The sequence below is a fragment of the Prionailurus bengalensis genome, chromosome X (assembly GCF_016509475.1).
Source record: "Prionailurus bengalensis isolate Pbe53 chromosome X, Fcat_Pben_1.1_paternal_pri, whole genome shotgun sequence".
Classification (NCBI taxonomy): Eukaryota; Metazoa; Chordata; class Mammalia; order Carnivora; family Felidae; genus Prionailurus; species Prionailurus bengalensis.
The window spans coordinates 107,508,278-107,580,366 of record NC_057361.1 but is presented as its reverse complement, the minus strand read 5'-3'; positions in this window follow the sequence as shown (position 1 = coordinate 107,580,366).

Below are 72,089 nucleotides of genomic sequence, written 5' to 3'. Positions count from 1 at the left end.
CAAATGCTGTATCTTTAAATTTTTTAGATGTACAATATATTGATTCAACAGTTCTATACATTACTTAATGCTCATCATGATAAGTGTAGTCATCATCTGTCACTATAGAAAGTTATTACAATATAGTTGGTTATATTCCCTATGCTGTACTTTTCATCTCCATGACTGACTGATTGACTTACCTATTTATCTATTTATTTGTTTTAAATGTTTGTTTATTTATGTTGGAGAGAGAGAGAGAGAAAGAGAGAGAGAGAGAGGGAAAGAGAGAGAGAGAGAGAGACACCAAGCAAGGGAGGGACAGAGAGAGAGAGAGGGAGACAGAAAATCTCAAGCAGGCTCCACACTGTCAGCACAGAGCCTGCCCAGGGGCTTGAACTCATGAATTGCAAGATCACGACCTGCACCAAAATCAAGAGTCAGATGCTCAACCAACTGAGCTACCCAGGTGCTGCTTAAGTTTTAATTTTAATTCCAGTTAGTTAACATACAGTGTTACATTATTTTCAGGTGTACAGTATAGTAATTCTAAACTTCTCTGTATCACTCTGTGTTCATCACAAGTGAACTGCTGAATCCACATCAACTATTTTACCCATTCCCCCACCTACCGTCAAGTTGTTTCCTGCAGTTAAGAGTTTATCCTTATCAAGTTAAGGAAGTTCCTTTTTTTTAAAGTTTATATATTTATTTTTGAGAGAGAGAGAGAGTGGGGGTGGCAGAGAGAAAGGGAGAGAGAGAGAACCCCAAGCAGGCTCCATGCCATCAGCATAGTGCTTCACATGGGGCTTGAACACAGGAGCTGTGAGTTCATGACCTGAGCCAAAATCAGATGCTTAACTGACTGAGCTACTCAGGTACCCAAGGAAGTTCCTTTTCGTTCTAAGTTGGCTATGAATTTGTTTTATATTTTACTCATTTGAATAAATATTAAATTTTATCAAATGCTTTTTTTGTATCTAGTGAGCCTTGATGAATTTTCTCCTTTGGACATTTAATTTTGTGAATTACATGGATATTCTAATGTTAAATTAACCTTACATTGCTGGGATAAATACCACTTGGTCATAATTTAAAAATTATAAGAGTTTCCTGGATGGCTCAGTCAGTTGGGTGTCCAGCTCTGGCTCAGGTCATGATCTCATGGTTCGTGGATTCCAGCCCTGTGTCAGGCTCTGTGTTGGCAGCTCAGAGCTTGGAGTCTGCTTCAGATTCTGTCTCCCTCTCTCTCTTGCCCTCCCCCGCTCATGTTCTGTCTCTCAAAAATAAATAAATGTTTAAAAAATTATAATACAATGGTTTGCTAATATTTAATTTAGGATTTTGATTGTCCTGTTTTTGTCTTCCTTTTGCACTTTTCTGGTTTTGGTACCAATGTGTTCTAGACTCAGAAAATAAGTTGGAGAGATCAGCTTCTTTTTTCCTGAAATATTTTATATAAAATCTTGATTATACCTTTTTTTTAAATATATTTTGTTTTAGAAAATTTGGTTAAACTTGCCTCTAAAACCATATGGGACTTTGGTAGCTAAATTTAATCAATCATCATTTACTATGGCTACCAATATATTTGAACTTCTTTCTTTTTTGTTTAGTTTTTTTAATAGCTTATTTATTGAGATATAATTCACATACTATAAAATTACTACTTTTAACATATAAAATTCAGTGGCTTTTGATATATTCACAAAGTTGTACAATCATCACTACATTTTATTTTAGAACACTTTCATCATCCCCCAAAGAAATCCTGTATATATTAGCAGTCACTTACAGTCTTCCTTCCCACAACCCCTGGCAACCACTTACCTACTTTTTGTCTCTATGAATTTACCTATTCTGGACATTTCATATAAATGGAATCATAAAATATGTGGCCTTTTGTGTCTTACTTCTTTGCCTTACATTGTGTTTTCAAGTTTCATCCATGTTATAGCATATTTCAGTACTTCGCTACTTTTTATGACTAATATTCCATGGTATATATATACACCACACTTTGATGGGAATTTGAGTTGGTTCAGTTTTTTTTGGCTACTGTGGATAATGCTGCTGTGAACACTGATTTGCAAGTTTTTATGTGGACATGCCTTCAGTTCTCTGAATGAGTGTATTCCTAGAAGTGGAATTCCTGGGTCATATGGTAACTTTATGGTTAATTTTTTAAAGTTTATTTATTATTTAAAAAATTTTTAAACTTTTATTCAGTTTTGAGAGACAGAGAGACAGAATGCAAGTGGGGAAGGGACAGAGAGAGAGGGAGACACAGAATCTGAACCAGACTCCAGGCTCCAAGCTGTCAGTGCAGAAGCCCAATGTGGGGCTCGAACTCATGAACAGTGAGATCATGACCTGAGCCAAAGTTGGTCGCCCAACTGACTGAGCCACCCAGACACCCTGAAAGTTTATTTATTATTATTATTTTTTTTGAGAGGCGGGAGAGAGAGAGAGAACAAGTGCAGGAAGGGAAGAGAGAGAGGGAGACAGGATATGAAGTGGGCTCTGAGCTGACAGCAGAGAGCCTGATGTGGGGCTCAAACCCACGAACCATGACATCATGACCTGAGCTTAAGTCAGAGGCTTAACTGACTGAGCTATCCAGGCGCCTCTATGTTTAACTTTTTGAGGAACTTTCAGTGATGATTCTTCTTAATGATTAAGTTTTCTTTTTCTTTCTACCCTCTACTCATTTGGGAGTCATACATGTTGTTTCTGCTTTTCTATTAAAATTTTAAAATTTCTTTAAAATTTCTTTAAAATTTCTTTTAAAATTTAAATGAATATGTGATCCCTTATATGTGTACAGATAAATGTGATTGAACAAAGTCTAATATTAATCACTAAATCTATTTTTCTGAATAATTCAAAGTCAGTAGAACACAAATACTTACCACCACCACCCTCTCTTCCATGTTATTTCCTATTATATTAAATTTATTACTATCCCCAAATATTATTATTGCTTGTTTTTATACTCAGTACTTTTAAAACTTGTCAACATGTTTTTCAGTTTTTCTTCTCATCATTGTTTCTTGTGTCCTATACTTTATCCTGAAATAATTATTATTTTTCCTTACTGAAGTACATATTTTTATTGTTGTTCAGTGAGGGGTTGTGAGTGGAAAATGCTTATAGTCTTGTTTATCTGAAAATGCCTTTTGTTTACTCCCACTCAAAAATAGTTTAGCCAGGCATAAGCTTCAGTGTAGCAGACATTATTTTCCTCATCACTTTGAAACTATCATTCCATTTTATTTGAGCCTCTGTTGTCAATCTAATGGTCATTCCTTTGTAGGATATTTTTGGTTAGTTTTACCTTTGCTATTCTGTATTTTCACTATACTATGTCTAGATATGCACTTGTTTTTACTAATCCTGCATAAGAGTCAATGCACTTCTTTAAAATTTTTTTAATGTGTATTATTTTTGAGAGAGAGAGAGAGACAGACAGACAGAATGTGAGCGGGGGGAGGAGCAGAGAGAGAGGGAGACACAGAATCTGAAAGAGGCTACAGGCTCTGAGCTGTCAGCACAGAGCCCGACACAGGGCTCGAGCTCACAGACTGCGAAATCATGACCTGAGCCAAAGTCGGACGCTTAACTGACTGAGCCATCCAGGTGTCCCTCAATGTATGTCTTTAATGTGAGGAACTATAAAATCTGAGAACAGTTCTATAAAATATGCAGTTCTATAAAATAACAGTTCTATAAAATTATCTCCTCAAATATTGCCTTTTCCATATTCTTTTTCTTCACTTTTTCTTTAATGCATTTTTCATCTATTGTGAATGGGATCTTTGAAATAATAGTACCTCTTTAATTATATTCTGCTTATTCTATCCTTAGGTATTTTAATCATTCACATTTTCCATCTATTTTTATCTTTCCATGTTGGTAATTTTCTCAGCTAATTTTTACTATTTACAAAGTCTCTCTTTAGCTGTGTCTAGTCTGAAGTTTTACTTCTTTCAGTTTTAATTTCAATAACTATGTTTTATTTCTTGTTGTTTTTGTTCTTCAGATTTTTTTTCCAAAATCCTATTCTTTTATTTTTAAAATTGTTTTAAACATGCCTATTTTATAGCTGTTTATTTTGTACAGTTCTTGAGATGCTAATCCTGCTGTTTATTGTGACAACTGATTCTTCTTCACAGTGGTTAATTTTCTCGTGTATGTGTGTGTGTGTGTGTGTGTGTGTGTGTGTGTATTTTAAACTCTGGGTTGTCTTTTCTTGGGTGCTTCATAACCTAAGGTGTGGAGATATTTCTAAATAATTACCTTCAATTTCACAAGAACTTTAGGAGTCTTACCAGTTTTGGATCAAGTTTTATGTTAATTTATTGTAATATTCCATGTGAATAATGTATATGAGGGCACCCCATGCAGAAATACATTACATACTTAGAATTTGACTTCTCAGAGAAGATTTGTTTTCAATCTGCAGCCCCTAGCAGCCCATAAGTATCCTTGATGTTTCCCTGAGATGATGGGTAGAATTGTCTCGTCTCCTTTACATAAAATGGGTAGATTTTGAGGATCTTAATTTTATTTAAAAAAAATTTTTTTTCAACGTTTATTTATTTTGGGGACAGAGAGAGACAGAGCATGAACGAGGGAGGGGCAGAGAGAGAGGGAGACACAGAATCGGAAACAGGCTCCAGGCTCTGAACCATCAGCCCAGAGCCCGATGCGGGGCTCGAACTCATGGACCGCAAGATCGTGACCTGGCTGAAGTCGGACGCTTAACCGACTGCGCCACCCAGGCGCCCCGAAGATCCTAATTTTAATAGGAATCTTAATTCCAGTTTTCTGTCTTGTGTGGGCTCAAGACCACATTTCCTGTCCCCTTACAAACATTTGTGCTTCATCTATGTTCAACTAATAGGGTCCTTACTTCAAGTAAACTCAATGCAACATAAGTTAGAGATATCTCTTTACCAAATGATTACTTTACAGAAGGATCCACTCTAGATTTCTTCTAAAGAACTACTCATGTATTGTATTGAAATGTGGTTTAATTTATAGAAATTAAATCTATTTATCTTTGCACAGTACTCAAAAAATACTTGCTGAATGAATGAGTGACTGAATGAGTGTAAAACTAACTACTGTAGCATGAAATTGAAAATGCCATTTTATAAAAACCAAAGGATAAAAAGTTTTGATACAAATTAGCAATAGTAAGTTGGAAAATCTTAAGTGCAACAGGCAGGCTATTAAGTAGAAACCATAATGAGTTGCCAAAAAGCCAATGATTGGCACTTAGAAGAGTTCATTATTTTGAAGCTAAATAAAAAATTGCTTCCTGAATATTCAGCCTGTGAAAAGAAATTCTGCTGGTTTGTGATGATCTGGGAAGTTAATTTAAACTTCATGTGAGGCTATGTGTTAAAGAAAAGACAGCTTTATGGTAGGAGCACAGTTCAGCAACTGAGACATACTCCATTTATTGAGCTACAAGAGAGTTTACCAGGTTCAAGAGGGTCAAGTGACTTTTCTTGCAAAGAGAAAGGACCACAGGAGAGATTAAAACAAGAGTTAAAAAAAAGCAGAAATGAAACATAAAGGAAAACCTTTTATGTTCCAAATCTTTAAAACATAGAAAAGGGAGGGGGAAGCCATTTTGAACACTTCCTGTGTTGTGCAAGTATGCTGTACATTTGTAATAATGAAGGGGAGGTCAGCATGAGATTTCTTTAATGTGCATCAAAACCAGTGGTTTACAAACTACATAAAACATTTTTGAATACAAGGCAGAACAAGAACTAGGACAATGCTACCTTTCGTTCTGTGGTTAAATGAGGCTTAGTTGTTGGTATCACATAGGTTTTATATTAATACAATGCTGGAAAGGATGTTCTACATTTATAGTCTAAGAGAAAGAACAAATGGAGTTTAATTCATAACTGTATTATATCTTAGAAACTGTTATGTCTTAGCTTATAGTCCCTACAAGGCTTGGGGAATGATTTCATGTTCCTATAGGAGCCAAGAAGAAATGGGGGTGATTTTAGTTCCAGTGCGATGTCAAGATGAGCAAAAGAGCTTCAAGATGGAAAAAGTTCATTTGATTATAAAATATCTTCCTACGTTTTATGGTGTTATTTGAATTTTGAGCCCCATGCTAATGTTTTCTGAACTGTAAAATAAATTAGTTCTATTAATGGTGGGAATGTCATCCTTGAAGGAGCCTTAATAATTATGTAAACCAATTCCTGCATTATTTTATAAATAGGAAAGTTTAGGCTCAGAGAGAGCTAGTGACTTACCTTATATAATACAGTAAGTCAGGAGAGAATTGGGACAAAAAAATTTAGGTCTCTTAACCCCTAGTTATTTTTGATGTCTCATACAAGTTGAAACACTTTGGGTTGTTTTATTTATTTATTTATTTATTTATTTATTTATTTATAAATGCTTATTTATTAATTTTGAGATAGAGAGCATGAGCAGGGGAGGGGCAGAGAAAGAGGGAGAGAAAATCCCAAGCAGGCTCCACGCTGTCAGCACAGAGCCCAACATGGGCTTGATCTCTTGAACCCATGAGATCATGACCTGAGTGGAAATAGAGAGTTGAGCATTTAACCGATTGAGCCACCCAGGTGCCTCTATTTATTCATTTTTAACAGCTGTATTATTTTGCTATGGCTTTCATAACAAAATTCCACAAACTGGGTGACTTAAAACAACAGAAATTTATTGTCTCACGTCTCTGGAGGCTAGAAGCCTGAAATCAAGGTGTCAGTGGGCCATGACCCTTTTAAGATTCTGGCTGGAATCATCCTTTGCTTCTTTTTAGCTTCTGGTGCTGGATATCAATCCTTGGTGTTCCTTGGCTGGCAGCTGCATCACTCCAATCTCTGCTTCTGTTGCACATGGCATTTTCCCTGAGTATTTTTGTTCAAATTTTCTTCTTTTTATAAGGATGCCAGTCAGGTTGAATTACACAGCAACGTAATGACTTCATCTTAACTTGATTAAATCTTGATTAAGTTTATAAATAAGGTCATATTCATGGGTATGAGGGGTTAGGATTTTAACATATCTTTTTGGGAGATACAATTAAACTGATAATATCAGCTTTATTCATATATAATTCACATCCCATATGAGTCACCCATTTAAAGTGAACAATTTGGGGTACCTGGATTAAGCGTTTGCGTAAGCGTCTGATTTTGGCTCGGTATGATCTCACAGTTCGTGGGTTTGAGCCCCGCATCAGGCTCTGTGCTGACAGCTCAGAGCCTGAAGCCTGCTTAGGATTCTGCTCCCTCTCTCTGCCCTTCCCCTGCTCACGCGCTCTCTTTCTCTCTCCCTCTCTCAAAATAAATAAACATTAAAAAAATTTAAAGCGTACAATCATTGGTTGTTACTTTTTTTCACAGTGTTGTGCAACCACCACCACAATATAATTTCTATTCCCCCTAAAAGAAGCTCCATATCCATTAGTAGTCAGTCTCTATTTCCCTCCTCTCCCTGCCCCAGCCCTAAGCAATCACTAATCTATAAAATGCTTTCTCCAGACATTTTATATAAATAGAATCATACAGTATATCCAATGTAACTGTTCTTTCATTTAGAAAAATGTCTTCAAGGTTTATTCATGTTATAACATATATCAATACTTCATTCTTTTTTATGGATTTATATTTTTTTGGATGGATATACTAATTCTGTCTATCCATTTATCAGCTGATGGACATTTGAGTTTCCAGTTTTGGACTATATGGATAATGCTACTATGAACATTTATTTGCAAACTTTTGTGTGGACATATGTTTTGGTTTCTCTTGTGTATATAATTATGAATTGCTGGGTCATATGGTTACTATATTTAACCATGAGGAATTGCCAGGTGGTGTTCCATAGTGGCTGTACAATTTTCCAATTCCACCAGAAAGGTATGAGGGTTCCAATTAATCCACATCCTCCTCAACACTTGTTACTATTCATCTTTCTTAAAAAAGGTTTTATTGTTAAGTAATCTCCACATCCAAAATGGGGCTCAAATTTATAACCCCAAGATCAAAGCATCACATGCTGTCTTGACTGAGCCAACAATACTAGTGGGTATGAAATGATATCTCATTGTGGTTTTAATTTGAGTTTTCCTAATGACTATGATGTTGAATATCTTTTCATGTACTTATTGTCCATTTTTAATATCTTCGTTGGAAAAATGTCTTTTGGACCATTTAAATTGAGTTGTCTATTATTTATTTATTTATTTATTTATTTATTTATTACTTAAATATTTATTTATTTTTGAGGGAGGGAGAGAGAGAGAGAGTGTGAGTGGGAGAGGGGCAGAGAGATAGGGGGACAGAGGATCTGAAGTGGGCTCTGTGCTGACAGCAGAGCCCAATCGCGGGCCTGAACCCATGAACCATGAGATTAACACTGGAGCCGAAGTTGGGTGCTTAACTGACTGAGCCACCCAGGCGCCCCGACTTATATGTATTTTTATTAGTGAGTTATAAGAGTTCTTTTTTTGAAATCTTTTTTTCTTTTATTTTTTTAATTTATATCCAAGTTAGCATACAGTGCAACAATGATTTCAGGAGTAGATTCCTTAATGCTCCTTACCCATTTAGCCCATTCCCCCTCCCACAACCCCTCTAGTAACCGTCTGTTTGTTCTCCATATTTAAGAGTCTCTTATGTTTTGTCCCCCTCCCTGTTTTTATACTATTTTTGCTTCCCTTCCCTTATGTTCATCTGTTTTGTCTCTTAAAGTCCTCATATGAGTGAAGTCATATGATTTTTGTCTTTCTCTAATTTCACTTAGCATAATACCCTCCAGTTCCATCCACATAGTTGCAAATGGCAAGATTTCATTCGTTTTGATTGCTGAATAATACTCCATTTATATATATACCATATCTTCTTTATCCATTCATCCATCGATGGACATTTGGGCTGTTTCCATACTTTGGCTATTATCGATAGTGCTGCTATATACATTGGGGTGCGTCTGCACCTTTGAAACAGCACACCTATATTCCTTGAATAAATACCTAGTATTGGAATTGATGAGTCGTAGGGTAGTTCTATTTTTAATGTTTTGAGAAACCTCCATACTGTTTTCTAGAGTGGCTGCACCACTTTGCATTCCCCCTAGCCATGTAAAAGAGATCCTGTTTCTCCACATCCTTGCCAACATCTGTTGTTGCCTGAGTTGTTAATGTTACCATTCTGACAGGTGTGAGGTGTTATCTCATTGTGGTTTTGATTTGTATTTCCCTGATGATGAGTGATGTTGAACAGTTTTTCATGTGTCTATTTGCCATCTGGGTGTCTTCTTTGGAGAAGTGTCTATTCATGTCTTTTGCCCATTTCTTCACTGGATTATTTGTTTTTTGGGTGTTGAGTTTGGTAAGTTCTTTATAGATTTTGGAGACTAACCCTTTTTCTGATATGTCATTTGTAAATATCTTCTCCCATTCTGTCAGTTGCCTTTTAGTTTTGCTGATTGTTTCCTTTGCTGTGCAGAAGCTTTTTGTTTTGATGAGGTCCCAATAGTTCATTTTTGCTTTTGTTTCCCTTGCCTCTGGAGACGTGTTGAGTAAGAAGTTGCTGTGGCCAAGATCAAAGAGGTTTTTGCCTACTTTATTCTCGAGGATTTTGATGGTTTCCTGTCTTACATTTAGGTCTTTCATCCATTTTGAGTTTATTTTTGTGTAAGAAAGTGGTCCAGGTTCAATTTTTTGCATGTTGCTGTCCAGTTTTCCCAACACCACTTGCTGGAGAGACTGTCTTTATTCCAATGGATATTCTTTCCTGTTTTGTCAAAGACTGGTTGGCCATATGTTTGTGGGTCCATTTCTGGGTTCTCTATTCTGTTCCATTGATCTGAGTGTCTGTTCTTGTGCCAGTACCATACTGTCTTGATGATTAAAGCTTTGTAATATGTATTGAAGTCTGGGATTGTGATGCCTCCTGCTTTGTTTTTCTTTCTCAAGATTGCTTTTGCTATTTGGGGTCTTTTCTGGTTCCATACAAATTTTAGGATTGTTTGTTCTAGCTCTGTGAAAAATACTGGTATTATTTTGATAGGTATTGAATTGAATATGTAGATTGCTTTGGGTATTATTGACATTTTAACAATATTTGTTCTTCCTACCCAGGAGCATGGAATCTTTTTCCATTTTTTGGTATCTTTTTCAATTTTTCATAAGCTTTCTATAGTTTTCAGTGTATAGATTTTTCACCTCTTTGGTTATGTTTATTCCTAGGTATTTTATGTTTTTTTGTGCAATTGTAAATGGGATAGATTCCTTGATTTCTCTTTCTGTTACTTCATTGTTGGTGTATAGGAATGCAACCGATTTCTCTGCCTTGATTTTATATCCTGCAACTTTGCTGAATTCATTAATCAGTTCTAGCAGTTTTTTGGTGGAATCTTTTGGGTTTTCCATATAGAGTATCATGTCATCTGTGAAGACTGAAAGTTTGGCCTCCTCCTGGCCGATTTGGATGCATTTTATTTCTTTGTGTTCTCTGATTTCTGAGGCTAAGACTTCCAATACTATGTTGAATAACAGTGGTGAGAGTGGATATCCCTGTCTTATTCCTGACCTTAGGGGGAAAGCTCTCAGATTTTTTCCACTGATGATGATATTAGTGTTGGGTTTTTCATATATGGCTTTTATGATCTTGAGGTATGATCCTTCTATCCCTACCTTCTTGGGTTTATTTATGAAGAAGGGATGCTGTATTTTGTCAAATGCTTTCTCTGCACCTATTGAGAGGATCATATGGTTCTTGTCCTTTCTTTTATTGAAATTATGCATCACATTGATTGTTTTGTGTATATTGAACCAGCTCTGCATTCCAGGTATAAATCCCACTTGGTCGTGGTAAATAATTTTTTTAATGTATTGTTGGATCCAGTTGGCTAGTATCTTGTTGAAGATTTTTGCATCCATGTTCATCAGGGAAATTGGTCTATAGTTCTCCTTTTTAGTGGGGTCTTTGTCTGCTTTTGGAATCAAGGTAATGCTGGCTTCATGGAAAGAGTTTGGAAGTTTTTCTTCCATTTCTATTTTTTGCAACAGCTTCAAGGGAATAGGTGTTAACTCTGTCTTAAATGTTTGGTAGAATTCCCCTGGAAAGCCATCAGGCCTTGGACTCTTGTTTTTTGGGAGCTTTTTGATTATTAATTTGATTTCTTTACTGGTTATGGGTCTGTTCAAATTTTTTATTTCTTCCTGTTTCAGTTTTGATAGTGTATATGTTTCTAAGAATTTGTCCATTTCTTCCAGATTGCCCATTTTATTGGCGTATAATTGCTCATAATATTCTCTTATTATTGTTTTTTATTTCTGCAGTGTTGGTTGTGATCTCTCCTCTTTCATTCTTGATTTTATTTATTTGGGTCCATTCCTTTTTCTTTTTGATCCAAACCTAGTGGTTTATCAATTTTGTTAATTCTTTCAAAGAACCAGCTTCTGGTTTCATTGATGTGTTTTACTGTTTTTGTTTTTGTTTTGATTGCATTAATTTCTGCTCTAATCATTATTATTTCCTGTCTTTTGCTGGTTTTGGGTTTTATTTGCTGTTCTTTTTCCAGCTCTTTGAGGTGTAAGTTTAGGTTGTGTATCTGAGACCTCTTTTCCTTCTTTAGGAAGGCCTGGACTGCTATATACGTTCCTCTTATGACTGCCTTTGCTGTGTCCCAGAGGTTTTGGGTTGTTTTGTTATCATTTTCATTGACTTCCATATACTTTTACATTTCCTCTTTAACTTCTTGGTTAGCCCATTCATTCTTTCGTAGGATGTTCTTTAGTCTCCAAGTATTTGTTACCTTTCCAATTTTTTTCTTGTGGTTGATTTCGAGTTTCATAGCATTGTGGTTAAAATATGCATGGTATGATCTCGATCTTTTTGTACTTGTTGAGGGCTGATTTGTGTCCCAGTATGTGGTCTATTCTGGAGAACATTCTGTGTGCACTGGAGAAGAATGTATATTCTGCTGCTTTAGGATGAAATTTGTGAATATATCTGTTAAGTCAATCTGGTCCAGTGTGTCATTCAAAGCCATTGTTTCCTTGTTGATTTTCTGTTTAGATGATCTGTCCATTGTTGTAAGTCAGGTATTGAAGTCCCATACTATTATGGTATTGTTATCAATGAGTTTCTTTATGTTTGTGATTAATTGATTTATATATTTGGGTGCTATCACTTTTGGAGGATAAATGTTTATAACTGTTAGGTCTTCCTGGTGGATATACCCCTTAATTATGATATAATTCCCTTATTCATCTCTTGTTACAGTCTTTATTTTAAAGTCTGGATTGTCTGATATAAGTATGGCTACTCTGGCTTTCTTTTGTTGACCATTAGGAAGATAGATGGTTCTCCATCCCCCTACTTTCAATCTGAAGGTGTCTTTAGGGCTAAAGTGGGTCTCTTGTAAACAGCATATAGATGGATCTTGTTTTCTTATCCAGTCTGTTACCCTATGTCTTTTGATTGGATCATTGAGCCCATTGATGTTTATAGTGAGTACTGAAAGATATGAATTTATTGCCATTATGTTGCTTGTAGATGGAATTTCCGGTGGTGTTCTCTGGTCCTTTCTAGTCTTTGTTGCCTTTGGCATTTATTTGTTTATTCATTTATTTATTCATTCATTCGTCTTTTCTCCCCTCAAAGAGTTTCCCTTAAAATTTCTTGCATGGTTGCTTTAGTTGTCATGAACTCCTTTAATTTTTGTTTCTCTGGGAAACTTTTAATCTCTCCTTCTATTTTGAATGCAGCCTTGCTGGATGAAGAATTCTTGGCTGCATATTTTTCTGATTCAGCACACTGAATATATCCTGCCACTCCTTTCTGGCCTGATAAGTTTCTGTGGATAGGTCTGCTGCAAACCTGATCTGTCTTCCCTTGTAGGTTAAGGACTTTTTTTCCCTTTCTGCTTTCATGTTTCTCTCCTTGCCTGAGTATTTTGTGAATTTGACTATGATATGCCTTGTTGATGGCTGGATTTTGTTGAGTCTCATGAGAGTCCTCTGTGCTTCATGGATTTTGATGTCTGTGTCTTTCCCCAGGTTAGGAAAGTTTTCTGCTATGATTTGCTCACATATACCTTCTACCCCTGTTTCTCTCTCTTCCTCTTCTGGGACCCCTATGATTCTGATGTTATTCCTTTTTAATGAGTCACTGATTTCTCTAATTCTCAAATCGTGCTCTTTTTAGTCTTCCTCTTTTTTTCTGCTTCATTATTCTCCACAAGTTTGTCCTCTATATCACTGATTCATGCTCTGCTCTGCCTCATCAATCCTTGCCTCCGTGGAAGCCATTCAAGATTGTAGCTCAGTTATAGCATTTTTTATTTCATGCTGAGTAGCTCTTACTTCTTTTATCTCTATAGAAAGGGATTCTAATCTATTTTTGACTCCAGCTAATATCCTTATTATCATGATTCTAAATTCTGGTTCAGACATCTTGCTTATATCTGTGTTGACTAAGTCCCTGGGTATTGTTTCTTTGTGCTCTTTCTTTTGGGGTGAATTCCTTCGTTTTGTCATTTTGAAGGGAGAAAAGGAATTAATGAGGTAAAGAAATTTAAAAAAATTAAAATAAAAAAAAAATTAAAAACACACACACACAAAATCAAATAAATGATGCTAGATCCTAGGTGTGTTTTGGTCTGGGTGTTGAAAGGGGCTTGATACATTAGAGAAAAAAAGAGAAAGAAAAAAAAAGGAAATCGTTTGAAAATTTGAAAAAATGAATACACTGAAATAGAATAAAATGAAATAATGGAAGTAAAATAGAATTTGAAAAAAATTACACAAAAGTAAAAAATATAGTAGAAAAAATAAAGAAAAATATTTTTAACAAAAATTGAAAATAAAAATAAATTTTTTCTCTTTCTGTATTTAAGAAAAAGAAAAGAAACGAAAAAGAGAAAAAAAAAGAAAAAAAGAAAATTGAACAGATGGACCAGCGAACAGACTGAAATACGACTGAAATTACTTCGTTTTCCCCTAGAAGTCAAACTATGGAGCGCTTTATAGTCCATAAACTAAGCAGGTGGAAAGACCTGTGTTTCTGAAGAGCCAGTTTGACCCAGTTGGGCAGGGCTTAGTGTAACGGCTTCATTCTCCACTAGATGGCGCTGCTTAGCTTACTGGCGGGGATTGTTGCGGCACTTGTAGGTGTGTATGCGCATGCACAGGCCACGCAAAAATGGTGTCACCCTGCTATCCATTCTCCAGTATTGGAACTCTGTGTTCTCCCTGGCCAGCAATCGCACACCTATCCTTTGTCTCTGGCTTCCATCCACTCCCTTCTTTTACACTGTCCGTGGCCAAGCCCCAGGCGGTACCTCCCTCCTGAGTTTTATCTCAGATGCGGCTGTGTTTCCGGACCTCTTACTTCTGAGGGACTGTGGCTCTGACCCAGTCTGACCCTCTGCAGGAGAGTCTCACCAAGCAATGGCCAGGTGCCGGCTGCATCCAGGAATGTTCGCAGGACCGGGCTGCTGCTCACACCCAGAGACTGTGGCTGGGTGCCAGCCTGCCCCAGAAAAAGTTCACGTGATTGTGCAGCAGCAGCATTTCAGGGATTATGGCAAATCACAACATGCATCTGGCACCAGGTTTCACTCCCAACAACCTTGTTCCAGCACCAGCGAATGTGGTTGTTCTCCCGGGTCCACTGAGGCCTTTGCCTGTGGGGGGGGCCACACAGCCTCTACCAGATGTCCTCCCAGTAGGGGAACCGCCTCTTCCCATGTGGCCTGAAGACCTCCAGACTTCACTCTGCTCCTGGGGATTCGCCCTTCCCACCAGAGCACTGCCAGGTATCGAGCTGTGGAGTTTCAGACTCTGTGCTCCCCCTTATAGAGTCTTAATGGAATTTAAATCCTCTCCTTTATCCCTTTTCAGTCCTTGTGGCCATTTCCACTTTTCCACTTTCTCTCCAGCTGCTTTGGGGGGGTGCTTTTCCCGTATTCTCCTCCCTCCCCTTCCCACCCCCGCCTCGTCCCCATCCTCTCTCCGCACTCGAAAACAGCTCCCTGCCTTACTTGGCTTCTTTTTCCCCCAGTTTATCTCTCCGCACCATGTACCTGCTGAGTTCTGTGGTTCAGGTTGTACAGATTGTTGTGTTAATCCTCAAATCAGTTATCTAGGTGTGCAGGATGGTTTAGTGTTGATCTGGCTGTATTTCATAGATTTGAGACACAAAAAAATCTTCCATGCTATTCCACCATTTGTCTCCTCCCCATAAGAGTTCTTTTTATAATCTGGATACATATCTTTATTCAATATATGATTTGTAGATATTTGCATTCATTCTGTTCTCTTTTCCACTTTTCTTTCATGGTGCCCTTTGAAGCACAAATGTTTTAAATTTTGTTGAAGTCCAGATTATCTGTTTTTGTTTTTGGTCATGTTTTTGGTGTTGTATCTAAGAATCTTTTGTAAAATCTGAGGTAATGAAGATTTACTTCTGTGTTTCCTAAGAGTTTTATAGTTTTAGCTCTTACATTAGGTCTGATCCATTTTGAGTTAATTTTGTGTAAGATGTGACATGTAAGATGTGAGGTGTGGGTTGAAATTCATTCTTTTGCATGTGACTATCCTGCTGTCCCAGCATCATTTATTGAAAAGAATTTTTCCCAACTGAATGGTCTTAGCACCCTTATCAAAAATCAGTTGATCCTTGGGGCGCCTGGGTGGCGCAGTCGGTTAAGCGTCCGACTTCAGCCAGGTCATGATCTCGCGGTCTGGGAGTTCGAGCCCCGCGTCAGGCTCTGGGCTGATGGCTCAGAGCCTGGAGCCTGTTTCCGATTCTGTGTCTCCCTCTCTCTCTGCCCCTCCCCCATTCATGCTCTGTCTCTCTCTGTCTCCAAAAAAATAAACGTTGAAAAAAAAAATTTAAAAAAAAAATCAGTTGATCCTAGACACATGGTTTTAATTTTGGACTCCTGATTCTATTCTTCTGATCTATGCCAATCCTGTGCCACTACCATACTATTCTGATTACTGTTGTTTTTAGTAAAGTTTTGAAATCAGGAAGTGTGAGTCTTCCTACTTTGTTCTTTGCAACTCCATATTAAAGTTATATTCAGCTTGTAAATTTCTACAAAAGTCAGCTGGAATTCTGATAGGAATTATGTTGAATCTGCAGATTAATTTGGGGAATATTGCCATCTTTATGATATGAAATCTTCCAATCCGTGAATATGGGAAGTTTTCCAATTTATTTAGAACTTTAATATCCTTCAACAATGCTTTGTAGTTTTCATCATATGAGTTTTTCACTTTTAAAATTTGTTCCTAAGTATGTTATTCTTTTTGATGCAATTGTAAATATCCTTGTTTTCTTAATTTAATTTTTTATTGTTCATTGCAAGTGTATAGAAATACAATAGATTTTTGTATATTGATCTTGTATTCTGTAATCTTGCTGAACATGTTTATTAGGTATAATAGATTTTTAGTGGATTCCTTAGTGTTTTCTAAAGATCACATTTTATGCAAATAGAGATAGTTGTACTTCTTCCTTTCCAATACGGATGAGTTTTATTTCTCTTTTTCTTGCCTGATTGCCTAGGCTAGAACCATCAGTACAATGTTGAATAGAATTGGTGAAAGTGAGCATACTTATCTTGTTCCTGACCTGAGAGGGAAAGCCTTCAGTCTTTTACCATTGAGTATTATGTTCACCATGGGTTTTGAAGCTCTTCTTTAACTTGTCTTAATTTATCTTTATAACTTTTCCCCCACTACAAATCTTGGCATGCCTGTTGCCCAACTCTACAATCCTAACCTTATTCACAAAGACCTGGTTGTCTAAATAACCTGGATATTTTTTATCCTTTTATTTACATGCACTATTAATTTTTTCTCTGTACCCATTGCTCATATAGTTACAAAGAATGCCCCATTTCCTCCAACAATCTAGCTCATATACTTCCTTGGGATAAAGCTCAATTTCCCAGATCATTGCACCACCACCTCTCCAACAGATACAAGTAGGCACACATACACATGGAGACACACACACACACACACACACACACACACACATCATGTGATTCCCTGACTCCTCACTTCCCTGGGTACTTGAAGCTAATTTACATTTTGTTTCAGCTCATACCACTTTGTGAATGTTCTTTTGTTATTTCAGATATCTTTCTCTTGGCTCCACCAACTGCACTGTAGATATCTATCCAGAATAAGGAGATGGAACCCTGTATTTTAATATTATCCATGACAGAGTGTAACACAAAGGCTCATAGGAACAAGAAGTGCCATAAAAGCTGACTGACCAGTCAATTTTGCTCTCAGAAGGACCTCTAGTTCCTTGTAGGACACTATGAAAATCAGAGACTGCCTAGATGGCACTCATACCTCTGTCAGTGCCTCATTTCTATTTCCAATCCATTTCTCTTCTCCTTATATTGGCTGATTTTCAGAGGGAGATAATTGGCTCCATCAATTTTTATAGCTTAATGAAAGTCTCAGCCATGTTTACCTGCTTTCCTTCCGGGGTAAATGCATCACAAGCCAAAGCAAAGTCATCCCCATAGCCCTTGTTTAGAAAATGTGTGATTTTTATATTGTCTCCATTAAAGCAATATAGTCTACTAGCTTTGACCTCAAACATGACCTTCTTTAGAAATGAGTGCCTCTTAGCATGAAATATTTATTCTTAAGGCCAGGCCCATGCTGGGGTTTGAAGGTTTGTAACAAAGGTCCCAGATTCCTGAGCACATTGCCTGCTGTTGTTTTCTTTCTTGTGGCATTTGCCTTTTTTTTGTGCTTTACTGCAACTAAAATATTGACATCTCCCTGCCCTACCCCATTAACTATGGAAAATGCCATAGAATGGAAATCTTTTGCAATAAGCATACCACAGACATCAGAGTGTAGGGCTTGGTCTTGCTGTCTTAACAGCTTAAGAGGCCAGCTGCATACCAGTTTTAGGAGAAAAATGGTTTTTATTAGGTACTTGCTGAGCATATAGCCTGTGTCAGGCATGGGGGGATAGGCAAGCAAATACATTGATGCTGCTCTACAGAAGTTTACAGTCTCAATGGGGTGATAAGACTAACATATCTCAAACAGAGAACTATTAAGTTAGAGAGTGTGTGTAATTGCTAAAACAAGGGGAGAGGAACATACTGTCAGAGTGACTTGGAGTCAGTGAAGACTTTTGAAAGAAGTTGAACCCTTAAGTTTGACTTGGAAAGATTTTGATGGAGAGAAGAGTGAGAGGAATGCAAAGAAACTAACATACGGTTGACGATATAAAGAGGCTGACTAAGAGGTTTGAAGATTCATATCAGGGACCATTTGGAGATAATATCAGTAAAAGAAGTGTAGATTGGAGTGTATCTTGAGTGGATAGAATTACAGAATATCAGAGCTGGAAAATCTAATATTGCTAATAGCTAATATTGCTAATATTCAAGCTGGAGCTGAAATTCCTAGTCCAGTGTGTAGTTCCTATAGTTTTCATTAGATTTTTTTAATCCATGGAGTTTTCTTTTCTTCAAATGGAATCTTATATAAAGAATCCCAATACATAAATATATAAAAGCAAAAATACTTTGGTTGCTTTTGGGTGAGATCAAGATGAACCCAATTCCTACATTTTAAGAGTGAGACAACTGAGATACAGGGACAGAAAATGACCTCCATGTCATTAAATCCAGTGGACATTTCTCAGTGCACATCTTACTTGGCTTCTTAGCAGCATACTACATTGTTGACCACTCCCCTTTACTCAACATACTACACTCCTTTCTTATTCTTCTATGATACAGCTTTTCTGATTTTCCTCTTACTTCCTGACCTTTTCTTTTCCGTCTCATTTGAATGCTTATTCTCCTACATTTAGACTTCAAATGTTGGATTTTTAGGACTTGAACATCAGCCCTTTCTACTTATTGTCTTACATTCTCTGCCTAGGCAATCTTATTTGATGGCTGTAAGTCTAATCTAAATGATGGCAACACTCAAGTTATACTTCCATCCCCTGCTTCTCCTCAATTACTGATTAGGTATCTCTATAAGGATATACCACATGTGCTGCAAACTCAAAATTTCTGAAACTAAACTCCTCTGTCCCTCTCTACAGTCCTTAAAGTTCATACCTTCTCCTGTGCATTCTTTATCTCAGTGAATGGCATCACCAACCACCCAGTTTCTTATCCCCTAAACCAAAGACTCATCCTTAACACTTTTTTTCTCCTCTCTTACTTTTCAATCATCAAGTCCTGTTCATCTTATGTCCTTAATATCTCGTGAATCTCTCCACTCTTCTTCATTTCCTTCACTGCACCAGACTACCACTCCCCTCCAGGCCACCCGTATTTCTCTGTTGAGCTACTACAATAACTCCATTGTCTCCCTGCATCTACTCTTTCCCTATCTGCCAGTCCTTTCTCTACATTACAACTGAAGTGTACTTTTAAAGCATAAATATGATGTCCTTTCCCTGCTCAAAAGCCTTCAGTGGTTTCCCAGTGCCTAAGGAAAATGTCTAAATTTATTACACATTTTAGAAAACCTTTTATGATTTGGCATCTGTCCACTTGCTCAATTTCATTTTTGTTTGCCATACTTCTTTCTCTTTTACAATGATAGCCTCACAGTTTTGGACTGTTTTATGGGTTTCTACTGACTAGAACTATAATCTGCCCACATCCTGCCAGACCAACTTATCCTTCTGGTTTCAGCTGAAATTTCACCACCAGTGGAAAGTCTTCCTAACTCCACTCCCACTCCCAAGTCCAGGAAAAATGTCCCTTCATTGTAGTCTCATGGTAACTTGAGAGGATAACCTTTCACAGAACACATCACACATTATTATAATTGCTGCTTTAATTGTGTATCTCCCTAATTAGCCCATAAGCTCAGTGAAGGCAAGGTCCATCTTGACTACAAATGTATCCTCAGTGTGCAGCATGGTGCCTAAAATGTAGTAGGTTCTTTAGAAATACCTGCTGAATGAATACATGAATGAACGAATCACACCATTCATCAAAGCTTCTACCACCTTTCAAAAAGCTTAACAAAATGTAGTGACAATGCTAAACTTGGCCATAATTTCCCCATTTTAATTTGTTATTTGATGTCTTCTTAAAGGGATACACTTTTAGATCTTGGAAAATCTTTGCAAATGCCAAGGGCATGATTTGTATGATGATTAGATATTTGGTCAAGATGATTGTGGCTGAAAATCTTTCCAATTACCCTGTGGGGAAGGCCTTCCTTTTGACTTATAATTATGGTTACCTAACTTTTGCAAAGATTCGCTGGGGAAATTAAAAAAACAAAAAATAATTAAAAAATAGGAGATGGCACATTAAACTTACATAGCCAACTAAGGCACGGGCTCTCTCCCTTTTCAGCTATTTGTCATTTATGAACCTCAAGGTATTTTGCTGACAAGGGGCTATTTTCTATATGTTATGGGCATGCTGACAGGAGGCTAGAACACAGGAAGACACAGAAGAGAAATGAGAGACCATTAAAGGCCAATTCAGCAAGTGAACATTTCAACCTCATGAACTTCTAAATTCTGTGAATTTCATTTTTAATGATGAGGGGGAGCCAATTTCAAGCCCTGGGGAAAGAATCTTGCCTTTTCAATTGCCAGGCAGGTCAGCAGGGTTGCAGGGAAGCTTTCTAGAAAGGCCTCTGTGGCCTCAGTTCCAAATCTTAGACAACAGCTGTTGGCTGAAAGATCTTCTTGGATTCCTGAGCCTGTGGTCTATAGTGAAGAAATCATACCATGGCTGACAAAGAAGTGAGCTCCACCTCCAGCTCTTCATAGAAAAGTAGATTGAATGTTCCAACTCATTCCAGATGCTCTGTCTTCAAAGCTCTTAACTAATACCCAGGGTAGCCCGCTGCCCTTTAAAAGACAAAAATCAGCCTCCACTCTGATTAAACAACAGGTGAGTTGAGCACTAGATGCTTCATGATGCCAGACTGAACAGCTTGGAAATGGGAGAGCCTGCCTGTCTCTGTTGGTTTCCCTCAAGCTATCTGTTCCCAAGAGATTTTCCGTTTAGGTAAATAAAAAATAATACCAAAGAGGGAGAAATTATGCATTATGTGGCACCAGAAAGTCATCAGATAGGTTCAGAGAAAGTATTTTTGGAAACACTAAGGAAATGGTCGTAAGCACGCTGGCTTTTATAGACATTCTGAGTCTTCTAGGACACCAGCACCCTTATAATCACTTCTGTTGTCCATAGCTCCTAACTTTACCTAAAGCTGACTCTCCTCAGAAGTGCCCTCACTCTGAGTAATTTGTTACCCAAAGCATTAGAGAGCTAATTCACTCAAACCCTCCACTGCACTTAAAAACTTCCCTATCCTATTATCTTGAGTAGGGGACTGTATTAACTTCCTAGGGCTGTTGTAGCAAAGTACGATGAACTGGGGGGCTTGGAACGACAGTTCTCAGTTCTGGAGGCCATAAATCTGAAAATAAGGTGTCAGCAGGTCCATGCTTCTTTTTATTTTTTTTAATGTTTATTTTATTTTTGAGAGAGAGAGAGAGAGAGAGAGAGAGAGCATGAGGAGGGGAGGGGCAGAAAGAGAGAGACACAGAATCCAAAGCAGGCTCCAGTCTCTGAGCTGTCAACACAGACCCTGACACAGGGCTTGAACTCATAAACCGGGGGATCATGGGCTGAGCTGACATCAGATGCTTAACCGACTGAGCCACCCAGGCACCCCCTGAATTGTTGAGTAATTCGAAAGAAATTATAAATAATGCATGTAATATATGAATATGTTCAATAAAAATATTATTTACCACCTCTTTGTTATGCATATTTTCCACCTCTTTTTTTCTGGAAGCAACCATTATTATCAGTTTGGTTGTATACTTCCAGAACTTTTTCTGTTCATTTACATGTAAATATTGTTTTCTTGAAGCTTTGATAGAATATGTCAGTAAAACCACTGGGACTTTTTTGGGGGGGATTAGAAAATTTTGGCTACTAATAAAATTTCTTCTGTAGTTTTTGGTTTATTCAACATTCTTTGTTATTCTTGGGCTGATTTTGGTAATTTGTATATTCCTTGAATCTGTCCTTTTTTTTTTAAGGTTTTACATTGATTGTTATTAAATTGTACATGGCATTCTCCTGTAATTGTTAAAGTCTCCAGTTTATTTCTTTTGTGTTCCTCATATAGCTTATTTTGCTGTCTCTTTTTTTAAATCATAATATTTGCTAAATTCTTGTTTATATTATTTGTTAATAATATTTTAAAAAAATTAAAAATTTTTTTTAAGTAGGCTTCATGCCCAGTGTGGGGTTTGAACTCACAACCCTGAGATGAAGAGTTAGATGCTTAACCAACTGAGTCACCCGGGTGCCCCTATAATAATATTTTTAAATAAATATTTTTAATAAATATATTTTAATTTTTTTTCAACGTTTATTTATTTTTGGGAGAGAGAGAGACAGAGCATGAACGGGGGAGGGGCAGAGAGAGAGGGAGACACAGAATCGGAAACAGGCTCCAGGCTCTGAGCCATCAGCCCAGAGCCTGACGCGGGGCTCGAACTCACGGACCGCGAGATCGTGACCTGGCTGAAGTCGGACGCTTAACCAACTGCGCCACCCAGGCGCCCCTAATAAATATATTTTAAATATATTATTTATATTTGTTTATATTAATTATTTCAAGAGTACTCATTTTTGGTATTTTATTTAGTTTTTTGAGTTTTATTTTCTATTATCAATGTATATTTTTATCTGTATAATTTTTTCATTTTAACTTCATTAGACTTATTTTATCGTTTTCTTTCTACTGTCTTGAGTTGACAGCTTAGTTCATTTATTTTCAATATTTATTTCTAATATGTGATTTTAAGACTAAATTTATTTTTGAGTACTATTTGGCCACATCCCTAAGTTATTTATTTACAATTTTTATTGAAGCATAACATATATATAACAAAGTGTACAAATCAAAAGTGTTTATCTCAATGAATTTTGACAAACTGAACACACCCTGGTCAGGAAACCGAACATGACCAGTATCTCAAAAGCACCCTCTCGTGCGCATTTCAGTCATCACCAACCCACACCTATAGGAGTAAACATTGTCCTAATTTATAATGCTGTATAGATTACTGTTGCCTGCTTTTGAACTTTATGTGAATGTAACAATACGGTATATACTCTTTGAGTCTGGACATTTACACTTAACATTGTATTTTTAAGATTCATCCATATTGTTGTAGGTAATGGTTCATTATCCTTGCTGTGTAGTATTTCATTGTGTAAATATACAACAATTTATTTATCCATTTAATTATTGATGGATATTTGGATTGTTTCCTGTTTTTAGCAATAACAAATAATGCTTCTTTGAACCTTCTTTTACATATATTTAGGTAAGCATATGCATGCATTTCTGTTGGGTATATACATATGAGTGGAATTGCTGGATTGTAGGTTACATATGTTTTAAGTGGTTTCGTGCCAGTGTCCCTAAGTATTTACACTAAATAGTTTATGAGGTTTTCATTTGCTCTGTGTCCTCACTAGCTCTGGGTATTTTTCTGTCTTTTTTTCATTTTAGCCATTTCATTGTGAATGGTATTAAATTGCTGTTGTTTCCACAATGATTAATGAAGTTGAGTACCTATTCCTAAGGTTTTGAGATTAGTTCTATTTTAAATGGTTTATAATTCCAATTTTATTTATAGTTTAGTTTAAAAGTTGTTTAGAATTGTGTTCATTAAAATTTTCCATGTATTTGGGTGCCTGGGTGGCTCAGTCGATTAAGTGTCTGACTTTGGCTCAGGTCATGACCTCCCAGTCTATGAGTTCAAGCCCTGCGACGGACTCTGTGCTGACAGCTCAGAGCCTGGAGCCTGCTTGGGATTCTGTGTGTGTGTGTGTGTGTGTGTCTCTCTCTCTGCCCCTCCCCCACTTGTACTCTTTCTCTCTCTCTCAAAAATTAATGAACATAAAAAAATTTACATTTTTCCAGGTGTAAAGATTTTAAAGCACTTTCTTTTTTGTAGTTGGTTCCTATTTTATTGCATTGAGAACAGTGAATATAGCCTACAGGACATTATGTTTTTTGGAATTTGATATCTTCTTATGGTCTAACAAATTATCATTTTTGGTAAATAATTGTATATGTTTAAAAGAAGGTATATTCTCTGTTGAGTGCAAAGTTCTATGTATTGTGTTATTCAAATTTTCTTTATCCTTAATTTTTGTCTAATTGATCTTTCAGTTTCTTAGAGAAATGTGTTAAATTATTGTATTATGATTGTGGTTTATATAAAGCATGGTGTGTTATTGTATACTTATCAGTTTATGTTTCTATATTTTGATTCTCTGCACATAGGTGTAGAAAAGTTCATAACTGTTTTTTCTTCTTTGTGGAGTGTTTTTTAAATCAAAATGATGTTTCTGTCTTTATCTCTGAATTATTTTTGCCTTGAATTTATATTTCATCTGCTCTTGATACGGCCACACTGGTTTTATTTTTGTTGTCATTTGTCTGGCATTATCTTTCCCTAGTTCTTTATTTTTGATCTACAAGAGTCATTTTAAGTGTGTCTTTTGATAACATCTAGTTGGATCATTTTTACCGTCTTTAAGTAGATAAGTTTAATTCTTTCACATTTACAGTGATTACCTATAGGTATAGTTATTCCTTTCCTATTTCCTGTTATAAACCTATCATGCTGCCACTTTGTTAACTTTTTCCTTCTGCTTTTTAAAAAAAGATTTGATTTTTTAAGTAATGTCTCCACCCAACATGGGGCTTGACCTGACAACTCCAAGATCAAGAGTCACACACTCTACTGACCGAGCCAGCCACATGCCCTCCTTCTGCTTTTTGTTGAATGGATGGAGCTTTTTTATTCCCCTCCCCTCTTCCATGTGGGTAAATTATACATTTTATTTTTATGTTTTATTAATCACCCTTAAATTTTTAACATGCACATAAAGATATATTTTAACACTAGAATTAGTAAGTATCTAATTCATCTTCCTGAAAAGATAATAACATTAGCTTTACTACCCTCTGCTTTCTTTTTAAAAAAAATTTTTTACATTTACTTATTTTTGAGAAACAGAGTGAGATAAAGTAAGAGTGGGGGAGGGACAGAGAGAGAGGGAGACACAGAATCCGAAGCAGGCTCTGGGCTCTGAGCTGTCAGCACAGAGCCCGACGCAGGGCTTGAACCCACAAACTGGGAGATCATGACCTGAGCGGAAATCAGACGCTTAACCGACTGAGCCACACAGGCGCCCCCCCCACCCCGCTTTCTTTTTTTTAAGTTTATTTATTTATTTTGAGAGAGAGAGAGGGAGAGAGAGAGAAAGAGAGAGAGAGGGAGAGAGAGAATGAGTCAGGGAGGAGCAGAGAGAGGAGGAAAGAGAGAATCCCAAGCAGTCTCCATGTGTCAGTATGGAGCCTGATGCAGGGCTCAATCTTATGAACCATGAGATCATGACCTGAGCTAAAATCAAGAGTCAGACACTTAACTGACACCCAGACACCCCTACCCTTTGCTTTCTATCCCCTATTCTCTTATTGGTAGTTTTAGGTTTGAGTCTCACTACTTCCTACTGGATTCAATTTTCTCCTTTGTGTAATTCATCCACCAGTACTTCTTTCAGTATGAGTTTGTGGTTGGTAAAATTTCTGAATCGTTCCAGGACTGAAAATGTCTTTATTTTACCTTACTTAAAATTTTTTTTAATGTTTATTTATTTTTCAGAGGGAGGGAGGGAGAGAGAGAGAGAGAGAGAGAGAGAGAGAGAGAGAGAATGAGTGGGGGAGGGGCAGAGAGAGGGAGACACAGATTCTGAAGCAGGCTCCAGGCTCTGAGCTGTCAGCACAGAGCCCCATGCAGGGCTTGAATTCACGAACTGTGAGATCATGACGTGAGCCGAAGTTGGACACTTAAGTGACTGAGCCACCCAGCCACCCCGACTTTATTACTTCTTGATTGATAAAATTCTAGGTTTAGAAGGATGTTCCATTAGCAATATGAAGTGCTCCTTGTTTTCTTACATTCTGTGTTGCAGATGGAAGTCTCATTTCAAATTGATTGTCATTCTTTTCAGATAATCTGATTCTTCTTTCTGTTCATTGGTAGCATTTAGCACTGTAAGCTTGGTTTCTGAAATTGCACTATAATGTGTCTAAGGGTGTGTGAGTGTGTATAATTTATCCTGCTTGGTCCTTGATGGTCATTTTCAATCAAAGACTCATTATGATTCAATATGGGAAAGGTTTGGCAATTATTTTTCAAATATTTATCAAATATTGCCTCCTATTTTGTCTGTTCTCTTCTTTTGAAACACCTCTTAGACTGGTATTAAAACTTCTGGATCTGTCCTCTGTGTCTTTGTATTTTCATAGTTTCTATCACCTTGACTCTTTGGGTTCTCTTGGGTAATATCTCAGTTCAGTCTTACAGCTTACTTATTTGCCTTTCCTGTAAATCTGCTATTTCATGTAATCTGCTATTTAGTCTATCTATTGAGCTATTTATTTCAATAGTTCTATTTTCATTTTTCAGATATCTAATTAGATTATTTAAAAAATAATCTTCAGTTCTTATTCAAAAGCATTTATTCTTGTTTTATGAATGTGATATCCTTCCATGCCCCTCTGAGGGAGTAAACTGAATTTATGTGAAGGTCTCATTCTGATTTCTCTTTAATTTTGTTTCCTCTAACTTAAATTCTTTCATTTATTGAGTTTGTTGTTTCATTCAATGGTGTGAGTTTTCCTTAAATGTTTTAGCCTCTGTGCAGTCTGCTTGAGGGACTAGATGGAAGTGGCTACTGTTATGACTGCTTTAAGGGACCATACGACATATTGCTGGTGAGAGTACATGAGTGGCTATTCTTTTGGATGTGGGTGTTTTCTAGGGGTTGCTAGCCTCCTGAATAGGGTTGCCAGATTTAGTAAATAAAAGAATTCCTGGTTAAATTTGAATTTCAGATAAGCAGTGAACTTTTTTTGTGTAAGTATGTTGCACATATTGCATGTTAAAACCTTAAATGTTAGAAGTTTTAAATTTATATTTAAATTTCAGTTAAATTTGATGTTCAGACAAATACTGGATGATTTTTTAGTATTAGTATGTCCCATGCAATATATGGGACACAGTTATAGAGCTGAAATCTTTCTTGCTTATTTACAATTCAAATTTGACTGGGTATCCTATAATTTGTCTGAAATCTTACACGCAAAGCATTGCCGTCTCTTTGATTTAAGGTCCCATACTTACTGCTCCCACCTGGAGGCAGACACTGTTGCTATTTTTACTATTACCTGGCCTGTGAAGGAAGGAAGTGGGAGGGATTTGATTTTGCTTAATCATCTGATAGTTATCCTTGAGCTCTTCCTATTTCTACCACCTGAAGGCATGAAGCATCCTTTTTACTGCTGTCTTCTACCACTACAGATTTTTACTGATTATATTGCGGGATCTAGTTTCTCTTTAATACTATTCCACCTGCTTTATATCTTTCAAGGATTCCTCTATATTTCAGTGGTTTTGGTGCTGGATGGAAAGACTGAAACATGTATTAATTAGGTCTTTCATCTTGAAATTCACAATCCTGCACCTTTATCTACCAGATGATACTATCTTTACTTATTTCATGGGATGATCTTTAGTTCTGGTTGTTTGAGGTCTTTTGCAAGGAAGAAACTGGGTAGTTGGTGTCACCCTTGCAGCCAGGTTCTAGGGGCAAACAGAACTCTATGAAATAGAATGGAAGGTGGCATTTGTTGAGAGGAGGAGCAACTCACCTGTGGCAAATGATCTTTGCTAAAGGAAGTAAAGAGATCATGCTGCTTCTATATGCACTGGATGCAGTGATCTGGGTTTGAACCCCAGTCACCACTTAACTAGCTTTGTGGCCTTGGACTGGTTATTTAACTCCTCTGGGCTTCAGTTCCTCATCTGTAAAAGGGGATATTAGCTTTTTTCCTGATTCTAACATTTTAACACTTCTGTATTTGATATGTATATTCTAGTTAGTGTGTGTGATCCATATAGGATTTGTTAAATTAATACTGAATCTTAAAATCAATGGAATCTTAGAATCAGGACTAGGGTGCTATTACCTGTTTCATAGAGTTTTGTAAAGATTCAGCGAGGTAACGTATGTGAAGGGCCTAGCGGAGTGCCTAGCACATAAATAAATGTTCAATGAGTATTAACTCAGTGTTTGTGAGGGCATAGGATACTGACCTGGGTCTGAGAATAGATCCTGTGTCTTAAGAGGGGAAAGGCCTTTGGGTACCCTGACAGTGACAAATGGTAAGAATTTTAGACTTGACTTTAAACTAGCTCACAGGGTAAGCCTTTATTTGTAAAGATTTTATTTTTAAGTAATCTCTATACCCAACAGGGGCTTGAAGTCACAACCCTGAGATCAAGAGTCGCATGCTTCACCAACTGAGCCAGTCAGGCGCCTCTCATGGGGTAATCTTTTGACTGGGGACAGGAGCTGCAGTAATCCTCCAGTTAGAAAATCAGGCTAGCTCTGTCTGAATGCTCTGGATACATTTGTTCTGCTTAATTTATACCTCCTAGAAGCAATATAATTAGTAAATATAAAAAACTCATGGCTATTTTCTGGACAAGCGACCAGTCAGGAACAGCTGCTCCTATTCTGGTCCATGGATCCTATTAGTGAAAACTCCAGAGGAGTGTGCACAGGAAAGGAAGCAAAGAGTGAACATGTTTGCGTTCTTTTTTAAGAGTTGACTTGTAACTTTGGGCAGTCACATAAGCCTTGAGCTCTGTGCAGTTGTGTTTAGGATTTATCTGCATGGTATAAAGTCTACAGTGTCAGGAATGATTGGTTTGCTTTTGGCTTTGGGTGATTCCAATCAATAATTACACCTATTGATCAAAGGCATACATTAAAAACATTAATTTACATCGAGCACCTTAACTTCATAAAATGGCAACAACTGAATTGGCTGAAATTGATTTCCTTTTTGTTTTCAAAAGAAAAATTCTCAGTGCTGTGGATATCTTCAGTATGATTCAGAGCTCAAAGGTGGTTAATTATCCACCAATATCACAGAGAAGAGAACTCTGCAAACATATTATGGTGCAAATTAGAATCCTAGGGGAGGTTGTTTGCACGTCCTTTCTAAAGTTCATTTCCTGGGGTAGGGACCTCTTTCTGGCCTTGGAAGGAGTTGAACATGAGGAATAGGGCCGTGGTCAGTGAGGAAAATGCCTTGGCTTCACCAGATGGCTGAGGTGACTTTTCCAGGGTTAGCCTGCTCTTACTCCAAACTGAATTCATTATGCTTGCCTAGGAAGCTGAACAAAGACAAGCTAGGTCTGCTGCTGGGGCCAAGGATGCCATGCAGTTGTTTTCCAGCTGTATTTGGTAGAGACTTAGGGTTCCATGGGTGATGCTCAGGAGATTCTGGGTACAGAGGTTGAGGGAGGCTTAATTTATGAGATTATTATTGGCTCTATCCTTATTTCAAACAATGATTTTGTGTTGTCATCGTCAACATTGTCCCTAAATAAACTCACAGTTATAGCCTAGCCTGGTTCTGTTTTTGTTGATGGAACAACCCCCTCAAGAACATGCATACAGTGCATTTGGCTGATTCCCCTCTTTCCAGAGGGTTTCTTTTAGCCAGCAGCTGAAGCCCTACTTTCCTCAACCTACATATCTTAAGCCTATTTGTGATAGATTGCATTGATGGAGGGATGCTTCATCCCTCCCATTGTAGGCAGTATGCTCTGTCCCATCTCTGGACTCTAGGCTCAGCCATATTATGCTTTGCCCAACTGGATGTTAACAAACATGGTGGAAGCAGAGGCTTCCATTTCCTCCTGCTCACTCCTGCACCTGTGCTCTTGCTCCCTTGCCACATCCATGGGAACATGCTTAGGCTAGCCTGCTGGAAGTATGTGAAAAACCATCCCTCACTCAAGCTGAGGCCAAACTAGATCAGCCATCAGCCAGCTGATCTCTAGACATGAATGAGCCTAGCCAAGACCATTTAGCTGACTTCAATTGACTGTAGACATGAACAAATCCAGCCTAGATGATCAGGATTTTCCGGTTACACTGTATACTTGAGAGCAATAATAAGTGATTGTTGTTTTGAGCTACTGAGTTTTGGGGTGGTTTATTGTGGCAGTAGGTAACAGATACACTCCCAATCACTGAGGCTTGGCTCTAATCAGTGCAAAGCATTTCCTAGAAACTCTTACAGAAGAGGATACTCTTTCTTCAGAAATATAGCACTTACTGATTGTGCCGCGCATTTAGACATTTTGATTTTCGGCATTATTTTACAACTATATTTCACTGACTCCAAGATGCCATTGGTGGAAAAAACACACCATTATCTTATGAATCACTAAGAAAAATAAAATGCCACCAAATATACTACAGCATGCCACTCATTAGAAGACACATCCTAATTTTAGAACCTTTAAAATGTGTTTTTTAGAATCCATGAAATGTGGTAATTAACTCTTCAGAGTTTTATCTCTTATTTGTCCAATAAAATTATCATTGAGGACAAATTCTGGGCTTTCATTTTCTTTGAGGAGCAGCATAGTTAGCATAGCTTTGGAATAAGGCTGACCCTTGTTCAGATTCTTGTTTACTCACTTAACCAGGATGAGCTGAGGCAAGGGACCTAAATTCTTTGAGCCCCAGTTTCCTCTCTATAAAGACAGAGATAACATTTCTTATCTTAAAAGGTCACTGTGGGAATTTATCAGATCATGCAAAGAACATGGTGGGTATTTGAAACAATGTTTAGTTTCTTTGATTAGGTAATACAGGTACCTGATAAAAATTTCAAAATGTACACAAGGGAATGTGTTGCAAAATGAGCCTCATACTCACCCCTGTCCCCCAGTCATTCACTTTTCCTCCCAGGAGATAACCACAACCACCAGTTTCTTGAAAATTTTTCCAGAAGTGTTTATAGTAGTCATTAAAATTAGTTTCTTTCCCTCTTTTGAACGCCATGACACCTCGTAGAAAGCTGGGTCCTTCATAAAGGCCAAGGTGCTGATTACTCATTACTATCTAGAACTCCAGATGGAAATAAGTAGTACGGGAAATCGGATTGAATAGACCAATGTCAGATGTTTCTGGGGGAAAAATGTTTGTCAGTCCATATTCACATAATTTCCTCTGGTTTTTTTTTTTTCGTAAGTGCTAAGTGCAGAAAATTTCAATTAATAGAGGGCTCATTACTTGGGTGCAAGTTAATATAAGTTTTACTGTAACTGCCACTTCTTCAAAAGTGCTGAGGCAGGGAATGCAGATTTCACTTACCACAACTGAAAAGCTAGCCAAGCAGAGGAAACCAAACTAATAATGTGGCTGATATTGTCAACTGCTATACATACGCAGATAGAGGAAACCTGTATTGACATAATAATAATAAATATGTAAAAAAAGTTCATGGTTTACCAATAAAATCATTTACCATGTTGCTGACTTTACTGGAAAAATGATGCTTTATAACAGTCCTTGATTTGATTGATACCTAATTAAAAATTCACTAGGCTCAACTTCAAGCACCTCAAGCTATATTAAAGTCACTGCTATACCAATGGAGGCATAATATCATTTAAAACCAAAGCAAGTATGATCATTTATTTAAAGCTTAGAAATAGTTCTGAAAATTGCAGAGTTGCAAAAAATCTGTGGCCATATACAGATGAAAACAGCAACGTGGTTTAGTGGAAAGAACTAGGGACTCAGAAGATCTGGTCTCAATTATGGCTCTGTAGTGTTCACATTGTATGGTCTTGGGTAAGTCACTTCTCTCTGGCCCCTGGTTTCATGGCTGGTATAATGAAGATAATATATATGTATATTTTTAACCTTGCAGGATTTTTTTAAAACTTTTAAAAATTTATTTTTGAGAGAGACAGAGACAGAATGCAAGTAGGTCAGGGGCAGAGAGAGAGGGAGACACAGAATCTGAAGCAGGCTCCAGGTCCCGAGCTGTCAGCACAGAGCCCAACGCGGGGCTTGAACTCATGAGCTGTGAGATCATGACCTGAGCCAAAGTCGGTTGCTCAACCAACTGAGCCACCCAGGCACCCCTAACCTCACAGGATTTTTGTGAGATTCGATAAGATGATATATGTAAACTACTTCAAATGGTATAAAATAGTACCCGAATGTAGTTCGAAAAACATTTAGTGAACTCTTACCATATGCTAAGGACAGCATGGTGCCCAAGGAAATATAGGTAAACAAGCCAAAATCCTTGCCCTTGAGGAACTCATAGATGAGCAGCCAGAAAGAAATGCTAGTGTGGTGTCATTAGAGTTGCTAGATAAAATACAGGATGCCTAGTTAAGTTTGAACTTGAGATAAATAAGAAATAATTTCTAACATAAATATGTTCTAAATATCACATGGGACATACTTCTAACAACAATTATTCATTGTTCATCTGAAATTCAAATTTAACTGGGTGTCCTGTATTTTTATTCGCTAAATTTGGCAACCCTATTTATCACATAATAGCAGAATTATGTAGGGTAGAGATGCTGTGCAGTGGAGAAATTAATGAATTCTGTCTTGAGGTATCAGGGAAGTCTTCATGAAGGAGATGAAGTCAGATGAACAAGCATTTGACAGGTGAATGTGTGGGGCAGAGAAAGGAGGAGAGGGCATTTCAGACAGAAAATCAGCAGCACAAGGCAAGGAACACCTGGAGAGTGTAAGCCACTCCAGGCTTTCCAGGCTTTTCAGTGTTGCTGAAATGTCACATGTGAGGTAGGGAGTGACAAAATTTGAAGTCCTTGAAAAGGGATTTATATGGACTTCATGAAGGGCCTTATGTGGACTTTAAAATGTTTAATCTGTAAACCATAATGAAGATGGAGAGACTAGCCAGGGAGACTATGAGATTACACTTTCTGGATGGATGAGTGGGTGGATACATTTGACCACAAGGACAAAATATTAGGCTTTCTCTATGTAGAGAAAGGATGGCTTACAGTATAGAAATTTTTGTTATCAAAAGTGAGGGTAGGGGGATGGGAGAAAGAGAAAATGGAGCTGTTGTCTATGTTGGATCCTAGAAAGGGCAGGTAGGGGCCCTTTCTGAAGCTAGAGGACTAATGAGATCATTTTACAATAAATAAACTAAGGAAATGAATGTAGACTTCACCCAGTGGGGAGTACATATAAATTTTATTACCCCAAGGGGTAGTATAGGCTGAAAAGATAAATAGAAGAAGTTTAAAAAGTGCTGATATGTGGACAGAAATCCCCGGATGTAGCCTAATCCATATATATTCAGTTCATCTCATTACAAATCTGGAGGGCTGGACAGGTGAGTAGCTAGTTATTAGTTTAGAGAAGGAAGCAAGGAGTTCGCTGGGCAAGTCAAATGACTCGATAAATGGACTATGATCTTTAGCCAAAGGTGTACAAGAGTCAGCTCATTCTGGGTCACAGGAGCCAATTGTTAGCTTTTAGGAAATTTTGCAAGCTAATTTTTAAGTAGTAGAGCCATTATTAAAAATTAAATTATACAAACTTATAATGAAAATTATATTAAAAACAAATACACAAAACTCATTACTTCCTAATTGTTTTACTACATTTTGCTTATATATGTTCTTGAGATTATTTACTTATATTTGTGTGTGGAAATACTATGTAATGGTGTACTCTTGCATATCTCTTCTCAACTCTGTGTTCAGGAATGTCAATTTGAAGATTTGAAATTGGCCATGGTAGGAATATTTACACCATGGCAATCAACAAATAGTGTGAATAAGGGCTTTTTTCCTCAAAGAGCTGGTTGTTAAATATTTAGCATTTAACTATTGGGGAATAAAAGGGCCTGTTCTGTCCCCATTAGGTAGAGTAGTGGTAAGGTTGTATTATTAGGTTGAACCATAGGAAATTGCTGGTATTCCATTATTTTGGTCTATAAAAATGATAATTTCATATGGTTCAACCTAATGCAGAAAGGCACTCCTTCTTCTGGCCTGATAGAACCTTGAGCTAGGGAACACTTGTTTGGCTAGGGGGCACTGGCTAGATCTCATCTTTCATCTTTCTCTCAGATTTTCTAAACCCACAAAATACACAATCATATGTGGGAGCCTTGTACCTACCTGTGGTAGAGATTGCTAATTATCCCCTAAATATGTTATCATTTCTTCATGAGCAACAAAACCCTAGTTCTTCAGCTGACTACATAGTCGTCAAGAAGAACCATGTTTCCCAACCAGTTTAGCAGTTAGGTGTAACCATGTAACTAAGATCAGGCAATGAATTGCAAGCATAAGCATTATGTGCAACTTGTAAAGAATGTCCTTAATAAGAAGGGACATGCCCTTCCCACTGCTTTTCTACTTTGTGTTGGATGGGAGGGGATCAATCGTGGCTAAAACCCCAGCAACCAACCAGGACTGTGAAATGATGATGGGAATAGAAGCAACACACAAGATGGAGGAACAGAATAGGAATCTGGGGCGTATCATACCAGTCGTACTTGAACACGAGAGGAAACTATGCCCCATGCTGTTTAAGTCACTATTACCTCCTTTTCATTTGTACTTTTCCACACAAAACTAATCCTAATCAGGAACTGCCTAATAGCTTTGAGAATTAAGTGTGATAATACAGTTATCACAGTGCTTCACTACAAAGCACTTGCACAATACATATCTAATATTATTAGGAGCTCAACTTGGTAACAGAGTTAAGATCCACCAACTTGGTTTAGGGATAATGCTAATGTGTAGAGAGAGGAATTATCAAGGACATGGTGGTGGGTTGACACTCACATAGGCTGCTACCATATTCCTTTGGGACAAATATCAGAGTCTGGGGTAGTGGGGGCTCCCAAGGAGGATCTGGAATGTACCAGCACATCCTGGTGTGGTATTTCTGTATGAGACTAAGAGTGCCAATACGGAAGGGTCCTGCTGTGGTAGTGGTGACGACACTAACAGAATTACGGAGGTGGAGTGTTGTGACAGCAAGTAGCAGTAGATTCTTTGCACAGTGACAATGTGGTGGGCCCAGAGATAATTACCAGGACCTGGTCTCCAGGGACCATGTGGAAATAAGGTGTAAGGTAGCCTTTGCCCCAAACCCCAAGGATCCTTCCTTTTCTATACTTCACCACAGCTAACTTGGGCTAGAAGGAGGAATTTCAAAGGGGCTAGCATTCCTCTGATTCTGCAAGTGGGAACTGATCCAGAGAAGGGTAGTTTTGTTACTGTTTCTGTGTGTGTGTGTGTGTGTGTGTGTGTGTGTGTGTGTGTGACTGTATTGTGTCCTAGGCTGGTGGTCTGGACAACGCCTGTTGGTCATAAATCCAGGAATTACAAGCTGAAAATAAGCCATGGAAGGTCAGGATGCTTATGTAGACACAGAATCTTTGAAGTCAAGGGCCTGAAGAGTAATTTCCACACTCCTACAGCCTGCTGAAGAGGCACCTACCCCTACCCACTATTTGGAATTCTGATGTAACTGGCTCACTGAGTAATATAAACTTACTAGGGGGTATTAACATGTAAAGTGTTCACATGTTCTAAATGTTGTTTCCAAGTTTGCTTTGTTGAGTTCTTTTTATTCATAATCTTCTGGTCCCTTTCAGTTTGTAAAATTTAGTCTGTTAAAAAATGCCAATTTCATATGTGATTCAAAGATTGCTCCTTAACCCTGTTGCTATTTAGATGAAAGGATTGGAGACCTAGGAGTAGATGCAGGGGTGTAGTATTATTCTCTTCCATTCTTCTTCCCCCTCCTGCTTGTAATTTATCTTCTCCGGTATTAATGTATAGCTGTCTTCTAGGGGTAGGGATATCCCCCTGGCCTTACCCTGGCTAGATTTGCTTCTAGCTTTTGCTGGTAGTTTCTCTTCCTATGTTTACCCTCTGTGTACATGGGTGGCATATGTGGCTTTCATGGGAGTGGTGGCTAGCTTCACTGAAGCATCCTGTTCCTAAGAACTCTCCCAGATAGGAGCAGCCTAGTCCCTCACAGTCATTCCCAGAAGTCCACATGCCTAACCTCTTTGCTGAGTGGGTTGCCATGATTATTGGCCCTGAAGCTGCCTAGGTAGGACTAAGACTCATGCTCTTCTACTTCATGCTCCTTCACCTGGAATCACAGAATTGCTGTAGTCCTTTTCTTTGACTTTTAAGGGCATCGAGGATCTCTGGTGGGGGGGTATCATTCTATTTTCCTCCAGGTTACATTACGCTACAATCCTTTCACATCCTATTGGGATGGACTACCACAGCAAGTTGCCTGCCTTCAGAAATCTCCAGTTGAGGAGTAGGCCCCAGCCTCCATATTCACAAACACCCTCTGCCCTTAGAGAACCTATATCACACTCCCTTAAGGATTCTTACCTTGTTCCACCCAACGATATGAGGGTAAGTATACAGGATCTGCAGCTTTTTAAGTACCTTCCTGGAGAGCAAGATTCTAGTCCATTATTCTTATAGATTCTCTCCAAATCTATGAGAGTCTCTTGGGGGCCACCCACTATTTTACTTGGCTTTGGTGGAGGGGAGAGAAATAACTTTTCTTTTTTTCCACAAGGCTGAAAACTCTGATAAGTTGCTCTTTCTCTTCCTCCAGGCCTCAGAGGAATAGACTGGAAGTAGAGGGTGGTAAAGGATAGATGACAATATGTCTGGTAAGCCCTGAGGAAAATATCTGGTCCCATCTGTTGGTGGCTCTCTTTAGGCTATGAGATAATCTAGGCTACAAAATACTTCAAGCCCAGAGCTAAAGTGCTAAGTTCAAATCCTGGTTCTTGCAGTTACAAACTGGTCACTGAGCAGCTCAGTTAAGTTTTCTCTGCCTCAGTTTCCTCATCTCTAAAATAGGGGTAATAATAGTATCTACATTATAGGGTTATTGTGAGAACTAATTGGATTAAGGTTTATAAAGTGCTCATTGTTGCTGTTATTGTTACTATAATAATAATAATAATAGTAATAGTAGTAATAGTAATGCTCATTGTTGCTGTTATTATTATTATTATTATTATTTGTCCTCAGTTTTGGACCTTGGTCACCAGTTTGGGGACAATAATAGAAGTCCCCTTCAACATTCTGTTATGTTTGCTGGATAGATCATGAAATCAACCTAGGAATAAGGAAAGACATTTGGAATTGTTTATGGTAACACTTATTAAATTGAAGCGGAGCAAAGAAACAAACTCACTGTATCTGTTTGAATGTCCCATTAGAAATATCAGGAAAATAATCTTGGGTGGGTCATTGGTGCATCTATCCCTAGTTAGTAAATCAAGCAGGCTTCCCTTCTGGCAGAAGAGATACTATGTCAGAGGGATATATTTATTCAAATTAGGAGCCAACACATTCTTAATAAATGCTTCACATGCACTAAAGTGAATTATATGTTGTGTAAGCTCTGGAAGGATTTTTCAAACTTTCCACTGGATAGAAAAGCTTGTTTTATTAATATATTGAATAACAGCATTCTGTAAACAACTCATACTTTTTAGATTTACTCCTGTTAAAGAATGCCATACTTAAGTGCTTGGAATTGACGCTTGAAAATGAAATACTGTTGCAAATAATGGGGAAATTGTAGGTATATTTTATACCTCTCTTTCCCAAATCAAAAGGACTTATAAATATAGTCTCTAAAAGTGTCAGTGGGGGAGTTAACATACCTGTACAAGCAATAAGCCTGACCTTTCAATGTAATTTATTTTCGATTTGCTCAATCCTTTTTTATTAAAACTAGCACATCTGAAGCAGAATTAAATCCTATTATAACAGGTGTGTGATAATATCAGGTTCTCCCTGACAGCGATCCACTTTATTAAAAGTTACTTTGTTTCAAGGAGGATAACCTGATCAGGGCAGTGGGATGCCTTTGGAAGACTGGGGACGACAGGGAAGGATGGTTTTATTTTCCTGTGAGCACCTGCTGTTACCAGAGAAATCAAAGAATATTTATGGACATTTCTTTTGTGTTTGGAAAGCCATGGTGGGATGTAATCTTTCCTCTGTGTTTATAAAGGTTATTTCTCTCTGGAGTTATTTAAACCTGGGGACAGGCGGGTCATCAAGCTGTCCTGCATTGTGATCCTTTACTTAGCTTGCAATCATTTCCATGTGCAGTGTTCTTAAACTCCACTGACCACTGGAGGGGGGAAAAACCTTTAAGACACTACTTAGATATAGATCCACTTAGTAGAAACAAGCTTTCAGTTATTTGGCCTGTGTTAGGGAGCCTAATTCTACTAGAGATTTAAAAAAGATTTAGATGTTTAAAAAGTCTGTTGGTGAGTAGTTTGACTTTTCTTTTGATTTCATCTTCTCATTTCTATATCCTTTTCTCTGCCTCATCATCTTACCATTCAGTTCAATTCCCACATTTTCCAGGAAGCTGCCCACAGTGACCTCTTCCCTCTTCCAAAATTTGGCCACTTATAGTTTATATCCATCAACTGGCCACTGATCTGAATGGATTTGTCATAACTCCCTCATCAATCTGAGAACTCCTGGAGGGCAGAAGGTCAAGCCAGGCTGATTCCTTTCTGTAGTGAGTGTGATGGCATAGAATAGGCTGATCAAAGAAAAAATATATGACCACAAGGTGGCAGTAACACACAATAAGATTTATTTGGGTGCCAATTTGACAGGTTTGCATGGTGGGTGGGGGTGGAGGTTTGTGTAGGGGGGAAGTCCCTTATAGGATGAAACCTTCCAGAGTCTACAATATAGGGGCCACTACCCAGAAAGGAAGGAGGAGAGGACAGGAATGAACTTCCAGAGGAGAGTGGAGTTGAGAAGGAGCTTACATGTCTGCATAATGTTGCTCAGCAGTATAATGGGGATCCTCTGCGTTAGAGAGCTTTAAAGGGCAGCATTGGCGTGTAGGTATGCAAAGCAGATAAGCTCTAAATGGCAAAAAATCTGCCCTATTTGGGCAGTGTTTGAAGCTATTGGATGTGCAAAGATTTGAATTTGGTACCTATTGGCTTCTGAGCTAACGGATCCCAGCCTACTGTGAAGAAGTCAACAATATAGGACTCAAATACAGAAACCACCTCTGGCTCATTGATACATTGTCTTTTAGTACTCTTGGAGGCTACTACACAATAGCTGAAGCAAAAGCTGAATTTATTGCTTGCTTAAACAAGGGAGAGGTTCACTTATAAGGTGTAGATTATCTGAGAAAAGCAGAGGATTTATTTTATGTAGGGTTTTGGAAAAGGTGAAATTCAGGAATTGGTGAACTCCAGAAACTGAAGTTTTTAGGGACTTGACATCTTCGCTATGGCAACATGGTTACTGGAGTGTATCTGCTGTTGAGTAGCTAACTTTTATAGGCATGGGGCTACCACTGGTTGGTTTTCAGAAGCATGATTACTGGTACACAGTGTCACTGACAAAAGAAATGGGCTTAAAACTGGCTCTGGGGGTTACTTGTTGCTATGGCCAGAGGAAAAAAAATCAGTTTTCTTCTTAGGAGACTAGACATCTAGCACTGTATTTTGCCAGCAGGGAACACTCAGTAAGCACTTGCAGAATAAATGAGCAGCATACGTGTATCATCTGAAAGCACACTGGCTTCTTGTCTCCCCAGTGTTGAAGCCCCTTCCTGGTGTTTAAATGTGAAATAATAATAGCATCTGTCACCTATCCTTATCTTCTGTATTTCCATACAAAGCACTTTCATATCCATCATCTCACTGGAGTCTCACTTTTCCTCCTGAGCCTGCGAAGGAAAGGAATATTGCTATCTCCATTAGTAAGTGAGAAGTGAAGTGAAGTGTCGAAGGTTACAAAGTGTTAGATCTTTGGATTCTACATTTCTTTGCCTTTTTTAAAGAAAGTGTAAAGCGAATAGAGCAGAAATTTCCATTTGGTGTGCAGAGATATTGGTCCTCTCACCCTCAGGTGGGACAGGGCCATTTTCATTTTCTATGTGTGTTCTGATGTGAAAATGTGGGAAGCACTTCATGGAAGTGCCATTTAGCGCATATGTGGGTCTGTACAGATTGCATAAAACTCTCTATGAAATAATAACACCTGACATCAGATCATTATGTGAGAGTTTACAAAGCACTTCCATGCATGTCAGAGTCTCATTTAATTCCCACACTAAGTCTGTTATGTAGACAGGGCAGGGATTGGTGTTATTTGAGCATACATTTTAAAAATAGAAGAATAGACAGCTTGGAAAATAGAGAGAGTAAAACTTTAATTTTGTCATGTCAATCACTCTTATAATTTTGATAACTTTTTAAAAAACAGAAATATAATTGTCTAACATAATTATAATCCTATTATACATATAATTTGCTATCTGGTTATAGCATAAGCAGTTTTTCCATGTTACAATAACACCTTTATTACTATAAATTAAAAAAAATTTTTAACATTTATTCATTTTTGAGAGACAGAGACAGAGTGGAAGTGGGGGAGGGGCAGAGAGAGAGGGAGACACAGAATCCGAAGCAGGCCCAGGCTCTGAGCTGTCAGCACAGAGCCCAATGCTGGGCTCAAACTCAACGAACCACGAGGTCATGACCTGAGCTGAAGTTGGATGCTTAACCAACTGAGCTACCCAGACATCCCTAATTTTTAATGCCTGCAAAATATTCCAAGTAGATGTACTATAATTTACTTTACAGTTCCTTTATTGTTGCTTCCATATTTCTGCTATTATAAATTCTTTCACAATGGCTTTAATTACAGGAAAATAATCCTCCATCACCAAATTTTGCATTACTTCTAGAGTTATAGAAATTTATTTAACTTTAGTTGTTAAATTTTAAAAATTAAATATTTTTATACATAGAGACAAATTATTTTCCAAAAGGCTGGCTCCAATTTGCACTTCCACCAAGAATGTATGAGATTAAATTTAACCACAGTTTTGCAGGGCATGTACTGTCATCCCCATTTTCCAGATGAAGACATTGAGGCCTAATGTCACACAGTTAGTAAGTTTCCCAGCTGGGAACTTAAACATAAACACATATATGTGTTTAACAAACATATATAGTGGATAGTATGTGCCAGGCTCTTTTCCAAGCACTTTAAAAATATTAACTTATTTCATAGAGAAATCTTATTAGTAGATATTAGTATTATATAATTTTTTCAGGTAAGGGAACTAAGACACAGAGAAGTTAAGTAACTTGCCCAAGGTCACACAGCTAGTAAGTGGCAGAGGAGATATTTAAACCCATGAAGTCTGGCTTCTTAAATATATAGAGAGAACCGACAACAAAACTGTGAGGTAGTGTAAGAGACTGAGGCTAAGGACTCTTGCCCTGGCCAACTCACAGGATGTTTGAGCAGGAGAAACAAAAAAATGGAAATTAAAAAATTTTGCAAATTGGGAAAGGCTGTACATATGAGAAAACACCATTACTATTTAAATTTTGGAATAGAATTTGTAAACAAATACTCAGATTTTGCTTCTCCTGCTCCTTCCTTTCCATGACTGCTCTCAGGTGCATACTCCATATCCAAGAGCTTTATATATCTCCTCCTCCTTCCTTCTTGCATTGCTCTGTGTCTGCCCTCTCTAGCAGTGTGGCTCTCCTCATAAGAGCTACCCTTTTCTTGTACCATAATCTAAGGTCTGTGAGGGGTAAACAATACTTGCAATATGATGTGAAAATCTGCCTCTTTAAAAACCTCTTCAAAAATTCCATGTGAGGTTGCTTCTGGGCCAGCAGGGCTTCTGTTAAGACTAGGAAGGCTAACAGATACAGGGTCCTGATCAGTAAGGGATTGGTGTGACACAACCTTCTGTGATGAAGGAGTAATGACAAATTTTGATGCAACTTACTTTCAGTCTTAGAAATTTACTTTTTAAAACATGACTTCTGAGTACTTAATGATTTAGGTCTTTAGTTCTCAATCTATAGTATGTAAACAATGGAATATGAGGTGGAGGCAAGGAGGCTGTATTTTTAACAAGCCATCACACGTGTGTATGATGCTACTGGTCCAGGGATCACATCTTGGGAAACATAGTGTTAAGACAGTCAAATGCCATGGGCCTCTAAGGAATATGGTCTGCATTCCATGGAGTTCTATTTACTCCAGTTCTTTGAAGATTAAACTGTATTAATCTGTCTCCATGATCCTTGTTCCTTGAATGAAAAGCTAAACAAGGTTGTTTAAACAATCATGAAAATAATCTAGAAATTGACCAAAGGCATATACATTGAGAAGCATTTATTCAAGAAAATCTATTGAATTTTGGTAGGAACAGTGGGAATATGTGATGTTTTAACCTGGACTTGCCACCCTCCTCCAGCTCCATGGCAGGGAAATTCTACCTCGGAAGACAGAAAAGACAGTGAATGCTGCCAGAGGGAGCTGACTTTATTTGGAGCATAGTGTGGAAAAATCCATGTCCAGGGGTGTTGTCAAAGACAATAGCAATATCATTGGCAAATAATTGGGAAGGTTGACATTGTGGTTAGCCTGGGAAATCATGATACTGGTTGGGGAAAATCAACAAAACATTAGCCAGAGATTTAACAGCAAGATTCAGGAATTAGACAACCAAAGGGGTTCTTGCTAAAATCCCATTTGACTTGGTGGTCTGGAAGGCTGTGTACTATGCAAAACTGTGCCCACATAAGAGAGACCAGAGGGGCCCTTGGCAAGATATTCATCCCTGGATAAAATGTGAGGCCTTGCAAAAGCAGGCTTATAAATTTCTTGAATTTTGAAAGTGCTTCCCAAGCCACACACAAATCCATGGACAATGGCCCTTACTGGTTAAGTGTTTAAATAGGGGCACCTGGGTCACTCATTTGGTTAAGCTTCTGACTGTTGATTTTGGCTCAGGTCATGATTTCACAATTTGTGAGTTCAAGCCCTGTGTCTGACTCTGTGCTTATGCCGTGGAGCCGGCTTGGATGCTTGGGATTGTATAAATATAGAATGTTATTTTTATTTCAGCATAAAAATACAAGTAATAATAAAACTATAAACATTTTAGCATATAAAGATAATATTAGAATATACTGTCTTATGAGCTACTTTTGAGCTGAATTTTTTAAGTTTATTCATTTATTTTTTTTGAGACAGAGAGCGAGCGAGCAGGGGAGGTGCAGAGAGGAAGGAGAAAGAGGAAGAGAGAGAATCCCAAGCAGGCTCTGCACTGTCAGTACAGAGCCTGATTCAGGGCTCTAACCCATGAACCATGAGATCATGACCTGACCCAAAATCAGGAGTCAGGTGCCTAACCAACTGAGCCACAGGTGCCCCTGGTTAAAAGTGTTTAAGCATAACCTCTGACCAGTTATTGGCTACCAAATAAGTTATGCTGAGCCAGGAACAACTGTAAGGAAGGCAAGTGAAAAAAAAAAGTAAAACACTGATCAGAAACATCAGAGATCATATGTTGCAGGGGAAATAAGTTCCAAAGAATTAGTCCAGGCACATCAAGAAACCAACAAAAACAGCAATAGCCACCTCTGAGGGGTATTAGAATTCAGAGTTGCTATAATACCTAATAAAAAATGTGACTTTTTCAACAAAAATTTATGAGACATGGAAGAAACAAGAGAGTATGACTCATACATAGGGAAAAAGCAGACAATTGTCTTTGAGGGGGCCCAAATGTTAAATTTAGTAGACAGATAACTTGAAAGCAGCTATTATAAATATGGTCAAAGAATTAAAGGAACCATATTTTAAAATTAAAGAAAAACATGATTACAATGATTTATCAAATAGAGAATATCAATCAAGGGATGGAAATTATAACGAAGAACCAAATAAAAACTCTTGAATTGTAAAGTCTAACAACCAAAATGAAAAAATTAGCTAGAAGGTCTCAACAGCAGGTTTGGATTGGTAGAATAAAAAATCACTTTGAGGATAGATTAATGAAGGTCATGGACTTTGAAGAACAGAATGAAAAAAAGGCAATGGAAAAAGAACAGAGCCCCAGAAACCTGTGGGACACCATTAAATGTACCAGCATACATATGATGGGTGTCCCAGAAGGAAAGGAAAGAGAGAAAAATAGAAGAAAAATATTTGAAGAAATAAAAAGGTGATCAGTGAATCCCAAATAGGATAAATAGGGAGAGCCACAGCCAGACACATCATATTCAAACTGTTGAAAGTCAAAAATAAAGAGAAGAAAGTTAAAAACAGCAAGAGAAAAATTACCCAACATATACAAGGCAACCAAAATAAGATTAATGGCCAACTTCTCACAGGAAATAGTATAGGACAGTAGTAGGATGACATTTTCTTTTTTTTTTTTTTAAATTTTTTTTTTCAACGTTTATTTATTTTTGGGACAGAGAGAGACAGAGCATGAACGGGGGAGGGGCAGAGAGAGAGGGAGACACAGAATCGGAAGCAGGCTCCAGGCTCTGAGCCGTCAGCCCAGAGACTGACGCGGGGCTCGAACTCCCGGACCGCGAGATCGTGACCTGGCTGAAGTCGGACGCTTAACCGACTGCGCCACCCAGGCGCCCCTAGGATGACATTTTCAAAGTGCTCAAAGGAAAAAAAATTGTCAATGAAGAACTCTATATCCAATAAAATTTCTTTCAAAAATGAAGGCAGAATAAATAAATTTCCATATACACAAGGACAAAAGACTCTGTTGCTAGAAAATTTGTCTTACAAAAAATATTAAAGGAAATTCTTCAGACTGAATGGAAGTGAGACCAAAAGTTAACTCAGATACATGCAAAGAAACAAAGTACATAAGTATATATATATATATATATATATATATATATATATTCTGTTTTCCTCTAACTGATTTAAAAGGTAATTGTATAAAAGACTAATCATAAAATTGTATTGTTGGGGTTATAACATATAAAGATGCAACATATATGATGGCACAAAGGAGAGGAGAAGGAATAGATCTATCTTGAGAAAACAAATAACACCAGACATTAATTCAAATCCATAGGAAGAAAGGAAGAGTGCCAGAAATGATAAATATGAAGGTTATTATAAAAGACCTGTAAAGTCCATTTTTTCTCCTTTATTCTCTTAAGTCCTTTAAAAGGCAAAGATTTATAATCAATAATCAATACACTGTATTTTTGTGTTTATAACATATATAAATGTAATACACCAATAATGGCACATAAGAGGGGGGAAGGAAGGGAGCTATATTGGACCAATGTTTCTATATTTTACTGGAATTAAGTTAGTATAAAGCTGTAAGTAGATTCTGCTATTCTAAGATGTATATTGTAAACCCTAGGACAGCCACGAATAAAGTAACTAAAAATATAGTTAGATATCATTAAAAGAGTCAAAATGGTATATTAGAAAATATTAACATAAGACAGAAGGCAATGAAGGAGTAACAGAAACAAAAAAAGTATGAAATATAGAAAACAGCAAAATGGCAAACATGAATCCTACCCTATATCTAATTATAATACATGTAAATGAATTAAACATTTCAACCAAAAGGCAAAAATGTTTAAACTGGATTGAAAAAAAAAGAGATCTAGCTTTGTGCTGTCTATAAGAGATACACTTTAGATTCAAGGACACAAATATGTTGAAAGTAAAACAATGGAAAAAGTTATGCCATTCAAACAGAAATCACAAGAGCTTGGATGGCTTTACTAATATCAGAAAATAGAATTTACAACACAAATATTACTACAGATAGAGGGACATGTGACAATGATAAAAGGGTCAATCCATCAAGAAGATATAAAAATTATAAACATATATGGACTTAACAACAGAGCTCCAAAATACATCTAGCAAAAACTGACAGAAATAGACAATTAAGTAGACAATTTTTGGAGACTTCAATATTCTACTCTTAATAATGGATAGAACTACTAGGCAAAAAATCAGCAAGTGTACAGAATATTTGAACAACACTATTTGTCAGTCTTGCCTAAGTGACATCTGTAGAATAATCTACCCAATAATAGCAGAATAATCTTTCCATGCTTAACATTGGGCACCTCAGGCTCAGTGCTTTGCAATTCACTAAAATCAAACCTGTTTTATGCAGTTGGCTTTCCAACACGTATGGCTCTTTAACAGACAATTTTCCATTTGTTAGTAACATGACAATTTGTTTTGTTTTGTTTTTGTCTGTTTATTTATTATTTCAGAGACAGTTTACATTCCAAGAACCAGTACTCATTACCATTTCATGGAAGTGACCATGCCTGACAGACTATTCTCATATGCTTCCAGCTATAGGATTGGAAAATAAGAAAAAGTTCATCAAGTCCAGTGGAAGCCAGTTAATTACAATTGATACTTTGACTTAGAATTAGAGTTAGAATCTAATTTATTTCTTATTTTTAGAGAGAGTGTGAACAGGAGGAGAGAGACATAGGGAGAGAGAGAGATAGAAAGAATCTTAAGCAGGCTCCATGCTCAGCATGGAGCACGATGCAGGGCTTGATCCCACTACTCTGGGATCATGACCTGAGCTGAATCAAAAGTTGGAAACTCAACCAACTGAGCCACCCAGGCGCCCCTCTTTTTTTGTTTTCAATTTAAAAAAAGTATTAATGACAATTTCAGACTAATACAAAAGTAATGGGAGTAGTACCAGACCTCCATTATCTGCCTCTAACAATCCTCACCTCATGGTTGCTCTTGTTTTATTTTTAACACCCTACCTACTCTTCACCACCTCAACACCAAATTATTTTCAAGCAAAATTCTAGATATTATATTATGGAATTCATATGTAAATTCACCTAGTCAGAGGATGAAGATGAAAAGGTAAGTGTTAGCAACATACTGGGTTTTGAGTTAGGAATCCCAGATCTAGCCCCTGATTATTAAAGGATGCTGGGAAATCTTTTCTTTTGGTCTAGTTACTTCATCTGTAAAATGAAGAGGGTTAGTCTCTAAATTAGTGGTTCTCCACTCTGATTGCACTGATCACTGGAATCACATGGGAAGCTATAAAAAAATTATTAAGCCTCTTGGTAGTGCGGCTTGGCTTTAGTATTTAATAGAAAAAACCTCAGTTGATTCTAATGTGTAACCAAGGCTGAGAGCCGGTGACCTAGACTGGTCTCCGTGATGGTTAATTTCATGTGTTAACTTGGCTGAACTATATTACCCAATGTTATTTAATTAAACACTAATCTAAGTATTATTGTGAAGGTATTTGGTAGATGTAGTTGACATCTACAATCAGTTTACTTTAAGTAAAAGAGATTATGCTGGATAATGTGTGTGGGACTCATCCAATTAGTTGAATACCTTAAGAGAAAACATTGAAGTTTCCTGGAGAAGAAATTCTGCCTCAAGACTGCAATATCCATTCCTACTTGAGTTTCCAGTCCTCCAGACTGCCCTACAGATTTTGGACTTGCCAGCCCTCACAATCATGTGAGCCAATTCCTTAAAATAAGTTTCATTTATATATACATATATATTACAAGTTATATATATATGAAATATATATATATGAAATATGTATGAAATATATATATGAAATATATATATGAAATGTATATATGAAATATATATATGAAATGTATATATATGAAATATATATGAAATGTATATATATGAAATATATATGAAATGTATATATATGAAATATATATGAAATGTATATATGAAACATATATATATATATGAAATTGGTTCTGTTTCTCTGGAGAACTCTGATAGTCTTCCTTTGTATTTTTAAGTTTTTCTGGTTCCCATTATGTATCTCTTCTGCCCCTGTCTGAAATCTCTCTGGTGGTTTAAAGATTTATTGATTATTGAACAATTACTATGTGCTAGGCAGCATACTTAGAGTCTTTCCACTTACATCCCTTGGTTGTTGTATTAACTGAGCTATATTTGTCAATGTTCATAATAGAGTACTTGAAAAATAGCAGATAACATATTCCTTTTCCCCCATACTTGTGTTAGATTGGTATGAGTGTCTTGGGTCACAGAGCATTAGTAACTTGAAGATAATTTTTTGCTCAAATTATTATTGTTTTTATTGCTGATAGCCTGATTTCTTTAGCTCTAGATGTATTTCTCGTATCCCTGGGGAGACAGGATTATTTGTAGTGCATAATGCTCAGTAAAAAGCATTTATGTATAATGATAGCATAGAATAAAAATCGATTGCTGTAAATTCAAATTGCACCTTTACTCTGAAATCTCAAGGGCCCACATAGGGACTATCAAATTTGAAAGAGTGAACCCAGGAGGTGAGCATTAGTGGGAAAAGATCTAGATCTAGACACTTGCTACTCAGTATGTACTCTTTGGATCAGCAGGCATTGGCATCACCAGAGTGTTTGTTAGAAATGCAGAATCTTGGGCCCCATTCTAGACCTAATGAATCAGAATCTGCATTTTAACGAGATTGCCAAGCAACTCATATGCACATTAAAGTTGGGAAGTGCTGGTCTGCTTCTCTCACTTTTTATTTTAGCATCTCTCACAAATGGTTTGGCCATTTGTGGCCAACCACTCACTTTGTGATATGACTTTTGGGGTTAGAGCTCTGATTATAGCCTGGTTTGGGAACTGAAGAAAAACTGGGATCAGGGCTCAGTATAGGGCCATAAAACAGAGCAACAACAACAACAACAAGAACAAAACTGGCCTGGGAATCATAGGTACTGGCTTCCTGAAAACTGTTTTATTTTTCTCTAATTCATCCCAACCAGACAATGAACAATGATTTCAAGTAATGCCATCCCATTCCATTTTCTTTTTAGGTTGTTTTTGCTATTTTCTCATATGTTAAGTACCCTTTCCTTTGGTTCAGGTATGGTCCTGTGACACACTCAGGCCCACTGTTATCAGAGCAGACACTTTTGGATGGGGCCAGTGCTAAAACTACTGGAGTTCTCCAAGTCTGATGCAAAACAAAATGCCTCTAGGCAGGCCAACCCCTCTTGCACTATCCCTACTCCCTGACCCTCCTTCTGCAAGGAAGGCTATTTTCCTGCTTCTGGGATTCCACCTAAGCTTATACATTGGAGCTTGACATTGGAGGGCATTCTAGAAGATCATTTTAGATAAAATCCAAGTTCAATTCATCCTTACCCCTAATTGTGCTATTTAGCCTCAGGAAAGACCAAGTCCTTCATGAAAACTGTCATCAAGCCTTACACTGGGCCTGATAAGTTGAATCTAGAGTATCTTACCTACTTGGATGGGTATCTGAGTTAGCACTGCATGGGTGTCTTACTGGAGCATACATTTACTCAGTGTTAAGTAATTTAAAACATTTTTTTTTCAAAATTTTTTTCAACGTTTATTTATTTTTGGGACAGAGGGAGACAGAGCATGAACAGGGGAGGAGCAGAGAGAGAGGGAGACACAGAATCTGAAACAGGCTCCAGGCTCTGAGCTGTCAGCACAGAGCCCTACGCGGGGCTCGAACTCACGGACCGTGAGATCATGACCTGAGCCGAAGTCGGACGCTCAACCGACCAAGCCACCCAGGTGCCCCTGTGTTAAGTAATTTAAAACATTTTTTTTTTTGAAAAATTTTTTTTTCAACGTTTATTTATTTTTGGGACAGAGAGAGACAGAGCATGAACGGGGGAGGGGCAGAGAGAGAGGGAGACACAGAATCGGAAACAGGCTCCAGGCTCTGAGCCATCAGCCCAGAGCCCGACGCGGGGCTCGAACTCACGGACCGCGAGATCGTGACCTGGCTGAAGTCGGACGCTTAACCGACTGCGCCACCCAGGCGCCCCAATTTAAAACATTTTTAAAAACATAAATGGCTGTGTTGTGGAATACAATATAATATTGATTTAAATTTGTAAGGTAGAAAACAAGACTTCAAAGAAAATTCTGCTTGGGAAGGACATTTTAGACTGAGTCCCCATATTCATTCAGGCAACTGTATCTACTCTACTATTGGGGTAGTTAGTTGGGCAAGTTTAAAAAGCACTGGGTGGGGGGGCACCTGGGTGGCTCAGTTGGTTAAGCATCTGACTCTTGATTTTGGCTCAGGTCGTGATCTCACCATTGTGAGATCAAGCCTGCTTAAGATTGTCTCCCTCTCACTCTGCCCCTCCTTGGTCTTGTGCTCACTGTCTCTCTCTCTCCCAAAAAATAAAATAAAAATTAAAAAAAGCACTGAGTATGCCAAGAATTATGTGAGGTGATGGGGATATGGAGATGATTAAAACCCATCCACTAATCTCCAGCATCTTATAATGGGGAATATAAAACATTCCCAAGTAGACACTGAGCTCCTGGAGAGTAGGGATCATCTTGTAATTGTTGTTGAATCAATAAAACATATTTCTCCTTGTGTAATGATCACCTCACTTAATAAATGTTGGCTTAGCAAAAACAAAAAACAAAAAAGAAAAAAGAAAACAAAACAAACAAACAAAAAAAGGGGCTCCTGGGTGGCTCAGTCGGTTGAGCGTCCGACTTCGGCTCAGGTCATGATCTCGCGGTTGATGAGTTCGAGCCCCGCATTGGGCTCTGTGCTGACAGCTCAGAGCCTGGAGCCTGCTTTGGATTCTGTGTCTCCCTCTCTCTCTGCCCCTCCCCCACTCATGCTCTGTCTCTGTCTCAAAAATAAAATAAAAATTTAAAAAAAATTTTAAAAACGTTGGCTTAGCTCCTCACCCTGTGGGCTAGGCTCTGTGCTGGCAATACAGTGATAAATCAGATACAGGCCTGTTCCTCAGGTAGATCTTCTGGTGGGAGAGACAGTCAGTGAAACATAGACTCACAAGAGGGCACTGTATCCCTGCTGAGAAGCACCAGAAGCAAAGGTTTGTGGTAGGAATGAATTTCATATGGGGTGACATTTAAGATTGAATAACTCTAACTTTGAGAAATATATGACTTAAAACAACAACAAAAAGTTATGTTATCAACTATGAAAGGAGATGCCCTTTTATTTGTTACACCGATGTGAGTTTTATATGTAAAGGAAGTTTTTCGTGGCCTCTCTGACAAACCCAAGACAAACAGCTCAGACTAAATAAACCTAGTGGTGGGGAAAGGAGGAGGAGAAGAAAAAATTCTATCTGGGGACACAAAAAAGAAACTGCTTTCTCTCCCACCATGACTACTAAGAAATATGTTCTTCTCTACCAGGAGATAGTTCTGGGTTAGAGGGCAAAAAACCTCAGTTCTGGCAAAGTGATTCAACCTTCTTAGACCTGCATTTCCTAATCAGTGAAATAAGGCTTACTTAACAAGGTTTGCTCTGTCTCCCTTATGGATGTTAAAATGATTAAAATAGCTAATATATGTGGAAAAAAATTAAAATGCGGATGCTATATACATATAAGGCATTTCTATATGATTTCAGAGGAATAGGAAGGGCCTCTGGCCTTCCCCAAACTCCTCTTGTTTTATGGCTTAAAAACAAAACTTAAATTATTCCTTTGCAATAGGGTAAATATTTTTTTAACATGAACTGTTTTACAGGTTCTGAGCTGGCAATTTTAACAGAATAAATTCTGTTAATCCTTACAACATCACTGTTTGGTACATATTATTATCCCCATTTTGCAGATGAGTTAGCCTGAAGCTCATAGTGATAACTTTCTGAAGATCACATACCTAGCAAGTGTTGGAGGGAAGACAAAAATTCAGGTCTGTCTGAGTCTTAAATTCATCCCCTTAATTGTGAAGCCATTCTGCTTCCTAAAGTTGATACACACTAAATTATAATTTTCCCTAGGAGGAATACCAGAATCTCAGTCAGTGTCAGACAGCTAAGTGTGAATGAATTTGTTAACTCCTTTGCTCAGAGTTGGTTTTGACTGGGGTTAAAAGATGGTAGTAGAGGGCCCTAGTTACCACTCAAGGTGGGTGGGATGATACTAAAAATAGAAGATAGAAGGGAAAGGGTAAGGGCATTGGGAATCAGTCAAGATTGGCATTGAATTCCAGCTGTATTAGACAGCTATGTGACTTTGGGAAATGTATTTAGCTTATATCTTTTTTTTTAATCACTGATCCTCAAATATTTGTTTTATTTTTATCATAATGATATGTGCCCAGACAACAAAATAAATTCCAATAATACTGCATGAGATTATTTAAGAATCCCATAAAAACTACAGGGAATATACAGAATATACAGAGTGTTTATCACTTTCTATTAGTTAGGTATTCAGCTTTTTCAATGAAGTGAGAATAAATTGAAGAATTTTAAGGATTGAGGTGATGTTTGTGAGGGTCAACATCTGGTGTTTTGTTATGTCCAACCCTCTATGTCCTTTGAGGGACTGTTCCTTCAGCCATTCCATGTGATTCTGGTGGGGTTGTTAATCATGATGTTCCCCAACCCAACCCTGGCTATAGTGGTAATGGTATAATCTAGGATGGGCCTCTTATAGTGTCCTATCCGTTGACAACAATGGTTTAGAGATGGTCAACAGATCTAAGCAGGGCTAGCCATGTGCCTTCTCTGGATTGGCTTTTGGGTGCTGGGGTGGATATAAACAGTTTTATATTTGGATTTCTGAGCTGGGTGCATATAAACCTGGAGCTGTGGGCAGTCATCTTCCCTTGCACATGTAGAGAGTCTGTCTGCAGGATGAACCCAACACTTAGAAGAGAGTTGAGAGGATAGAGTATATGAGCTATCAGTTCATCTGAAACATATTACCCTTTGAACTTCCCAATTGATAAGAGTCTTGTTTCTTTCTTTTTTTGGTTAAACTTTTGAATTGGGTTTCTCTCACATGCTTCTGAAAGAATCATGATTTACATAGTGTTGTAGCATACATAAATTGCATATACCATAAATAGTACTGAATAAATGATAATATTTGTAATAGAGGAAATAGTTTGAAAAAAATCAATGTGTTTTTCTTATTTGCATTTTGGGGCACGTGATTTTTTCTTAGCTCAAGACATCCACCTACTGATAAGGAAATAAGATTGAGAGTAAAATATGAAAGAAAACATTAACTTACAGCTTTTGACATTCATAATAGAATTCCATACCAGGAATACAGCTTGAAAGCTAGACATTGTTGAGAGAGGATTTTCTAAATCCCCCAAATTTCCACTTTTAGCATATCGATAGCCAGGTGTGAACAGACAGCAGGTATAAGGGGAAGAGTTCTTCCCTTCTGTGTCTGCGCCGTGAGAAAAACTAGGAGGAGTAGAAGAAGGCATGTGCATGTCCTAATTTCTTCTCTTCACTCTGCAATGGGTCCTAAGCAAATAAGGTATGCCTCAACATACTTAAGTGGGTGGGAAATGTAGTAAGATAGAAGTTCTACTTTCATGGTTCTTTGTGATGTGGGCACTGAATTTAAGTTACTACACTTGCAAAGGGACTCTTTTTAGTGGAGGGGAGACATGCAATATACTGCATGGACCAGAGAGCTGGATGAAGGACGTGGAAGATATTCAGAAGAGTCTTTAGCCCGGCAGGAGCTACAAGGAGAATTATTCATACTACATGTGTCAGAGGCTCTTGCTTGTAAAGCATAGTTGGTGATGTAGTTTGGGCCACAACATAGCCTGGCTTTCTAGTAAGCTGATAGAAGATATTAGAAGAAGCAAAGACTAAAACCATTGGCACTTTCAGCCTGGCACAAGGAACATTAAAATTTTACTTACTTATTTGTTTGTTTGTTTTTAGAGAGAGACAGTGGGGGGGGGCAGGAAAGAGAGAGATTCTTAAGCAGGCTTCATGCTCAACGCTAAGCCCAATGTGGGGGGCTCAATCTTACGACTCTAAGGTCATGACCTGAACTGAAATCAAGAGTCAGATGCTTAACTGACTAAGCCACCCAGGCACCCCTGAAATTTTATTTTATTTTATTTTTTAAAACATGTTTATTTATTTATTTTTGAGAGAGAGACAGAGACAGAGAGAGAGAGAGAGAGAGAACACAAGTGAGGGAGGGGCAGAGAGAGAGAGAGAGGGAGACAGAATCTGAAGCAGGCTCCAGGCTCTGAGCTGTCAACAGAAAGCTGGACATGGGGCTTGAACCCATAAACTATGAGATCATGACCTGAGCTGAAGTTGGACACTTAACCGACTGAGCCACCCAGGCGTCCCTTGAAATTTTATTTTTAAAGGGACTAAAGAGTATATAAAATTAAAGGTGATAATAATGTGAGTCAATGTAATATCTTAAGTTGTCCACAAATGTTTCTTCTACAACCTTCGTGGGCATCCTTTGTTCACTGGGTCTGCAATATGAACTTGATTGGAAGCTTAGATGTTGATTTTTCCCCCTCTAGTGTCCTATAATATGAAGTTTCTAAGAAAAAAACAAATGGTTTTATTTGCAAAATCCCAGCTCTTCTGCTCAGAGATGGATTGTTCTTAATCTAACCAGCTCAAAGAGCCAGTGGCTTTGCAACCAGAGGATTGAGGGTCCTGGTATCTAGTGGAAGCATGCCACTTTAAGGTCCTGACTCCCAGACACTGTGAGTGTACTAAGTCATAGAAGGGAGGGTAACACTGCAAATAGATTCTTCTGTTCAGAAGATTTATCCTGCCCTACTTGGTTCTCATTTCATTTTCAGGCAGCTGCAATTATTTGAGAGTTATTTCTTTTACTGAGTTGGATTTCTTTTTTCTTTTTCAACCATGCCAATAGTCCCATTTTTGTTCTCTGGAGCCACCCAGACTGAGTAATTTATTAAAAATAATAACTCTGCCAAGGTCTGAAGACACTCCTAATGGTTTCCCACTAAATCTTTTCCTGACTAAACATCTTTAGGTTCCTCAACTAGTTCTCAAAGGCTATGACTCCAAGTCATATAATTACATTGGTTGCTTTGGACACACTACAATTTTGAAGGTTTCTTGTTTCTTATGACACCCAGAAATGCATACAGATACTTCAGGTGTATATTGCCAGGTGAACTGAGATGATCATCTCCCTTGATCTCAACACTAGTCTTATGTTAAAGTAATTTATGAAGCCAGAACAAGATAATTCTGCTTAAGCCAGTTACAGATGGTAATGACTTTTAAGTCAACCTTAGGTGGGGGTGATGTTGGGGGCTTAGAGTCACACTTAACTTCACTCTATGTTTGGCTTTTATATGCCAGTATATTTCTGGTTATGAAAAGAGCTATATTTTCTCATACTGTTGGCATGATTTGCATGCCAACAAAATCAGAAACTCACAAGTAGACTTTTCATTTGTTCAATACTCGCTCCTGACTTTCTGAGCCAGGTTTAATGAAACCCATCCGGGAAACATGTTTAAGTCCAATTAACTTTCTTACTCTGAGATTATTATTCTTATCGAGATTTCCCACAAATACAAGAAGGTCTATATATACTCTGAGTTCTGTTTTAGTACTCTGGATAGCTCTTATATTCCCCCCTCACCCTTTCTTACAGTTCTGTTGCTATGCAAATTGAGAAGAACCAAAGATATACTTAGACAAAACAAGTAGTATTATTTATAGCACTTAGGAATCCAGAGAAAGTAGGGAAGTGCAGATAGATTAGTAAACAAAGAACTGTGAATCCTTAGATGGCTTCACCAGATAGTTAATTAAAGTTGATTATTGCCCTTAGTCTCCCAGCTCTGGATTAGGATGCTTGCAGTGTGATTTATGTAGTCAGCACTATTTCGTGACTCCACAAGTTTTTATCTTTGTCCAAAATGATCTAGTCAGAGACCCACTACAAATGCCAGGCATTAAGTATATCACAATGCTAATTCTTTTGACTGAAGCCTGACTTGATTTGGTAGAAAATGACTTCAGTGTATTGGATTTATGGTTCATTTAATGAGTGCTGTAGATGTCAATACGTTAGTGTAAACCTGATGCAAGCAATAATTTCATTTGTAATGAGGTGCTCAGCCATCATCCTACTATGAAAAGTAGCACATTGTTCAGTGGGCACACAATATACCTGTCTAATCAGACTTAAGAAACATGCTGGTTGTACATCACAATGATATTAGACGACTTGACTTCTCTGGGACTTGGTCTCCATGTTTGCAAAATGAGTATGTTGAACAAAGGCCTTTGCAGCTCTGAACTTTTAGGATTTTATTAGCCATTTCAGAAAATCTCTTTACTTTAAGACATGTGCTTTGTAATGCACATGAATTTGTATAAGCCATTTATTCTGTGACCTGCACTCCCTCCCAAAGCCATGACTCCACGAACTTGCCTAACTACTGAGTGTGGGCACTGACTGCCCATTGTACCAGACTATTTTTTCAAGGATGTTTGTATAGGGAAAAGCCTTGCAATATAGAGATAGAGTCTCCATCTGAAACAAAGGGCAGACATGCTTATTGCCCATTGTAAAAGATTCTATAAGCTTGATTTCCCTAAGCTCAGGGTTCCTCTCCTATAATGCAACCTACTTCACATGCAGGAGTCATTTGGCCCTCTTCACATTACCCATTGAGAATTGGGAGTTTGGAACCAATGCAAAAATGCTGATACACTTGTTACTGCTATTGCTGTGAGCAACACATTATCTGTCATTTCTAATCCAGGAATCCCCTATTTTCTACCAGTATCCATGAGACTGTGGCAGGCTAACTTGCTGACTTTTAGGTAGAGTAAAATCTTAGACCCTTCACAGTTCTTGACAACAACCCCAGCCCACATTCACTGTCTTCTTTTCTTAATGCCATAGCACTAGCCTCTGAATAATCCAACTCAAAACTCATTTCTTTTATCTAATTGTTTTATATGTTAATCTTATCTCCCAACCAGACTGTAAGCACTTGAGATCAGGCACCATGCCAATACTTTTTATGTCCACCCTATAGTTGCTGGCACAGGGATGGGCACATAGTAGGGGCTTAATATGTGTTTTTTTGATTGACACTGGCTACATGCATGTCAGCTGAGCTAAAATACTTCCTAGTTTTTACCAATGAACTTCTCAGTTTGGGTGTCTTGTTATGGATGAAAACTATAGACTTACTCCCCTAGAAATAGAAGAGCATTAATGAGAGAGGGAGATGTTTGTTTTTCAGGCATCTAGGATGCAAGGCATAGACATTACTTAATCAATTGGATACCATTTGACTAACAGGCCAATTGTAAGGCTATTCTGAGCCCCATATTTCCAAAGATATCAGAGAAAGTTTGTTGTGCTGGACTGCTAATAATTATCATGGTTTAGCTACTTAAACTAGAATATCGTTTCTGTGTAGAATTCAAGAGTCTCGGGAGGGCTTATATGTCAGCCCACTGACTTCAGCATCAATGAGAGCTCATTTGACATTTGATAGAAATCCCAGAGGAGAATTTGACTCCCTATGAGTGCATTCACCAAAGCCACATTGCTGCTTGTATTATTGTAAGTATCTTATTATTATGGCCCATTATACCAGAAACAAAAATGTCTGTATATACATTTTCATTTGGCTTATCATTGTTTCCAGTAGTCTGGATTATTCAATTAGTCTAAATTCAATTTTTTTCCAAAGGAATATGGAGACACAACAGGCTTTCTGCTATTAGTGCTAAAGTATTAGGACTCTTTCTTTAGCTATGGCTCTGAAAATGCACCCCCTATTCCCATAATAAAATTTACATCTCTCTCTCTCTCTCTCTCTCTCTTTGCAGCTATTCGGACTGCAACACACTCTCAGTTCAGTCTTCCTAAGTACAACTGATACTACTTTATAGCTGTGACATGGTTATCTGTTTCTAACTGTAGCTTTGCATATCTGGCATATTCTAACTTTAGTTTTGTAAATTCAAGCTGTTCTTCTCACTTAGAAACAGTTCTTGCTATTTGAATTTGGGTATGCTGCCACCAAGTGGTTGCCAGTTTTTTGATTCACATGGGCTCATAATTCAAACTGTAGGTTGTGTTGTTTTTGTTGTTGATTGTGGTGTATATGATAGGATTAGGGTAGTGTGATGACTATGAATAGGTGAATGTATCAGGTATCAAAGGAAGTTGGGAGGAAATCTTAATGAAGCAGCAAAAAGATAGTGAAGAGCAAAAAATGGGCCATAACTTGAGGAGAGAAGAGGAAAGGTGGTCTGAGCTTCAGAGAATGAGATCAGGGACAGAAAAGTTGTGGAGTAAAGGGGACAAGGAAATAATAGGACAAAAAAGAAAATGACACAGAGTTAAGTGAACTTGATCACCGAACCAATTTGTATCTTTTGTTGTTGAACTTTTCTATGGTTCTTATACTTGTTGGGGAGTCTGAATAGCAAGATAGATGTAATATCTTGTGCAGAATTGTGTCTTGTACATCTTTGTACCCACCCCCCCTTAGTGTCTAGCATAGTGCATAGTTGGTCCTTTAATAAAGGTCTGTTGAATGTTTAACCCAAACTTGGAGGTGTTGAAACAATATATAATGGAGGTGCAGGGTGCTGGCTTGAGGCATACAGGTAGCTCCTGATAAGCAAGTCTTGATGATGTCCTGCCTCTATCATTAAGCTGAGGTCCTGCACAACTTTAGCTGGCTCCTATAATCAGTCTTCCAAATAATTATAACCTTTTCTAAATCTTCTGAGTAAAGTGCCTATATGCCTTCTTTTTTTTTTTTTCTTTTTAAAAAATCTCAGATACAAGGCCCTTGAAGTCCTTAGTATGTCTGAACCAGTCTAGGGGCTGGAAACAGATGATGCATGTAAACTCTAGCTTGGAGGATGTGAGATCTAGAACTTTTTCAATTCATTAGATGTGCAGGGTATGACTATATAGGGCTTTTTAAAAATGCATATAAAAAGAAAACTGAGGATCATTCCAAATAGGATGTTTGTTGGAATTAACACCCTAGTTAGACATAGTTCTTCTCCAGAAGGGGGTTTACCCCTGCATGATAATATGTATGTCATGTTATCTTTGGTCTTGGCGAGCATATGACCATATAACTGTTTTTTAAAGGTATACATGCCTGGATCTTACCCAATTCATGCAAATCTGGTGAGATTGTCTCCAATGCTTCCCTTAATGTGGAAATTATATCCTTGAGGACAATAGTTCTAGGGAGCAGATATAATGACCTATTTGGCACCAGAAACCTCCATATCTCTTAGTGCAGAATTCCTCAACCAGAGGTCCATGTGGAACAGTATAGCATGGTGAATAACAGCATGGGCTTTGGAGTCAGACATACCTGCCCTCAAACTTTACCTCTACTTTATAGGAACCCTTTGAGATCAGACAAGTCACTTAACCTCTCTGTGTTCTAGGGTTCCTAACCTTTAAAATGGGGTGATATTAACTACCTTATATGGTTGTTATGAAAGTTAAAGAAATGGCAAAACATGTAGTGTGCTTAACAGTTTTTATCATGTAGTAAGCACACAATCTCTGGTAGTATTATATACATTTATTCCTAGAACACAAACTTTAGAAAGTGACAGACCTGGATAGCATCTTTTCTTGCTCAACACTACATCTTTGCCCTCAACTTCGGAGACTTGTGCTGCTTTCCTGGGCACAGAGACTCAGATTATCTCCTGCCCTACAGAGGGCTGAACAAGTGAGAGTTTGTAAGCTAAGTAGGATGTCATTTTGAGTCACCATTGCTCTAATTTATTTAGACATTTCTGAAGAACAATTGGAGTCCCTTCAGTTTTAATTTCCCTCCCTTCCCAGATAAATTTTCCAAATGTCTACTTCCTATTTCCTTGATCAAGGCCAGAGTTGAAGAAAACTGGCCTTCAATCTTCAACCAGGCTGAGAGCACCGTTTGGGCTCAAGAGCAAATTGTATTGGAAAAGTAGCAGAAGCACTGAAATGAATTGTCATGAAATGAGGCTTCAAATGAAAACACAAGGCAGAGCCTGATCCTAATTGGCAGTGGAGTTACTCAGGTAAGAGGCCAATTCCAAATGTCCCATTGCACAACTTTTGTAATATGCATTTCCCCTCCCTGCAATCACCTCCTTTCATCCACAGAAGGCCTTTGGAAGATGATGATCACTGGGTAAATGTAACACTGAGTTATTTGACATTTAAAAAATCACTAACCCATAAACAATGTGTAGATATGGAAAATGTCTATACTGTGGTACAGTTTGAAATGTTCCCTATGATAGGGTGAATAATGGTACCCCAAATATTTCCATGTCCTAATCCCTGGAATCCCTGGAATATGTTACCTTATATGCAAAAGGAACTTTGCAGATATGATTAAGTTAAGGATCTTCATATGGGAAGATTATTCTGTATTTTCTGGCTGGGCCCAATGTCATCACAAGGGTCCTAATAAGAGGGACTTAAGAGGAGACAGAGGCAGAGGAGAAGGCAATGTGATGACAGAAGCAGAGATTAGAGTTATGCACTTTAAAGATGGAGGAATGGGCCAAAAGCCAAAGGAATACAGGCAGCTACTAGAAGATGACCAAGGCAAATAAATGGATTTTCCCTTCAGGGCCTCCAGTAGGAACCAGGCCTGTCTACATTGTGCTTTAGGACATTGAAACCTATTTTAGACTTCTGAACTCCAGAACCATAGGAGAATAAATTTGTGTGGTCTAAAACCAGCCCTCCAAATTCTCCAAGATATACTGGAAAGCCAGAAGTTCCCATTATTAGAATTATTGCTTTGGGTGATATCACTGAAAGACACAGCTGTTAAAAGCTTCTGCTGAAATGCAAAGGAAAAACCGTGTTAGGCAACATTCAGCCTGCTATGCCTTAATCTTCCTGACTGGCAGAGAGCATGGAAGGGGACCCAGATTACAGGGATTTCTGGGCCTTGGATTGTGAGAGGATAGACTTGATGGGTGGTATCTGTGTGGCTGGGTGTAGCAAGTGATACTTGGGATAAGAGGCTGCCAAAAAGGGGAAAGAGAGAACCTGAAAACTAAATTTCATTTATTACACTTTGTACTGGGACCAACTAGTGAAAAACTCACCTTGGATGGTGAGCATCATCTTTATGACTAATCTAGTTAGTTGCAGGCCTGTTCCATAGAGTTCCTGATGAACTCAAGGAAAGAAAGAACTTCTCGTGCTCTCCTATACAAATCTACAAAATGTCTGACTTTGGGACTGATAGCTCTTTGGTTCACCACTGTTGGTTTTTGTCTCTTTCTAATATTCTGACATCCTGCCACCTCTACTGCCTTTTCCTGCTGTCCTCTAAGTTCAGCTCTTTAGGCTAGGCCTGCCAGACACATTTTCTTTTCATCCCCAGAGACTTGAGTTTCCTGCTCCTAGGAATTCTTTGCCCTAACCTATAAACTTTCTACCAGCCCCTGGCTGGTTTTGATCAGGAGATCTTACAGATTACTTGTGAAATGACTCTTTCCCAGAGAGAATTCTCTTCCCCACTTTGCCTCTCCTCACCAAGTATTCTTATCTTTACAATAAGAAATAGCAGATTTATACATGAAGGATCTTGAATCCCAAAATCTGCCATCTGTATCTGTAATCATTACACTTGGTCGCCTGCCTTCCCTACCTCTGACCTCACTCCCAGAGAACTCTAACAAAGGTCCAGAAAACTGATGAACTTTGAACCTATTAGTAGCTTCACCTATCCCTTGTCTACCCCCGCCATCTCCATTTGTAATTTGATGGCTTCAATATAAGGAACAGTTGGGCCTTAACCTAACAGAGAGACTATCTGATCTACATAGTTACTAAGGTCTTTCAGCAACCCAGGAAGGAGAGACTTCTTGTTTTCCAGGCTATTGCCTCAGAGTGAATATAATGATGTCACCAAAGTGATGCCTGTAGTCTAGGATATATAACAGATTCACTTATTAAACTATCAGGAGGCCTCAGACAAATCCATTCAAATGTGAGTGCTGACTTCCCAGGAAGTGGACAAGGGAGTTCAGGTGTTGTAAAGGAGCACTTCTAACTTGTTTACGAGGCCTAAGATGTATAATCACAAGGGCCCAAGAAGATCAAATAGCCCACATCCAATTCTTAGACAGCAAGACCTGATATGGTCTGAATCCAAGGCTATGTTTATTATTGAATGGTGTTCTAGCACTTCAGTAATACCTAGTGGTAGAACCAGGACTTGGGGTGGTAGAATAAGCCAGATTGGAAGAGGCAAGACTTGGGAATTTAGGAGGGCTTAGTGGGTCAGGGGAGGGATGGGATGGGGTAAAGATGTAGTTCCAGGGTTTAATGATTTGGTTATCATAGGCTTGAGTATATGATGTACTTGATCAGGGTAGGTTCAGAATCAAATCAGACTACAGAGGGATAAAAGCAGGTAAATATCCATAATGAACTAAACCAAGAACCAGGCTATTGGCCAAGCAGAAGTGAGGCAGTTGACAATGGTCATCCAAGCATTTGACAATTGGCAGAGTCCGGATTAGCTGGTGGTCAATTATCAAGGGACTGTGGTATGATATAGTATTGTATGATTATGTGGGATTCAGATCTAGATTCAGATTGGGAAACAGATTTTTCTGTATAAAATTTAGTCCAACTAAAGGAAGGACTTTAGTCCAGGCAAGGAATCACAGGGGAGGAAAGACATAGAAGGGCTCTGATTGTGGAGGTACTTGTATTCTGTCAGTGGAAAAATGTGACTTGGTACTGAATTGCTGGGTTATTTCAATCTTCTCACTGGTGGTCCTCTCTAGTCTGTTATTCACAATGTAGCCAGAGGGAGCTTTTGAATATGTTAAGATTTTATTGCTTCTAATTGCTCTTAGGATAAAGACTTGACTCCACTGATTTCTATAAGGCTATGCATGGTTTGGCTCCTGCCCACCTCTTCAAACTTGTCTTCTACCATTTTACTTTTCACTCTTGGCACTCTAGCTGCACTGGGTTTCTATAGGATCTTTAGCTCCCTACTGTCTCAGAGCTGGTGCACATGCAGTTCCTTCTGCTTCAAGTATACATTACCTCTCTTTTTATCCTTCCAGTCTCAACTTAAATATCACTACATCAAAAAGGCCTTCTCTGATTCATGTATCTAAAGTAATGTTTCCTTCTTCTTTTTTTTTTTTTTTGAGAGAGAGAGTGAGAAAGAGAGAGAGCACACAAATGGGGGAGAGGGGCAGAGGGAGAGATAGAGAATTCATGCTGAGTGTGGAGCCCAATGCAGAGCTTGATCCCACAACCCTGGGATCATGACCTGCGTGAAAATTAAGAGTCGGATGCTCAACTGACTGAGCCACCCAGGTGTCCCTCCTTATTCTTTATAATGGTTCTACTCCCCACCATCACTTACAAGTCACACTCACTAACCTTGCCTACTGGGAGCAGCAAGTTCACCAGTTCCTATGCACCACTTCCATTAGGCTTTACCTCCTCAATAATCTCATCACCCACCACAATTCCCCACTGTCATGTCCACCACCACACCTTTCTTCATTAGCCATACTCTCTAGCCCCACCTATTACTGCCAGCCTCATCCACCTCTTCTAAAACCAATGCTTCTCTTCCTACCACTCCCTATTAGCTATACTCAGAAGCCCCACATACCACCATCAACCATATTATCCTTGCCCATCCAGCAGCTCCAAATAGTAGCAGATCTACCCTACTTACCCTACTAATTAACAAGGGCCCTCTTACTTACTGGTTAGGTATGAGCCTGCTTCAGTAATGTCTTCCCTGATCATTCAATCTGATTTAAATTTCCTTGTTTTCCATAACACCTTGCCCTTCTTCTTTATAGTACTAATCACAATAGCAATTATAATGATTAACAGTTGTCACCCCCAGAGAGTCTATGGCTATTTGTTCACTGCTATTTCCCCTTTACCTAGACATACTGTAGATCTCAAAATACACTTGATGAATCTCATTGTATCAAGTGTTACAGAAAAAAACCCCTGAGCTTAAAATAGTTAAATAATGTACTCAGGTTTCCATATGTCAAAATAGTTAAATAATGTACTCAGGTTTCCATAGCTAGTAAGTGCCAGAGCTAGAATTCAAACACAGAGACAGTTGACTATAAATCCCATGGGTTCTTAATAATTATGCTAGTTGTTTTTGCCAGACCATCAGCATCAGCATCATTTGGGAACTCATTAGAAATGCTGATTCTCAGGCAATACCATAGACTTACTGAATCAGAAACTTTGGAAATGTGGCCTAGCAATCTGTGTTCTAATAAGTCCTCCAGGTGACTCTGATGCATGCTCAAATGTGAGAACCACTGTGTACACTAGATTGCTTATTTTATGGTTCCTTCTTGGTAAGAGATCCAGGTTGCGCTCATCTATGCAAATAGCCCTAAGGGTACCTATGGGCTCAGCATACTGTAGATGTTTAATAGTAGTGTTGAATAATGAGTGAATTGAGCTGTAGGGTACATTAGTTTTTGAAAGACATATAGGCCTTTTCATCAAAACCACAGGAGGACAGTGAAAACACCATAAAAGGGCTAATATAAGGGGCATGACACTTGCCTGGAGAAAAGTTATCGAGATGAAATTATTCATTTATTACCTCCTCTTCTCTACCTTCTTCCTTTCAGGTCAATCATGTCCATGGAACTGTCTCTGACCCTAATGGATCATATTGATAGCTCTTTTATTTGGCTTCTTTATAGCATTATGAGTAGCATTCAAGCTATCCCTGATTATATGTGACAATGCATTTTTTGCGTGTCTAAGATATATAAATCATGATCCCCATAATGAAACTGTATTCTCCTTAGCACACAGACTGTATCTTTCTTTTGTGTCCTCTAGTTTCTACTATGGGCTTAAGTGTATAGTAGCATGTTTGGATAATGTTTTAATAAATTATCCTGAGTGTGTGTGTGTGTGTGTGTGTGTGTATGTGTCCTTACATCTAGCCCTTCCCATATTTAACAAAGACATCACCTAAGAAAAAGGTTAATATAGTAGGAGATGAGAAAACAAAAAAGTTAATTATTAGCCTTTGAGTTTTAAAAACGTATTTGAGTTTCAGGAATCAAGACTTTTGAGCATAAAGAACTTAGAACATACACTTCATGACATACACAATAAATCTAAAATGATATAAGACCAAACAGAGCCAGTTTTTCTCTCCCCAGACTAGATGAAAATTCCACGGGATGTGAGAGGAGTGAGAATTTGAGCAAAAGAGTGAGTCTGTGTTAAGTCCTTTAAGAAAGGTGGTGTAACCTGTCCCTGTGGGCCAAGGCCCAAGTTGAATAAATAATATAATACTCAAATGGGAAAGATTGATGGAGAAAGCTAAGCAAGAGACTGTGCCTTGCCTCTCCCCACATAGGGGAAGGCAATACACCTTGAAGAATTCTGCTGAACCCAGCCTGGCACCAGAGTGGTAGAGGTGGCTGCATGTGTTCTATTTCAGGAGACAGGGCTTGAACAGTCTTATAATTTTCTGGTAAGGTATGGGAGGAGCCAAGTGTTTTCTAGATAACAACAATGTGCCCTGAGACCTGAGAAAACTTAAATTCAGGGTTGAGGAGGCACAGCAGTGATCTGAGTGCAACTTTGACTGAGACCTGAGTGTAAGTTGAATATCCCCACAGAGACAATCAAGGCCACGCATGACAATGTACCTCTCAGTGGATTCCAGGGTGGATAGCAGAAGACAACTGGAGACTAAATACCTTCTGCTTGTCTTAGCCACAACCCCAGACATTGTGAGGAATGCTTGAATTGACCATTTTATATTACTTGGAGATATGGGGACTCAAAATAGAGAAAGAAAAGATTCTTAAGCATCTGTATTTGTGAGTTGACATTTATATCAACCCTACCAAGATACTCTGTATTTGGTTGACTGGATTGACTTGATGAACCAGAGCCTTCCTCTTGGGGCCAACATTTAGGAGAAAAGTGAATCAGAAGACAAGAAGCTCTTGCAGGGGATTGGGTAAATTAGTATGTATTTAAGTGCTCCCTGAGTTGTCCTTGCCTCAGTATGCTTTCACTCCAACACTTCTCAGCTCCTCTAGTCTCAGTTGTGATAATAGTGTTCCAAATATCAAACAGTGCAATATCCGTGCTTAGTCAAAGAAGATTCTAGCTAGAGTCACTCAACTATTAAGGCAGGAAGGTGAATTCAGCCATTTTAGAGTTTTCTCATAAATACAGAGGTGGAAACAAGAAGTTTTAAAATAAGCCTCAATATCCACTTTTATGTGTAGTTACAGATGTATGACTTGATCATTGATTTTAGCAGGTAAACAGAACTGGAAAGATTCATATTTTTAACTGGGCTGTAGCATGAGTATTGCATTTGGAAGGGCCACATTATTTATTAAACCATGTGGGGCTGCTGTGATTACGCTATAGATAGGCAGGTCTCCAGAGTCAATTGGGGTTGTCGAATCACATTCAATGAATGTCCTCACGTCTCAATTGAAGAAACCTGCTATTGAGGGACTCCTCTAGAGTAATCAATTAAAAGAAGTAGCATTAAGCAGCTAACTGTACTGGAAAATCAATACCAGCATGGGGAAGAAACAATTCCCTGCAATGATTTCATGCAAATTTTTATTCTTGTGCCTAATGACATTAGGATCCACTAATGACACATAGTTCAAGGAGGAGCATCTTTTCCAGTTAAGCATAAAGCACATTTTTACCCCTATAACCTTGATGGCCACTTGGGAGGTCTACTTTCACTGCTGGGAAGCAATAGATTAAGGTAAGGCAGCCAAAGTTTCTATGTATTTCTCCTGTGGGAAAGATAGAGGTAAGATAGAAAGAATGACTTTCTGGAGATTGGAATAGGTCCCTGGAAGGGCCAGGACCATTCCTCTTTCATTCACTAGACATCTTTTCACACTGGCTCTACGCCTTTAACTGCTCCTTCCCCACTCATGACCAAAGGAAGACTAGGAAAGACACCTATAGCTCAGCCCAAATTGCTTTGAGATTCCAGACTCCATTACTTCTCCCCAGTATTAAAACTTGTGGTGGGCATGCATTTTACTCTAATATATGGAGTGAATTAAGTACTGTATTTCTTTTATTCTCTAAACATAATTTAGTCTGCTAAGAGGCCACATCCCTTCCTCAAATTTGGTAGAAAATTCTATCTTAGTTGTTATTGAGGCCTCCAGGATCATGTTAAGTTACTGGGTATCTTGAAAATCATAGGGAGTCTTCAGTCTACATACTGTATGGTCTCTTCAAGGCTAACAGCTCTTATGACTCTGGACCAAGCCAAGGAACAGGAATTTTTATCCAGGTTGGTAGCCCCAGAGTGGCCAGGAGTCTAGCCTTCTTTGTATACCACATTGCTATTTTTCTCTGAGATCTTGTCACCTGCTGGGCACTGTCAGGACACAGGGTGCCTATACTTTCCACTTGTAGAATCTATAAAACTTTAGTAGCCCTGCCAGTTTTAAGGATATTGTCTTTAAATTCTAAGTACCTCTTTATCTGAGGTACCAAATCTCAGAGCCACTTCCATTTTAGGACATCAGTTTAGCTCTTTGCCTCCTTTTGCCTTGGATTTAGAACACAGCATTCTCTTAACTTTGGCCTGAAGCTGTTGAATCTCCATGGTTTCCAAGTCACAAGGCTCATATTGCCCTGGGTAGGCTGTGTGCATGTGAGCATGCTAGTGTGTGTGTGTGTGTGTGTGTGTGTGTGTGTATGCATGTGTATGCTTCTGTGCATGCACATCAGGGGTGGGGTGGGAGAGGGTTTATGTTCTTTCTGAATTTTCCCTTTCTCATAATCCTCCCTGCTCCTCCACCCCCTGTCACGTAGCAAACTCCTAACCATCCTTCAAGTCTCAGCTTATATGTCACTCTTTCAGTTAAGTTTTCCATGGCCCCATGCTCTAAATTAGATCCCCATAATACACATGCATAGCATGGCGTAGCTTTTCTAAGTAGTACACGCCATAATGGTAATGAGTTATTAAGGTGACTGTTAATATTTCTTTCTCTTACAGGTTTGTAAGGTCCATAAGAATAGAGACTAGCCTTTTTTGTTTATTGTTATATCCTTATTGCTTCATAATATCACAAGTTTAGAATATGTAAAAGAAGGTGGAGTAAGTGAATAAATGAAGTGAAAGCTTTCCACAGTTGTGAAGTAACAATTCAGTGGTCATTTTCTAATCTTTCTTTTTTTAGACTTATACAGTGGTAATAGATTATAGGATGAAAATAGACCATGCATTGACTTGTGCCAGAAAAGTTGGCATTGAGTTGTTTATGTTATCTTTTTATTATCTTTTTAAACATATGTAATATCTGTAGTGATATCTCTTTTTTTAAAATTCTTTATATTGCTAATTTGAGCCCTCCCTTTTGGATTTATGTAACAAAGAATTTCTATTCTAAAAAACACTTGAACAGATATTTCACAAAACAGGATATTGAAATGATTAACAAGCATCATTAGTCATCAGGGAAATGCAAATTAAGACCACAATGACCTCAACTCTCAGGAAGGCTAACATTAAAAAGACTAACACCACCAAGTATTGTCAAGGATGGGAAGCTCCTGGAACTCTTATTCACTGTTGATTGGAATGTAAACTGGTACAACCACTTTGGAAAACTGACAGTATCTACTCAAGTTGAATATAGATGTATCCAATGACCTAATAAATCTGTTCCTGTATATATACAACCAACAGAAATGCATATATTTCTGTAATAGTACCAAATGGAAAGCAATCCAAATGTTCATCAGCATTGGAATAGATAAGTAAATTGTGGTATGGTATATTTAAGTAATAGAATGTCACACAGCAATTAAAAAGAGTGAACTATACTCTTATGTGGATCCTGAGAAACTTAACAGGAACCCATGGAGGAGGGGAAGGGAAAAAAAAGAGGTTAGAGTGGGAGAGAGCCAAAGCATAAGAGACTCTTAAAAACTGAGAACAAACCGAGGGCTGATGGGGGGTGAGAGGGAGGGGAGGAAGGGTGATGCGTATTGAGGAGGGCAACTGTTGGGATGAGCACTCAGTGTTGTATGGAAACCAATTTGACAATAGATTTCATATATTTTTTAAAAAAGAAAATTTTAACCTGCAAAAAAATAAATAAAATAAAAAGAGTGAACTAAATTACATCAAACAACTGGATGAATCTCACAAAGATAAGGCTGAGAAAGAAGTCAGATGCAAAAGAGAACCTATTTATATCAAGTTCAAACACAAGCAAAATTAATCTATGGTGACAGAAATCAGAATAGTGGTAGACCAGGAGGGACACGAGAGAGGCTTTTAGGATTCTGATCTAGTTCTCAGTCCTTATATAGGTGGTGGTAATACAGGTATGCTCACTTCATAAAAATTAATTTGTACAAGTAAGATGTATCCTTATTATATATATATATATGTTATACTTTAATTAAAAGTTTATAAAAATAAATAAAACAAGAATAAATATATTAAAGAAGAGGAGGGGATTACAGTGGATGATTTTTAAGGTTCTCTCCAGCTCTAACATGTTTTTATCTCATGTGAAAATGCTTTCAAATTAAAAAGTTCTCTACAAGTATATGGTCTTTTACAGGTTACCAGTGGTACCTGATCTTTATTAGTGATTTCTTGACCAAACAATGGCAAATAATTTACTTAAATGTCTATGTATTTATTTTCTATTTGAAAATTTAAGTTACCTATCTGCTTTTCTGGTTATTGTTCATCTTCCAATTCCTTTGAACTTTTCTGTCAAGACCCTGGATGAGAAGCCAGAGACAAATATCATGGAGAATAATCCTGAATCTTAAATTTTGAGCTAGCAATAAACAATGACAAAGCCTCTAAATTCAAGGTTCAAGGTTAAAGGAAAATGGTTCATGACTTCTTTGAATCAGCTGTGGCTTTGCATTCTTCAGACTAAGTTTTCTACTTAAATACTTAATGGAAATAATAATGATTTCTGCAATCATTTGACCTCTGTTAGGAGTCCATAATTCTAAAGTTAGGAGAAATTAATGCTAGAAGAATAGTAAGATACATTTGACATTAATTTTCAAAAGTAGTCATTCAAATTGTATCATTTTATCACTTTTTTTTCCTTGGCCTCGTGGGTAAAACTCAGTTAATGAATCTACCAGTAAAGCACAGTTGATTAAGTGGTTTACTTATTCTGAGAGATGAGGCTTTGGCTTCACTGAAGCCACTGAGCTTATTCAAAACCCAATATACAATTTTTTTTACTTCGAAGTTTTTCTCCCTTTGAGGTATTCTATTTATTAAGAACTCAACTTTCCTGGTATCTAAATGAATGTTTCCTTTTAAGGTATATCGCCTTTCTAATTCGTGGCCTGGGAAAAAATGTCAGAAAATTCTTTAAATCTATTTAGTGAAGTATTTTAAATGCTCATCTTGCACTTTTGAGTGAAGTGTAATTTACATTTAATAAAAGTAGAAGCTGAGCAGTAAGCTGTAAGTAATTATCATATAATTAAATGTCTACTATGAAGGGAATGAAAACGTGAGCTCCTTCGTGCTTTCCGTGACTGGGTTATGCAATGGCAAATTAAATTACAGCTCTTTATCTCAGGAGGCTCCAGGGAACCAATTCAGGGTTTGAAGAGATACCTCTGAGTTGCCAATATAGTTTCAGTAGGAGGCTGAACTGATGAGTTCACTGTCCAAGCAGGCCATATAAAAATGGATTCTGGGGGCGCCTGGGTGGCGCAGTCGGTTAAGCGTCCGACTTCAGCCAGGTCACGATCTCGCGGTCCGTGAGTTCGAGCCCCGCGTCAGGCTCTGGGCTGATGGCTCAGAGCCTGGAGCCTGTTTCCGATTCTGTGTCTCCCTCTCTCTCTGCCCCTCCCCCGTTCATGCTCTGTCTCTCTCTGTCCCAAAAATAAATAAATGTTGAAAAAAAAAATTTAAAAAAAATAAAAATAAAAAAAAAAATGGATTCTGGGGGCGCCTGGGTGGCGCAGTCGGTTAAGCGGCCGACTTCAGCCAGGTCACGATCTCGCGGTCCGTGGGTTCGAGCCCCGCGTCGGGCTCTGGGCGGATGGCTCGGAGCCTGGAGCCTGTTTCCAATTCTGTGTCTCCCTCTCTCTCTGCCCCTCCCCCGTTCATGCTCTGTCTCTCTCTGTCCCCAAAAAAAAAAAAAAAAAATGGATTCTGTAGCTTAGGTTTTAGAAATGGAAACCAAAGTGTCTATCCCTCTCAGTGACTTTGAAAACCCCTTTTCCCTATGTTAATATTTATAAATGGGAAATAGCACCATGATAATTAATAATTATCACCATAGATAAGTTTTATTTTTTTCAAATTCACAAAGCAGTTGGATTTGGGGATGATATTCAAATACATTTGTAATTAGGTGAAATGCTCCCTCTAATCTGATTTTGTTTAATATCACTTAAAATATGCATTGAGTTCCTGCTAAGTTCAAGATGTCACAGGGCATTCAAAGGTTAAAAAGACATGATCCCTGCCTTGTGGAAGATTATAGTCAGGAAGGGGATAAAAGTTATGCACACAAACTACAAAACAAGGCAAAATCGGATAGTTATCAGAGAATACAAGGTGTGGAATAGCTCAGGGGAAGAAACAATCATTTCTATTTCTGGCTAGGTACAGCTGGTCAGGTTTCAGGAAGATGGTATTTAATATGGTGCATGAGAAGTAGACTTATTATAAGAAGACATATTGAAGAGACCATGAGCAATGATAGATGTGGGAAACCAGCACAGGGGCTTCAGGTTATGAAGTCGACCAATTTTGTTACTTATTCAACAGTCAGGGTGGCAATTTATCTAAATTTGTGAATGCAACTATTGGGTTTTTCAGACTTTCTCCCTAGTCAAAACCTATAATGTGATGTTTTTTACACTTTACACTGGAGCATTAGGTATAGTGAAAGATATGGATGAAAATGGAGATATGGATCTGGGTTATAAAAGCTCTTGTGTAGATTTTATGCAAGGAAACATTCAATTAAAAAATCTTACTGATGGACTATTGTGTGCCAGACATTTAAAAAATCATGGGGAGTATAGAGATGAATACCTTTCCTGCCCACAGGAAACTAATTTAGAGAAGGCTATGCATGAGAAGTGCTGAGGGCACCTATCCTAGACAGGATATGAGGGGTCAGGAGAGGCATTCTAGAAATGGTGATGTCTGAGTTGAAATATGAAAGAGAGTATGGGCTTTCCTGAAACAGAAGACATAGGAAGAGTGTTTCTAAGCAGAAAAATGAGAAGAACATTATAAGCAGAGAGAATATGCAAAGTCCCCAAGGTGTAGATAGCCTGGAGAATTCCTAGGAGTGCTAGGCTTGAACTGAGGGTGTGAATTGAATGCTAAAGAGATGAGGCTGGAGGG